Raw genomic sequence first — 71,293 nt, forward strand, 5'->3', positions numbered from 1 at the left:
CCTGTGTGTGTGCATGTGCGTTGTGCACTTGTGTGTGTGTGTGTGTGTGTGTGAGCGCTGGGGCCTGTGGCATATGAAACATGAGTCCCTGTTTAGCAGTGTGAACCGTGGGGGAGAGTTAAGGGGGAGGCTGTTTTCTCAATGCCTCCTTGACCTGTCACTATTGATGATGTGTGTATGTGCATGGATGTGTGTGTGTGTGCGCGCGCACATATGCATGTGAGTGTGTGAGAATGCAGCAGACATGTACAGGGGGACAACACCACCCCCCCACCTCCGCTGCCGATATCCTCTCATGCCACTACCACCAATACCACCAAGCCCCCTCCCTCCCTCCCTCTCTGCCTCCTCTCCTCCCCTCTCCTGGCGCCCGGTATGAGAGAGAAAGCTGTTGTTAATAAAAAGTTTTCAAAGAATGGGATGAAAAGGGAGGTGAAATTGAGCGGCCCTGGCCATATTATTTCTTCTCCGTATGGGAGCTGGCCTCTCGCGGTCTCTCCGACGCTCTCGGACCGGGAGGGGGTCGCTGGCTCGGTGACCATTACTGCCCCGGGGCCAAAGCAAATGATTTGCCTCTCTGAGGCTTCAAAGGGGAGCAATTACACTTAAGTAACCAAATGAATAGATAGCCCAGCTTGGCAGCAGTTTGGGGGAAACAGTGGAGGCCTTTGAGGGAAGAGGCACCACACCTCAGGAGTAATATGTAACAGCTCACATCACAGAGAAAAAAAAAGAAGAAAATAAACAAGAGAGTATACTGCCACTGAATTCAGAAGAAAAAAGGTGCTGAAACATGCCCAAACCAAAACAACAACATCATTTAGAGTGGTTTACCAATCCAGCCGATAGCTTTTAAAGTAATTGTGGCCTTATAGAAATACACTCAACCACTGGCCACTTTGGCTAGCATATTACATAAACACAGACCGTATACAACATTATATCATGACAAATTTGAAAGAAATTAAATATGAAAATTGTGTTTTTAGTTGTTTTTTGAAATGCTCTATAGTGTATTTCCACAGATTTGCTTTTGTTAGTTGTTTATGTGAAATAAGCTTCAGAAAAGGTGCAGTCTCTTTGACACAAAAAAACTGTTTGTCTCTGTTATGCTTGTGTTTGTTTGTGGATATTGTAATGACTGTATACACAAACTTCAAAAAGACAAAATATGTGAACATCTTGCACTCAAACAAGCTTGAGAAAGTGATGCTGAAACAAGATATAAATCATCCTGGTGCTGAATTGAACTGCATGTGTAACACAATGAATAACATTAATTGCAATCTTGAGAGCCATGAATTGCAGTTCTGTGAGTGGCACACATAAAGTCAGCCTCTCCCCACTGATAAAAGACTTGAAAAAGGCCCTATTGAGTGAAGTGGAGACTGGGAGTTTGGTAGGGGAGCTCACCTGTGGAGAGGAGTCTATAGCTGCATAGAAGGCCCAACAGCTGCCAGGGTTGTAAGTCTAGGCACCTAGCAGAGCCGCAGAATGGGAAATGCAAGGCGCTCTTTCAGTGCACTGCCACTTAGTAACAGAAGGCATGTGCCAAACTTGCAGAATGAGAATGAAAACTCCCCCTTCGGAGTTCACTAAATATCAGCAGCGACTCTCTTTTTATCCCCTCCCCTCTTCTGCCCCCTCCTCTCTTTCTCTTTTCTCCCTCTCCTTTAGTCTATTATAATTCCTCCATAAAAGAACAATGGTTGACTGAAAGACCCCCAAACCACAGAGATATACCAACAATCGACAGGGAGAAGGAAAAAGGGGGGACTCGGCTGAAGTGTGGAAGCCATCAATTACTGAGGGCCTAAAGTTAACATCCCAGCAGGGTACGTGCATTAGAATGCAGATATGGGCAGGCTATGGGCAGCAGATGCCTAGCGGAGTGGTCAAAAGAGCACCTCGAGCTCATGAGAGGACATATGCAATGTGGGAGACTCTCGCCTCTGCTGCCTCGCCTTGGAACCTACAGAAGAATAGAAAATTAAATTGAATGATGATTGTAGCAGCGGCTCAAAAGGGCCATTGTGTGGAACTAACTGGAATTATGGGTTTGAAATGTGACAAACAACTGACATCTCGCATAATGGATGCCAATACACATGGCTGCGGTGCAGTCTCAATAAATCTCACACATCAGCAGCGGGATTGCCACGGATCTGGGGTTCGCCGCTGCAACAAGTGGCCCCGTCGGCTCCAGTCGGGTCGAAAACGCACCGTGATTCCTCCACATGCACTGCCCTAACAGGATTTTCCCCTCTCACCGCATCTCTCTATTCTGGCCGCTCAGCAAGACTCAACCCTCTGGGCTTCCTCGCACTGCTAATTTACACTAGCCTGCAGGCTACCTTCACAGTCAGAACACTACAATTGTATTTTCAGGCTCATTAAGCAATGGCACAAAAAAGGGGAGCTGTGACCCCCCATCTACTTTCCCGTCCACGCTCTGTTCAGCAGGAGAGAAAGAGGTGCACGGGAGAGATAAAAGGTGGGATGAAGAAATGGAGCAAAGTGCTAAATTACAGTTTGAGGCTCTCTTAGGTTGTCTGTGTTTACTACATCAGTTTGTTTGGGAAACCAGTGGAGGAGGAAGAGTTGGAGGAGGCGGAGGAGGAGGAGAGCCCTGCACAGCCCCTGCTCTCGATCTTCTGAGAACCAATCCGGCTGCTCAGTAGCAGCCCTATTCAGGATCAACCCATGCTTGTTTATTTGAAAGAGACCCCGCTTTTTTAACTTCCCACCCTCTCCATTGTTCCACTTCTCATGGGGAGGACTTTGAAATTGTAATCTCAGGGACATTCAAACACACACATTTGTTCTGACCTCTGGTGCATGCAATAACATTATTGCTATCAGACAAGCATTGCCAATTTAGTTCTACAGTGCTTTCATCCTTTCACAATAAAAAAGGTTTATATGATGAGTTAGATTAGGAAGTGAGGGCTGAAACTAGTAACATATTTGTTGTCATTAAAATAATTTGAGGAAGTTATAGTTAAACTCTACCTGATCTTTTCACTGAATTTTTTAGTGTTACATTTTATGAAATTGCTGGTATAAAGTGATTTAGAACTGGAATCAATTCTCAAGAGAAAACAATACTTACATTCTTTAGAGATTTAGACATGTGAGATCCAGATTTTACCTTGTGGAAGTGCAACTAGTTTTTGTCATTATTGTAATGATGATTATTGTTTTCATTTCTGTTCTGCAATAAAATGCCACATCTGCAAATTATTAATGAAATCAGTCACTCAGTGGAATTTGACATGTGAGTACTGTACAGTTACCCACATTCAACAGTGAAGTGTGACTGATCATCTCGATTATAGTCTCATTAAATCTGGTGATGAAATGAAACAAAATAAGAAAATTGCTTGCGACAAATTTTCTATTTTTTCTCACACCGTTGAAATACCAGCTAATATATTTTAATGACGTGAAAAAGAAAAGATTTCATATAATGTGTACCAAATTGCTGTAATTTATACAATAGTTGCTGGTTTTGGCCTCGCTGGGATTTGAAGCCAACAGTAAAAGAGAAAATTGATGCTGCTGCCTTGGGTTTTTTTTTTTTTTTTTTTTGTTCTCCAATACACTGCATCACAGCTTTGGCTGCTAAGAGTGTATGAGATTGTGGCGACATTCTTTGGTTTGTGAATGAGACCACAGAGTAGCCACACAAAGTTCCTCATCCCAAGTCCTCAACCTAACTCGCCCACTCGCATTGTCTCTAGACTTTCCTCAAGAATGTGGATTTCTATGGCCGACGGCAAGCCAGACGAAATTGCCAATTGCATTGTCACCTCTTGTGGTTTTCTCTTCTGAACAATTCCTACTGGCGGTGGAGTTCAGGAGGAACCCTCTCGATGAAAACATCTGTTTTTGAAGACACCAGAGAGGGGAGCAGCGTTAAGGATGTTGTTTAAAAATGCAGCCATCAGTGTATGAGCACACATTAATTTGAGCTTGAGTTTGAGATGCATATTCCACCACCACAGACAAATGAAATAAACCCTGTTGTGTTTAGGGGTTGAGTCAAAAACAGCAGCTATAACGCCGCAGGACACTGCGTCCTCTGATTGCCTTTTTACAGTCCAAAAAAGAAGCCATGATGACGGCAATTTGCTTCATTCGCTTCAGCATGGCAGGAATATTTCCCTCATTACCCGACATTCAAACACAGGGCACTCTGATGCCACAAGAGGAAGTGGCTTTGGCAGAAAATGTCAAACCAGCGTTTAAGTGCAGGATTGAAGCCAGTCTGATGTGGATTGGATCAACTTGTTAAGTCAAATGAAAGGTCAAAGATATTTTCCACAGCGCTGAGCAACCCAAAGAGCTGCTATTTAAACTGCTCTTAAATGGAGAGTGCCATGCTGGTCACCTTATGTGAGGGAAGCGAACGAGCCAAGGTGTTGACAGCAACTGAAAATTTAAATAATACATGGGAAGATGGACATTCAACTGCTTCTAAATTTTACTGCAGAAATGTTAAAGTCTTGTGCAACTTAACCACGATTTATGAGGCCCCCTCTGCTGATTTCTGAAAAGAAAAGTGAGAGGGAAGTGAGAGTGACATGTCGGGATGTTGCTGAGAATAGTGCACTCAACTTGTCCCTATCTCCTCCGCACTCATGTCATGTCAGCAAAATGTCCGTCTCGTCGAGGCCTGTAGCTACAGGCCTTTGTGCCACTGTCGACACATCTCACAGGGATTGGGTTCCACAGCTCGCTCACTACCCTAAAAGATCTGTTTGTTTGTCAGAGGGCCTTACTGCAGCAGGGAATTCACACATTGTCGATGGAGGACGGACACCGGCTCACCCGGGCTCCCACAAAGTTCCTAGTTCGTCAACGGCTGCACCTGAAGAGCGCGGTCTTGTCTTGTTTAGAGATGGACGGGATCATCTTTGGACCTATGAAACAGTGAGAATGTCACATGAGAATCACCATAAAAGCATGTGAAATTGTTTTCTCACGTAGCTTGTCGTGCCACCACTTGGCCCTTGCACTTTTATGAACTGTCTAAGTGGTTTCATCGATGCATGAGAGTACTGGCCCCCGCACGTACACGTGAAAGCGTTTTCATTTCTTGTGCCAGCTGCGGGGAAAGTGCTTCCCATTGCGCTCGCACCGACCTTGAAGGACAGATCTGCTTTCAAACTCACTAACACCTTCTGACACAGTTCACTCGCCTGCATGCTGTTACAGAAATGTCTTTTGGGGTAGGGGAGAGGGGGCCCGAAGCTAAATACACTGCTCCGAACACCAGGGGAGGAGAGGTAACCATTCTTCTTGTGTAGATGTATCTCTGGGTGTACCTGTATCGGATGAATGTCCGTACGAGTCTGTGTGCTCCACAGGGCCAATTCTCATCCCCTGTTTTGCACGACACTATGGAGATGAGATAGAGGGAAGGGGTGCGCCATCGCTGGGATTTAAACCCAAACCAGCTGGGTGACGAGAGGCCCCTGCTGTGTGAGGAGACAGAGGGACGGCTTTGTCAGATAGGAAATGAAGGAAGTGGACTCAACATCAGGATTTACTCAAGTTGAATCATCAACCAAAAGTTGTGCCCCTTACTTGATGAGGGTTAAATTGTTCTTTGCACCTGAGGGCTTTCAAGAAGTCAAACATCAGGAATCTCAATAGAGAATTTTTCACTCAGACAATCATTATTTTGTTTTTGTTTTTTTTTGGAAAACTCAGCTAATTTAAGTATTTCAGTTGCATAAGTGTCATGTGCTGTGAGATAGGGCTGCAATACACAACCAATTACCTGTGGTTACTGAACAAGGCAAGTCTAATAGGTGAATTATTCATCATTTCATCCAGTTAAGCAGGGGGCTAATAAAGTAATTTGGTGGAGTAAAAGATGGAAAAGTTTAGATGTTAGGTTCTCTGACTGACCACTAATAATTGATTGTGTTGATGTGGAAATCTCAGTGGGGTCTTGTGTTGGGTTAGACTGATAAAATCCAGGAGGCCACACCGCTGACACATTTAATGTGATAACACCTTTGACGTGTTAAAAGGGGAGAATTAAGGTTATGATTCATGACGTTTGAGGGAGTTTATGGAAATAATTAGTATGTGACAAAGAAGTGGACCGCAACCAGTCGTGGAAAGTAACTAAGTTAATTTACTCAAGACACTATTTTTTTTTTTTGTTCCTTTTCCTGGCTATTTCCATTTTTATGCAATGTAATACTCACTACACCTTACAGGTAAATATTGCACTTTTTACTCCTACTTTTAAGACTTTATTTGTGAAACATATGATCAGCCCTTTAAATCTTATTATTTATTATAGACTGTCTAATAGTATATAAAGTAGTTCAAATTAAAAGCGGCTTACATGTAAATGTAACACTGAATGGTGCCATTGTGCATGATGAGAAATGTAATTCTGCAATTTTTACCCACTTGAAAATTTGAATGCAGGACTTTTACCTGTGATAGAGCATCAAAATGCTTTAAAATATCATGAACATTCATTTGCCAGCAGTTGTCTTAAAAAGTGGCCTGTGGTTATTACAGCAAAGAATAACCACTGGTCACCTTTTAATTCAATTAAATTCACATTTACCTCAACGGAATCATTTCTAGACTTATCCAAACGTATTTCTCTCCTGCTGCCCATGGGTCTATGATGATGGTAGAAATTTTTAAATTATTGCTGAAGATGCTATCGTTTAAATAAAATACGTCAAAATAAATTAAGTTGAGAGCCATCGGTTTCAGACCAGACGTGAAACAGTTAACTGTCAGCGCCTGCTTCCTCGCAGCTCCATGCAGTGGACTATGAAATATTTGGAGGACAATTGGTTAAGTGGAGTTAACCGTTGCCTTTTCTCCCCGAGGTATCTTCCTTTTTGATCCTGCCGAGACTGGCGCCTTGCAAAACACAACTTGTCTGGCTTATTAAATAGTATGACCTGGAGAAAGAAAACGCCTGTTGCTTCTCAACTGAGGCCATTGTGAAGCGAGAAGAGCTCATGACAGGCCTTAAATTGCAGTAATGCTGTGTGACCAACAGTCATACCTAATCAATTTCTATCCTGACTGTGCACGTTTTCTTATTTGAGGGAATTCTTTAGATTAATTGTTTTACGCGATTTAATTTTTAGACCTTAATTTACTTACTGACTGTTTATTAAATTCTGTAATTCCCAGTGTTATATTTTAAAGTGAGTTTACATATTTGAGTGTTCTCCCTTTTCTTTCTTCTTTGATAAGAGTATTACTTTGATATTGACATGACTCTTAAGTTCCTGCTCAGCTTTAAAGTAGTAGCTTTAAAATAGTACCGATGGAGTGGCCGGCTAATGGATGTAAATGGTCAGCAGAGTCCTCCCCACTGGTTAATTGCGCTAAAATTGGTCTAAGCTACTTTGTGAGAGCCATCAATAGCCCCGCACCGCATGGGGTCTGTATGATTAACTTCTCCTTCCTTTCAAAGGCCTCTTGATGTTCCCTTGAAAGGCAGCGGGCCAATCAAAACCGCACTGGCAGACGTCACGAGGCGAACTTGACGAGCTGATTGGTGGGAACGGGGAGGGGGGACAGCCCCTGTCCTTTTATAGACGACCCCGTCCAGCGCGTAAAAGCTACTGGGCACCGCTGACAGCGCGCAGAGACGCATATTGGACACTGTACATCTCAGCGACTCCATTCCTCTGAACGGGCCACACGGAGGTGCATGGCCCCATCCCCTTGTATCGTGATGAATCCTGTGCAGGGGTCGCCGTCCCAAGACGCCAAACAGCTTCATCAAAAGGAGGAGACGGACACGGAGGGAGAGGAGCCTAAAGACATGACCACCGAGAAAGGATACAAACTGCAGCGGAGCAGCCTCCCGTTTAGCGTCGAGTCGTTGATTTCCAAGAAGACCACCTGTCGGACTTCTTATTCCCCCTCAGAATTAGCTCTGGTCCTGCCCAAGCCCGTGGCGGGGCAGGGCGCGCAGTTCTCTCCAAGGACTTTTTACGCGGAGAGTAAGGTTTCCGCGGAGAGCTCGCAGGGTGTTTCCAGTAGCTCCAGCGAGGACAGTCCGCAGTTTTGTGAGAAAGATCAGAGCACTTGGTTCCAGACGTCCTCCTTTTCTACTCCTCCTCGTAAGTCCGTCCCTCCGCTGTTACCGGAGTTTTGCTCCCAAACAAGGACTCGCTGTATTCATTTATCATTTTACTGTTAATAATAGGGGCTGCAAGAATACCACTGTTATGGGGCTATAGTTACACAACACTGTAAATTTCCTGTTGTGCCACAGTAATGTTAATGTTGACCTGTGGCTCCACAGAGTGTGCGTAAATGTCTGACTCGCATTTTGTTCTTTAGGTCAAATAAACTGCAGATACATCGTGATAATGTGTTGTACCTCTGTGCACGTGAACCGCATATTTGGCTGCTGCGCTGGTTCTTTGCCACATTCTTTTTCTTGTTTGTTAGCCTTTATATTTCTTTTATATAAGCTATGAAATATAGATTCTGATGCGCAAGAAATAAAACTGAGAATGATGATGCTTTTCAATTTTGCTATTTCATAATGGCACAACTCAACGTGATCAGTTTGTGATGCAGCTTGAAATAGCAGCATAATTTCAGCATAGTGCTGCATCATGTTTGTGTTTGCATTTGATCTTTAAGGCTCATGTATATTCATCTGCTGTGATGCATAAACTTCAATTTAATCTGACCTCAGCTATTTTGTCTTTGTCATTTTTTTCCCCTCTAACAGGGAGCTCAAGTCCAACTCAGTGTACTTTACGGAAACACAAAAACAACAGGAAACCTCGCACGCCCTTCACTACCTCCCAGCTGCTGGCGCTGGAGCGCAAGTTTCGCCAGAAGCAGTACCTCTCCATCGCCGAGAGAGCAGAGTTCTCCAACTCTCTCAACCTGACGGAGACTCAGGTCAAAATTTGGTTCCAGAACAGGAGGGCCAAAGCGAAGAGACTGCAGGAGGCCGAGCTGGAAAAGTTTAAACTGGCCTCCAAGCCCGTCCTGCCCGCCTTCGCGCTGCCGTTCCCCATCGGAGCGCACATGGGCTCTCCAACGTGGGGCCCTTCAAGCGCCTTCCCGAGGCCCAGTCTGCCGGTCCCAGGACTGTTCAGTGGACCCGTTACATATGGGATGTACTATTTGTCTTAGTGTTCCTGTGTGTGTGTGTGTGTGTGAGAGAGAGAGAGAGAGAGAGAGAGTGGTGTGTGTGTGTGTGTGTGTGGTTTTATGTCCTCTGCTTGCAATACACGTATGAGGACGGTGCGTCCTTAACATCCGGGAAAACCATTTTTGTATTTTCAATTTGGAGTTTAGAGATATTTTTCTAACCTCCAGAATTGAAGACAAATAAGATTTGGGACACACTTTGATATATAAGTGTGTGCGTAACTGGGCCGAGTTCGTTCACTTACTCTCCGCATTTTAAGTGCTGCGGCTTGTGGATTCACAGGCCCGTTTAGGCAATACTCCAAATGTTAAATGTCAGGTTTTTAAACGACATGCCTTAAATATCTCATTCCAGTCCGTCCACCGTGCTCCGCAGTAGTTTGTGAAACTGGACATTTAAAGTGTGCCCGAACATGAAGGCAATCATCTACTGAAGCGGAGGAGAAAATAAACGCTTAAAAGCAACAGAAAAGTACTTAAACGGTGTCAGTGCCTTAGGACCAGTGTATCACTTGAAGTTTTTCTGCTTGTTCGGCATTGACTGTTCTCTGTCATCACCGGGTAAAACTGCAGTTTTCCATAGTGGCTGTTTGAATGTCTGTATTTCCTTACAGCGGTTCCTGTCACAATTTCTATACTTTGTAAACATGAAGCAAAATTATATTTTAGGAAACACATGTATTAGATATTTTTTTACTCTCAACGTGGCCTTTGTGGGAGTGATGATAGGTTTTCTTTCGAGGAATTTTGCTGTAAATGTAAATAAAATGTGTAGTGTTGATAAAGCCCTGCAGCCTCCCCTGAAGAGCAGCAGGAAAAGCGGTATTTATTGAATATCTTTGTATCTGTACTGTGTACATACATCACTCTATCTAAATGTTCAGTTACTTGTAAAAACTGATTTTAGTAAATAAACATTATACAAGGTCTGAGTTTCACTGTTTTTCATATATGAATGATTACAAGTAAATGTTTGGTCTTATAATTCACTGGAGCAGTGAAGGTTTGTATAGAGTGCTCCTTCAAGAAATATGACTCATATTTATACATTTATAAAGGTATAAGTAGGTCAGATAATCCGCAGATAACTGTTTTTAATTTGTTTTTTTTTTTATTTTATCTTTAAAGAAAGCTATAGTTTCCTTGGTAGGCATGCCATAAGTTAACCATTGCTGCCAAAAACCTCCTAGCCTGACCTGCATTTAGCCTACGTAATTGTTATTATCTAATTTGAAAATGGCCACATTTTTTTCCATTGCTTTGCCGTTTACTTTGCACTGGTTAAATTTAAAATAGCGTATAGACTATAATTTACTTATTAGATACTTTGACGGTAAATTGTCATGTATTTCAGTTGGAAACTAATGAGATAATGTCAGTTAAACCACAATTCAGTTTTAAGTCTTGACACGTTTTGTAGGTTTTCTTCGGGACAACACACATTTGTTTCACACTTACACACAGAAAGTGAAAGAAGGCTTCATTCTAATCCAACATACAGTCACGTATCTTGATATTTGACAAATGTGTTGAAAACCAAGCAAATGTGTGTATCCTAAGGATGCCACAAACGAACACTTGAGCATACGGATGTCCACCTACTGAAAAAAATGAAGCCATTAAAAAACAAAAAACAAACAAACAAACAAACAAAAAAACAGTTATTACTATTTTAACTAAAACGTATGTACCAAGGGATATTTACATGCATAAATTTGTATAATGCCAAAACCCCATAAATAAAGTTTCAGAAATATAGTGCGATGAGCACAAATTAACAATTCAATAAAACTGGGGAAAATCATTCTTGATGGCCCTGTCGATTTTAAGTGATGTTGCGCATTAGTATGCACAGCTTCACTCTGTATGTTAGACTGTTTTTTAATAGCCTAATTATATAAACCAATGTGGAACTGAATTTAGTTTTTTTAGTTGTTTCTTTAATCTATAATTTCCCCGTTTTCATCTCGTTCTCCTTATTCTGCCCTGACTTAAAGTAAACCTGTGCCTCCCTCCTAAATAAAAACCACAAAAACGTGATTTGCAGTTTTAGGTCATAGTTGCATTAGTATTTAACGTTAAAACACTCCGTTGCAGATATAGGCCAACAGTAAAACACACAGTGTCGATATAAAGTAAGAAACAGCAGCAGATGCAGCCTGCTGTGTAGTGTCAGAGCTGTCAGGCAGTGTGGCTCACTGTAGGCGCTCTGTATGTCCTGCAGAGGGCGGTGGCGGGCTCGGTGCTGGTCCTGGTCCTGACGAAGAAAACGCACTTCCGCTGTTCGTCCTGTCACAGACAACACTTGGTCCAGCGAGGTGAGTACGTTAGCGGTGCGAGTTATTGAATGAAAGAACGCATAATAAAGACAGTTTGAATGACAGTTTATTCACTCTACATATTTATTATTGCGCGTAAGATGAAAATGTGAACTCTACGTTCTCTCGGTGTAACAAAACCCCGGCGTTACAGAGAGATTTCTCTGACCTTGGCTAGCAAGCTAACAGAGCTAGCTGCCGTTAGCTGGTTTTGCAGCGGTCTTGAATTGAACAAAATGTCAAGGACCCAGTGTCATTGATTAGTTTTAGACAAATGTGTGTTTTTACCATGGAGTTATCATCTCTGTTAGTTATATAACATGCATTCATTCATTCATATCATTGAGCTCCTGCAGTCGGACGGTGTTTATAGTTAATGTGGAGTGAGTGCGCTGCATTAATGTTTGGTTTAATACAGATTATATAGTGTCTCATAAGAAAGAACTAAGTCACTGCTTTACAAAATGACATGTTACAGTACTTTAAGTTGGAGATAAACAGGTTTTTGTCTGTCAAGGCTAACTCTAGGCTTTAAGGAATATAAGGATATTTTCCTCAGGTCATTAATGCGTAATCAGTGTAAGTAACATGGTGTCAATACAAAGGTTAACCACCATTGTTACACCTGTCACACATGCATATACGGTCACTGAAATTCTGAAGAAACAATGGTTACAAATCTTTTACATGCATAAAAGCTGCGTTCGTTAGGTCCACCCAGTTAAAACTAATGTAGTCTAATGCAGCAGTCCTGCAATAAATCAGGACAATAAATTATGTTCTTTCTAGGAGCTGTACGTGTGTGTCTTTGGTGCTGTTGAGAATTGTAGTGCATTATACTGAGAGATGATATTTAGACAAACCTCAGTGACATAAATGGTGGACAAAATAATGGAACCACTAAAGTTTAGTGCAATACAATACTTCAGTAACTACAATATTCAGAATCACTTTAGAATTGAATTAATACCTCCACACAATATTGAAGGTGAAAGTTAAGTCTTGAACTCGGACAAGTGAACTCGAAGTTAGTAAGTGGACCACGAGTTAAGATTTCTTGTGACACATTTTCTTAAACAGTTTCAACCTAAACTGAACGTTATTAGAAAATAATCTAGGGAAAGAGTGTGTGTGTGTGTGTGTGTGTGTGTAAAATATATACTTGCTGTTACATCTATAGGGAGAAAAAAAGGTTCTACTTTTCAGCTAACCTGTAAGATTTTTGTGTTTCTCATTCAAGGTTTGTCTGATTTGTCTCTAAACACAGTTGTCTTCTACCTCACAGACAGTCAGGATGGCAGGCCGTCGTGTAGCCCTGAAGGCCATTGACTGGGTGGCTTTTGCTGAGCGGATTCCACCCAACCAGAAGAGCATGTTCAATGCACTGAAGACTCGCAGTGATGCCATCTCTGCTAAGTTAGTTAAACACCACATAAAGGCTTTAGAAAGAAATGATCACCATAGGCCATTTAATATGGGAATTTGGGAGGTGTTTGAGGTAAAAAAAAAAAAAAAAGAAGAAGAAGCTGCAGACTGACCTGTCAGTGTATGCTCTGCTTCTTTCATGCATCTTATCAGGTCCTCACTATCAGTAAACTGCATTGGTCTCCTTGAAAGCTGATCATCTTTTTACAGTATAAGACATATACTGTAAATAATATATTTTATCAACTCATGAACACATTTGTTCAGTTTTGTTAACTTTTTGTAATCATTTGATTATGTGATGTCCTTCTTAGTTTGCTCACAACACAAACTGCATGTCCTCTTTATACCAGACTAACCTCCCTGCCAGAGACTCCTGCAGCCATTGACTGGAGTTACTACAAGAGTGCAGTGGCCAAAGCCGGGATGGTTGATGAGTTTGAGAAGAAGGTGGGCCCAAACATTATGGGAGCATTACGTATGCACCTAGGGAGGCATGCAACTTTTACTCAAACTGTTTGTAGCATATTTTGATGGCAGCATCCAGTTGATCTGAGACTAATGTAATTATTCCAAATTCAATGTAGAAAGACTCTCCTGGAGCCCTTTGTAAAGGCTAGAATTTAACTTATATAACAGAGTTGGTCATGTTTAGAAATGTGAAATATGAAATTGCTTGTTGTTTGAGCAACTTTGAGCATGTCAGTGTTAGATTTCCTTTGTATCAATCTGTTTGACATCTTATTCAATAGATAACTCATGAGATAGTGTAAGCATTTGTTGGTTTGTATTTCAGTGGTAACCCATACATGTCCCTCTTACACACAGTTCAAAGCCCTTCAGATCCCTGAGCCTGTTGACACACAGACGAGCACCATTAATGCACAGGAGGCTGAGGCTGTGAGTGATTACATCAAACAAGTCCATTCATTGCATGAATTCCAGCTTTAACTTGAGAAAATGAAAATTTGTTGACTTGAATTTTGTAAATGGAAAACAAAACCTAGCAGTCGTACTCTGTGTATATTTTTGTAAAAAGTGCTGCGGCTGTAAATGTGGATGATAATTTAATTTTTATCTAACAGAACAAAAGTGCATCAGCCTACATTGAAGGATCAAAAGCCCGCATTGTTCAGTATGAGAAAGAGGTGAGACTAATTACAACAGTTGCTACAATACCACATAAACATTTCGAGGGAATTTGCATTTACAAACCTGGCACTCTGTTCTGTTTTGTGTGTTTTTAGTTGGATAAGTTTAAGAACATGATCCCATTCGATCAGATGACCATCGAGGATCTCAACAACACCTTCCCCGAGACAAAGTTGGACAAGGTCAAACATCCCTACTGGCCCCACAAGCCCATTGCTGAACTGTAATCCTATTAATGAACTCTCACCTCACAATAAAGATTATGTATTTTAAAAAGAAATGTTTGGTGACTTGGTTATTTGATAAATATTTTAACAGAATATGTGTATCTGAGTAACAGCAGCCTGTGATATTGTGGATAAAGCCCGCGAGGGGGCGGTGTTGCTGCAGTTTCACTTTGAAGGTTAAGGTTGGTGGTTACTTTTTTTTTTTTTTTTTTTACATTTTGACATGCACCGTAATGTAATCATTAATCTACTTCTCCTCTTATGATATATGTAATCAATGTAGAAGAGTCAGTGATCAAATCAGCGGAAGTTTGGAGATACACTTGAGCACAGACGTGGTAAACAGTGGATTTGACACAATCACCTTACTCACCGTAAAAAATGACACAAGCTTCAATTAAATATTAACATGCTGTAGGTTGAGTATTCACTTATCTCAACAGAGAAGCGCCGTTTCATGTCAAGGTGTCATTCAAACGCACGTTCATCTGCATTTGGGGCTCAACAAAATGTCAGTCATTCATATTATCCAATCATAGATCGCCTGGATATCTTCCTCAATGCTTATTGGACTTTAGCTAAATATTTACATAAAGGTGGGTGGGACATCAGGACGTCAGCTAAGTTTTGCACTTTGATTGGTCTAGCATTACAGCGTCTCCATTGTTGATTGGCCAGAGTTCCTGTAGAAGTAAAAGAGGAGGGGCTTCATGAAAGATGATTTCCGTTGTATGTTATTTGACAGTCAGTGACGATTGACGGGGGACCATCAGATCAGGTAAATGTCTCCTTTATTTATCTACCTATAAGTTCATGGCATGTTTTCAGTATGATATCTTGTAGCTCACTGTCGTGTGGTTTATCGAGAGATTTCTTGTAGCGCTGGTGAGTAAACCGGTGATGAAAACAGGAGCTATCCGCTGTAGTATTTCAATAACCATAGAGCTCAGTCAGATTACTGCTGCGGAGGTCAAAAAAGAAAATAACAAATCATTAAAAAACATTTTCGTTTTAGCATTTGTGATGCTTTGGGGTCGATTTTCTTGCACATGCGTGATGATGACCACAGTAAACCGCCGTCGGCCGCCTCTACAGCTAGCTTAACATTGTCACTGACAGCGTTAGCCAGCAGCAGAGATTACGTTATGGATGGGGTAGTCAGCCAGGTGCCCTCTGCCCTGGATGGTGGAAAGATGTTTCATGTTGCTGTTTTCGACCACACGAATATATCCAAAGACTAACAGTAATATCAACCTAAATGCTTAATGTTTCTCCAAGTGGAAGTTAGTTATTTCACACTGGTATGAGTATAAACAATAAGGCCTAACTTTATGTATTAGCCAATCACCTATAGGCTTCGTGTGTCCGTTAGCTAGCGGTTCACCTTCGCAGCAAAACACCCTCTACTGGTGTGAATTTGCTCAGTATCGCAACCTTTTGAGGTTATACGGAAAGAAAACTTAGGTTTGTTAGTATTCTGTTGCCGGCTCGGTGTGTTTACAACACAACCAAACAAACCTGCCAAGGGATTTACGAGAGGTCAGTAAGGCAATACCTCTATGGGTGCAAATTATGCAAAACTATTTTGGCTTGAGGGAAATATGAGCCGATGTCGTCCTCACCGTTCACCTTGGTCAGTGCTTTGCTGCCGCTTGTATTAGGGCTAATATCATCTTCATTTCCTTTTAATCCTCCAGTTTGCTCAAACCTGAAGACACGTGTCTGTTACAGTGTGAGGTGAAAGGTAACAGTTTGGCTTGACTTTCAGGGTCAAAGGTTACAGACCAACTTGTGTCTAAACAAGGGATGGTGAAGTTTTTGTTGAAAGTTGCTCACTCATTCAAACACATACTTCTCCTTAGCGGTCGTCTTCATTAGAAATATGTATAATTACCTTGTGTCAAACATTTTCCAGCCACACAGCATCTTAATGTAAATTTGAACCACAGACTCTTGTATATAAAAACCAAAAACTGCATCTTTATATACAGCCTATGGCCCAAACACATTTTATGACCTAGTAGCCCTACAGACTTCTTGTTGTTATTGTGAATCTCATGGCCTAGAGTGTGTATTGTGTTAGGTGAAAACAGACATGATAGTGTTAGTAGTCAGCCCAGGTCTGCCCCTGGACAGTGGAGTCAACACTAGCTTCTTTGTTTGTAGGGAACAATGGGAATAGGCCTGCACTGTGGGAGGCACTGCTAGGAGGCTAGAGGTTGGCTACTGCCTCATCTCTAAGGGATAGCAGGTCTGTGCTTTTCTTCCAGTGATATTACCACACACAGGGCTATGTTGAGACATAGAGAAATGATCTGAGGTAAACTGTTTCATGTAGCAACAGGTTTTGGTCAATTTTTTTTATCTGGAGTAATGACAGTTCTGTTGCACTAGACACAGACTAAGAAATGTTTTACAGCAGTAAGGACAATAGTAACTGTCACACCCCTGTATCCACTAGCTAGGCTTAGTATTCAAATAGTCAACATTAATGCTAAAGATTCTCATTTGCTGTACTGTGGCCTTAAAACTGTGTGTCCCCTAGGGTTACTCCATGTAATATGACACTCCATCCTCAGCCTCTCACTGATTGAATTTCATCTATACAGCAGTTCAGCCACCCTCTTTCAGTCACTGATGTTATAGATTAAGCAGGAAATGCATTAGACCAAAGAGGCAGCTGATGCTAGTCTGCATTGTTACTTTATATATCGCCAGGACAATATTAGAACATTACTGGTATCATTGTTTGATATGTTGTGCTCAAAACACAGTCATTGTTATTTATAACCAAACTGCAGATCAGAGCTAAAAGAATTAGTTGATAATCAGACATTGTTTTTACCATATTTTGAACTTTCTTTGACTAAATTATTAATTGATTACATGAAAAAAATGATTTTCAAATCAAACAATAACGAAAATATGTGCTGCAACTAACTGTTATTGTCACTGTAAATTAATCTGGTGTATCATCAAGAAGCTGGAACCAGATCATTTTTTGGTATTTTTGCATTAGAAATTAAATGATCAATCAATCATGAAAGTAGTTGATTTGCTTTGAGTCAGTTATTTCTTTATCAGCTAATCATGTAGTCCACTAATCATTTCAGCTCTAGTTAGATTAAGTCCACCCTCAAATTATTATAAATAAACAATAAACAAAATGTTATATTGTATCAAGCAGTTTTCTATCAGAGGTTTTTAACTAGATTAACTAGAGTGGATTAATTCTTAATCAATGCTATCACAATGTATTGTCATTCAAAATCAATATTAGTCAATGTTGGTATACCTTCAAACATCCTTTTGATGAATACTCAGGGCACAGAACATGGGGCTTATATATAGTCTAGCCTGCATCTTTTGTCTAATGGTTGTGAAGTTTTGTCTGTTTGCCACGAGACGTTGAGTTGTTTAAATGCTTCTTCATGCTTGTGCTGTAGCCTACTTTGTATGCCCTCAGCAAACACAGAGTCTGTGTTGTTAGCCAGCTTGTTTTCCTTCAGCCTGGCTTTCTGTTAAAATCATCAGAGTAGGACTGGGGAATTGGTGGACCCCAGCCTGCTAAGCTAGCATAGCTGTTTATTTGACCATAGACAGTGAATGAAGCTTGTTATCCCAACTACAGCACATACGCCTGTGTCAGCTGAATCAGTCTGTACTGGCAGATGTGGGCAGAGAGGTGGTATGCAGCCAGCCTGGGTGAACTTTAGGAATTACTGTCATAGTGCCAGTAGCCGTGTGACCAGCATCAGAGGACTCTGTTTATACTGGGCTGCTCTCAGTGAGTATATATATGATTATATGACTGTAAAAGACCTTGGTCAGTATAATATTATACTATGTAGTGGCATCTGTTTTGTTGTAGGGGCAATGTTTGTAGGAGCTGCTGAAGGAAAGAAGCTAAAAGTTGTTCTGTGGTAAATTAAATAAAACCAAAAATAATGTATTTTGTTAATGCAGCACTTTCTTTCTCAGAGCGCCCAGTTGTTCATGTACTCTCAAATACAAAATGTTCTGGTCCACCATAGCTTTCTTTGCAAAAGGCAAATTCATACATAATAACACAAACACAAATTTACATGTTGTAGCCCACAAACTTTTGTGTTTTTCACTTAGATTTCCTTTCATCATATTGTGCTGCCTTTTAAATGTTCTACTTAAATCCCCAGGAGAAGTGTCACCGATTTATTGGGACAGTAAGAAGATCATCTCACAGGGAGGTGAACAGAGAGGGATGGGTGGATGGGAGAGGGAAAGGGGTTACCATCTGGATAGGTTTTTATCTGTTATCTGGAGAGTCTGCTGTGTTTGTGTGTTTGTGACAGAGACAAAAGCCTTGTCCAGTGTCCTCAGCATTGTGCTGCTGTGCAATCCAATAATTTCATCCCTCTCTGATTCTTCTACGCAGTTAAAGCAAATTTAAGGAGACAATAAGTATGGCTGTTACAAACAGACATTTAAGAAAGCAGTTTAGTCAGGGACTTTCAAATCCTCTTCCCTAAGGCAAGGCTGCGTGTGTGCTCACAGCTTCATATTCCCTCTCTCATTTAACCACATATGCTGGTTTCTCTTCACTGGTTTTGAAGTAGCTTGGAGAAGTTTATCCTTTGTTTGTGTGAATGTGTGTCCATAGTAACAATAAGATGTCATCTCAACAGGAGTAAAAGGTTTACTGTGGTAATTTTGTAGATCACAGAAAATGATAAAGGCCTTGATAGCCAGATGTTGGGCAGCAGCCACACACACACTCTGCTGTCTTGAGCCCCGAGGTGTGAGTGGATGTTTAATGATGACAAGTTCCTACAAGTAAGGTGCCATCTTACCACAGATGTAGCTGAAAAGTCAGGAGAAAAATTTAAAGTTCTGTGCATGTTCATGCATGTGTCTTTACGAGGCTTTTTTCACAGCTGATATTTTGGAATTGAATAAAATGGAATACTGTACAGCCATCATGCTTTTCCTGCGGTGAAACGTTAAATTATCCATCTGTTGAGTGTGCATATCTTTCTCTGTTTCCAGTGGCTGTTGATGGACCATCCCTATGAAGAAACAGGGTTACAATGGGACAGAGTACCTCGGAACAAGAGGTCCAGGCAAACACCCCCACGGTTAGTTTGTTCACTGTATTTATTTGCATCATGATAAAACAAATGGAGGCAAGCAAAACCTATATGTATATGCTATAGGCATATGCAAAAGTACAGTAAATGTAGGCAAATGAGCATACCATCAGGAGTTTGTAAGTGAGCCAATGGAAATGTTTGTTACAGAAACAGGGAAACCTGATTTGTACTGCCAAGTTTACCAACCAGATCCCACATTACTTTTTTGCTATTTATCCTGTAAAACAATAGAGAAATGCTTTATGTTAGCAAACAGAAAACAGCAGCACAGGATGTAATAGCGGCTCATAATAATAAGCCATCTGCTATTTAAAGTTTTCCCAACATTGGTCAGATGACAGTTCAAACAGCCACAGTCTCATTTCATAATATTCCCACAATGAAGCAGCCATCCCCGAGTCACTGGGGAATTTGAGCTTCTCTTTGAAATGAACTTTTTTGTATCATTTTCTCTTATGGTGACTGTTAGCTTGCCAGCTCCTTCCTGGTCTCTATCTTTCTCTTTGTTTCCAGCCAAACATTGCTTGCCCTACTTTTAAAATAATTTAACAAAATCCAAGACATTAGCCCAAAGCTGACAAAACGTCTTTAACCCAAAGAAATCAAAGCAGACAATGTGTGAAACATTGTTTATGACACTCAGCCCACTGTCTTTATGTAATATGTAGACAAATCTGCTGGTTTTTTAGTTGCAGACTTTGAATTTGCCACTGTATTGTAGCCATTGCCTTAAGACTATACAGACTTCACACTTTACACAGATTTACAAACTCTGTAGCACCCCCCATCAAAGCCTACAGCTAAAGTATATTTCTGTGTGTACATGCTGCCCATAGCACTCACCATCTGTCAGCCCAGTGTCCATCTTAGGCCTTTTACTGCCAAATAACCCTTAGCTACTCACACACTAATCAATAACCACTGATAACAGACATGATCTCTCATTGGCTGTCAGCCAGAACACTAAAAACCTATTACTACAATACACACACACACACACACACACACATACATACATACATACACAGTAAAACAAACAAGCTTATCTTGGCCTCAGGATCTTTCCACTCCCTGTACTGACAGTCTTGTTTTGATGAGTAAAGAAGGGCTTAGTTTGATGTTACTGAACTTAAATGATAAAAGTCTCCTTAATCAAGCCAGAAGTAAAACTACTCTGTGCTCTATGAGTAGCTTCTATCTCTGTTTAGCTGTTTCTTGTTTGGAAAACAGTGCACCAAGCCATTTCCTTCCTGATCTTGAGTATGTTTCCATTTTTTCCTTTTTTCCCCTTTCATGCTTAGTTTCATACTTTCAGTCAGCTTCACACAAAGTCCAGCTCCATCAGTTGTCATAATATTTTGTTCTGAGCCTCTGGGCCTTGGCTGTATGTAGAGAAGTTTCCTCCCCTCACAACAGCAGACCATATTGCTTCTAACATACATCTGACATGAGTACAGCCACACACTATATGTTTTTCTGCCTGCTCAGGGTCCGATTGGATTGTCCCAAACTCTCAAGAGTTTGTCAAGAGTTAGAGGAACTCTTTAACCTGATATTCAGTGCAGTTAATCTTTGAGCGTTAACTGGAGACTGTGGCCTCTCTGCTGGACTCCAGACCATAGCATTGTCTCTCTTTATTTTCAGGCTCAGCCTGCACCAAGTAACATTGAGACTTTATACACTTGAGCATAATCATCATTCTTTGGATATATTGTAGCAAAACAAACAAACTTACCTCGGCCCCAGTATCTAGCACTCCCTGCAGTGACAACTTTGCTTAGATAAATTTGAGGCAACATTTCTCTCACTTTTTTGTTGCCTTTACAGCCCTGGAGAGAGAACAGAACAGGGAAGCTCTGTGTGGTAACCACTGTTTCTAAGCAAAAACTGGAAGTTAAGGCCTCTGAAACATAGTTGAAAGATATGCAAGGGCATAAGCATGGAGAAAGTCAGATAAGATGCTACATCTTCATTCCCTTCTCCTCTTGTTTTCTGGGCACTGATAGGCAGACATTCCTGCCTCCAGGGCAAATGCCTTATTCCCACATTCCATTACACTTCAATGGCATTGAAGCTTTTGGGCCCAGACTCACACAGACTCTGAATAAACTGTAGGAGGTAGCAGCCATTGGGTGAGCTTCTAAGCAGTTAGGACGATGGCTGGAGAAGTTGTGATATGGTTGTTTTTTTTCTTTTTCAGAGTAACGTAATAACATGTGTCTGTATTTATCTCTTACATTAGGACGGGTTTGATAACATCAAGTCATTTGTGGAAGAGGAACTACAGACGAGCATGGTGAGTGCGCAGTAGGATTTCTCTTTTGCTGCTGTTGGGTCACTCAGCCAGCAGGAAATTTTTATCACGACTATAAATGTTTCACCATGGTTTAAGCCAGATAAAAAACTGCAGCAGCCAGTACAGGCAATTACATTGAGTTATTATGCAACCTTTGACCCTGTACACACATCAACTCTCTTCCTTGTTTGTTCTTTTCTGTTCAGATGGTGGGGATGGTGATAGGAGCAGGCATAGCCATAGTCCTCATCGCCATCCTCATCTTCTTCATCTTGCGGAGGATCCAGCTTCGAAGTCAGTAAATGCTGCGATGCATTTCTCACCACGTGCTGGCAACATATAATGGTAGTCATGAAAAATGAGAACTTACTCATTTGTAATTTCTTATATCTCACAGACCTAGAAGCTCAGGAGGCTCCCAAATACCGCTTCCGCAAGAGGGACAAAGTCATGTTCTACGGACGAAAGATCATGCGCAAAGTGAGTGTGTTTGATGACAAGCAATGGTTGCACTTCAAAAGCCAGTATGCTAATAGTAGTTATCATGGGGCTGGCTCTGACTCACAGTGAGTCATATGCCATGTCTACCTTTCCAGGATAATGCGTAATGCTACAATGCTACCATATGTTTCCCAACAGGTATCCCAGTCTACCTCTTCCCTGGTGGGTACATCCTCTTCCTCTCGGCCACGCCTCAAGAAGAAGCAGAAGATGCTCAACATTGCCAAAAAGTACACCAAAAAAAAATCTCACTCACCAACTTCTGTTACTGTCGTCACCAGTTAGTGGTTAGCACACTATCCCATCCTCATCTCATCTCACTGTCTCCATGTCTCTCACTTGTGTAGGATCCTGCGCTTTAAGAAGGAGGTGCCCACCCTCCAGGCTAAGGAGCCCCCTCCTTCAGTGCTGGAGGCAGACCTCACCGAATTTGATGTGGCCAACTCCCACCTCCCCTCTGAGGTGCTCTACATGCTCAAAAATGTCCGGTGGGTTCATCATCTGTGTGAGGGTGTCATTGCGTTTCTATGAACTATAGAGCGTAGTGTTCAGAAGGATCAGATATGTCCGTACATTACCATTTGCAGGAGTAAGAAAACTCTGAAACACTTGCATGAAAACATGAATAGGTAAACCCATACAGGCTAGCTGTGCAGTGCTCACCTGTACAAGCCAGGTGTGTGCACACCTGTTGGCAGGTTTGTGTTCACCTCCTAAGAATCTGACCTCTCTTTTGTCCTTTACTGCAGTGTGCTGGGTCACTTTGAGAAACCCCTCTTCCTGGAGCTGTGTAAACACATGGTGTTTGTGCAGTTCCAACAAGGGGAGTACGTCTTCAGGCCAGGCCAGCCTGACAGCAGCATCTACGTGGTTCAGGATGGAAAACTAGAATTGTGCCTTACTGGAACGGTACGCTAGCTTGTGTGTGCATGCGTACCCGTTTATCCTGTTTACCTGTGTTTTTTATGCATATAATATTTGTTTTTGTAATGCAAGCTTATAGGTCTAATACATGTTATGGTGAAAACTTGATGCAAACTCATGCACACAAAGGAGAAAATTTGCTTAAGGGTTTAATCGAGTTCTGGCTTTAACAGCTCATTAGAATGTATTAACGTTTGACTCAGATAATCCTATCAGGGAGCAAGGGGGCAAGGCTGTTAGCAAAGGTTGCTCTTATAATGACAAATAAGTATCCTACAGCCAGTTTGAAGTACATTTGAAAAATTTCAATGAGGATATTTGTCCTCACAGAGATTTCATTTCAGGCTTTATCAATCTTTGTGAAAATGAATGTGGCTACTCAAGTTCTAAGAAAAGTATTTGCCCAAAGACAATTTCTTTTGCTTGATAAGTACACGGCTGCTTCTTTCTGTCTTCCAGGATGGCAAAGAGAGTGTCGTGAAGGAGGTCTACCCAGGAGACAGTGTCCACAGCCTCCTCAGCATCCTGGATGTCATCACAGTAGGTCACACCCACTTCTCGTTAAACACGAAAGTCTGCACAGACGTGTTTCCCCAACAGACACACATACATATAACCTGCTCACCTTCAGAAATGAGGTGTGGATGCTGCGTCCTTACTCACCTCTTGCCACAGATTCCTTGCTCCTCACATCATTCACATTTACCAGCTGACTCACTAAACCTTTTCAACTGACATGCACATGACTCATACATTGGTCTTTAGTTGTATTTCAGCCAAAATCTGCATAACTTGAAAGGAATCACTGTGTCATCCAAGTCTGTCTTAAATGAGGAGCATTAAAATAATGGTGACAATGAAGACTTCTGATTTTGTTCATGAACAAACTTGCAAATTTACAGATCATAAAAGCATTCTTACTCCATAAGTAGACGATTTTTGAGAAGTATCAAATCTGTGGTATCTTTGTGTGCAGGGCCACCAGAAGCCTTATAAAACGGTGTCAGCACGGGCTGCAGAGGTTTCCACTGTTCTCCGTTTACCTGTAGAGGCCTTCCTCTCTATATTTGAGAAGTACCCTGAGAGCCTGGTGCGAGTAGTACAGGTGAGTTGTGTGTGTAACTCTCATCGTTTTTTTTGTTGTTTCTGCCTAGTCACCAACATTTATTCTTATATGTAGCTCAACAGATGAAGCATAATGAAAACTACAGGCTAGAAATGCATACATCCAGAATCCAGAAGTAGTTGTGATAGTCATTTGCATGTGATGTGTCAAATGACTCTCTTCCTGTTGTGTCTGTTCAGATTATTATGGTTCGTCTCCAAAGAGTAACAGTCCTAGCCCTGCACAACTATCTTGGACTCACTAATGAGCTCTTCAGCCATGTAAGTGTATCACACACACACACACACACACACACACACACACACACACACACACACACACACACAAAGAGTCCCATGAAAACTGTGGGTAATGTGGTTTGGCATTCATCTGGAATTCTGCGTCATTAGCCCAGTACACATATTGTTTTTATTAGGATTTTAGTCACTGAATGCTAATGCTGCTTCCCTTTTTCCATTTTCCCACCACACACACAAACAAACTGTGTACCTCACACAAATCACACTACATACCACTTGCACTTATTCTATAGGAAATGCAGCCATCGCGTCTGCCACCTCCGTCACCCCACCCAACTCGCACCAGTCCCATCCGCCATGGCAAGCGCTTTGGCAGCCTGACAGTGTCTGAGGAGCATCGGGAAGCTGCCGTTAAGAGTGAAGCTACAGGTCGTTAAAAAAAAAAACTAGAAAGATTCTAATAGAATGATAGAACATAGTTTGTAAATTATTAACTCTGTGAAATGCCATTTAAGTCATCCTGAGACTTTCCATTAAAGCTTATAAATGTTTTGACTGTTCATTTTTGTTTTGATTTATTTACAGGAGGAGAACAAGGGAAGGATGGAGCAACAGTGCCAACACTTAGCAGAACCATCTCCATGCCTGTGGACATTGCTGGTGAGGGGTCTCTGTCCTTTTCAGGGAGAGTTTTACATATAAACAGGATGTATTTTAACTGCACTATATGGTGCTAGTTTGAGGAAATGGAAAAATTATTAGCTGAATTATGTGACCGTGACACCACAAAAAGGGTTCAGCGCATTTGTCCTGGCACCACCCCACTCAGCTCCTCTGACGTCATACCTGTCTACACTACCTAATCTTTGGGCATGTTCACTCCAGTCATAATGAAAGCATTTCATTCAGGATATAGACCACTGTAGTTTGCTTCTTTTGGACAGGTATGAACAGTTGTTGCTTGAAAAGACTGGTCTCTGTTCTCGTCCAAATGAAGCACAGTTCAGTTAGATAAGCACACAAAGCCTTGTCAACCATGTGCAGGTAATGACACATTAACACAGAGAGACTTGTGGCTGTTTACATGTGATAGCCAGTGGTGAAGTCATGTTCAGAAAGCCTAGTATGACAGAATGAAGTGAGGGCAAACAGAACAGATTTAGCTTTCTTACTATTGTTCATACTGATTGGGCCATGGCTTATAGAGGGATGTTTTAATTTTGAACCATTTACATGAATATTCAAACATGAAAACTACCCATGGGTAAGATGTTTGTTTTTCACCTAGACACAGCTAACTGTTGATTAAAGACTGAAGGATATTGCTTAAATATTATCTAAATGTTGTCTGTGCAGGTATACAGAAAAGTCTGAGATCAGACTTTGACATGGCATATGAAAGGGGACGGATCTCTGTCTCTGCAGAGGATGGAAACACTCCTCCCACCTTTACTCGGGTCAGTACGCTGCAGATCAGATAAGGTTGATTTTATTGATTTCCTGACATAGATTTGGGGGTAATTGAAGCAGCAACAATTAAAGGTTTGCCAGAGGGCATGAATAAGTACTCCACTATATAAAGTACTCCAGATATCTAAAATGAAGATACTAAAATGTTTTATTTTCTTGTCAAATATCAGTGATTATCTGCTAATAACATTATCTTGTGAACAAGGAGAAAAATCCTTCATATCCATTTGATATTAAAATATTTGTTCCAGAACAACATGTTAGTTTTGAATATGTGATGTTTACCATTCAGGACACACAGCTACGTATTTGATATTATCTGACATCTTGTGAGATTGAAAGCAAAAGTCTTGGTTCATCGTGTCACCATGACAATTCATAGATAATATGGGGGCAGATGCCCTGTTTCAGAATAAGACTCATGAAATATTTTCTTATATGTACATTATTACAGTCTGTGTCCCAGGACCAGCGGGAGAGGAGGGTGACAGTAGATGAGGTTCCCTCAGGGATCTACCTGTATCCAGAAGAAGAGCCAGGAGTGGACAATATTTTTACACCTATATCCAGTCGATCCAGTGCTGCTTTGTTTGAGGAAGCTCAGAAAGAGGTTCTCAAACTCATGAGGATTGAGGTTTGTTAAATTATTGTGTTAAAAATAGTGTTTCTGTTATTATGTGGTGATGTCACCAGACCCTCTTTAATATGAGACAAACTCGGAACTACTAACAAGTAAAATAGAAACAATGAAGGAAGCAAAGCAGAGTTGAAGCATAAAGTTAGTGCAGTGCTCTCCTAATTACACAGTATACTGTGAGACCAAATTCTCATGGATTAAGGAATAATGATAATAATACGCTCATCGCATTATTCTTTCTTTGCATGAATGAACACATTGTCACAAATCTCCCCGGAGCATCTGTTGACCGATTATGCTGTAGAAAGGAGGTCAGTCAGCAGGGCTACACTAGAGGAGCTGGGTTCAGTCTATAAATGAGGGAGAGAGTGGCACTGTTGATCCACGGTCTCTTTAAGGATGAAATATGAATTACTGTTATGTGTTTGGTACTATGTCAGGAAAGGCAGATAGTAGAATATGCATGTTGAATAAGCTTAGAAAAATATTTCAGAATCCAGAAAAAAACCCTAACGACAAACAAGACTTTGTTGTACTTGTACTGTACTGACAGAAATGTAACTCTCAATGTTTCTGTGCTACATCTGAAGTTGAGGAAGTATCAGAAGTTGCATACATGCATTTGATGCAATATGTGATAAACCCTCTAGTAGATATTGCCACGTGTAATATTTCAGAACATCATGTTGCAACTAGTGCAACTAGATCAAAACCCTGACAATGAAATGAATGTTGCAGAAGTGTCTTAAGCTTGGTTTTCATCCCAAAGGTGAATAAAGGGGAAGGAAGACATTTTGCTCTCTTTGTTCCTCCACTTTGTAACCTCTTAACTCTGCTTGATTTTTTTTCTGTTTTCTATGTGTCTTCATAAACCCAGGACCCATCTTTGTTAAATGGGAGAGTGACTCTGCACCATGCGAAAGCTGGAGCTGTCTTAGCCAGACAAGGAGACCAGGTACTCAACACAAGACACAGGCAACCCCTCCAACCCCTTGAAAACTGTCCCTCTTTAGCTGTATACTGCCCCACAAAGGCAGAGTGCCGTAACTACAGAAGCAGTGAAGTTGAGAAGTTTTCAGATTTACTAGAAAAATGTAGATAGAAGGTTGTAATTAAGGCTTTATGCATCTTTAAGCCCATTATTTTTCTCAAAGAATCCCTGCAATTTACCCTACATAATATTCAAATGTAGATACTGCACTCTGCCCTTGGATTATTCTTACAGACCACAGGGGGGAAATCTACAAATAAAATGTGTCCTTTCTTTCTTTCAGCTATTTTAACTAGTTTACAAAAAAAACTTATTTTATTTAACTTATTTTCTCAGTTCAATGCTAATAGGCATTAAATATATATCTATTTTTCTAGGTCTCTGTTCATATTTTATATATATTTTTAAATAGTTACTGTATGTTGAAATCAGTACAACTCAGATGACAGCTATTGAGACTTATTAAGCTAGTTAGCTTTATCTGGAGTTTATCTATTTTTTTCTATCATAGTTTTCATTTACGTAACTACTAACTATGGTAACTATTCCATTTAGTTATGTGGGACAAGTAACAGAATGTGTATTTACTTTTAGTTTTAGTTAATTTAATTTTTAATTTTTATTAGAAATTTATGAAGCTGTTTTCACTGAACATTATATGTAAAAACATAGAGAACAGAAAGCAGAAGGTGGGATTCAGGTTATTGTGCAATATAGTATGGTAGCAGCAGCTAGTATAGTCATAGAATATAGCTATTTAAGTAATTTATTCACTGCAGCAAAAAATTTAATGTGTCAGATAATACAATTACAGAAAATTGTAAATTTCCCTATTGTGGGACTAATAAAGGATTATCTTATTTTATCTTATCTACAACAAAGTTTTTTTATCCTGTCTTTGCTTTCTCTATCTCTTCCCCTTTTCACTTCTTAAGGATGTGAGTCTGCACTTTGTCCTGTCTGGGTGTCTGCATGTCTACCAACGGATGATCAATAAACAGGAAGCTGTGTGCTTGTTTGTAACCCACCCGGGGGAGATGGTGGGCCAGCTTGCTGTGCTCACGGGAGAACCCCTCATCTTCACCATCAAGGCCGTCCGAGACTGTACTTACCTCAAGATTTCAAAGTCGGATTTCTACGAGTAAGCTGATTGTCATTTATGTTTATATTTAAGCAGGAATACAATCGAGTCTAATATCATATTAAAGCTCTCATTGATAAAGCATCATTGTCCCATTATATGTCCTACAAAGCAATTACACATTCATCTCAAGTCTTTTGGGTTTGAATTTCAAATTGACACTTCCTGCACCATAATGGCTGGAGCCATTCAGTTTTGTAATATGACATCTGCTTACAAACAATATAAGAACTGCACATCCACTCTTTCTCAAGTCTGTGTCTGTGCTGTGTGTTGACACCTGCAGGATCATGAGGGAGCAGCCCAGTGTGGTGCTGAGTGCAGCCCACACAGTGGCGATCCGCATGTCCCCTTTTGTCAGGCAGATGGATTTTGCTATTGACTGGATGGCTGTGGAGGCTGGCAGAGCCCTCTACAGGTACTCTACTTTAGCTGTTTCTTGAGAAAGATATGAAGACATAGTTTTCTATTATAATTTCTGCTATAACATATTGTTTATTTACTCATTTACAGTTAATATGTAATCGTTACTGTGATGACTTTGTTTTCTCTTTTCACATCTACAGACAAGACGACCAGTCAGACTGCACCTACATCGTACTGAATGGTCGTCTGCGTTCAGTCATCCGCAAGGCAAATGGCAAGAAAGAACTGGTTGGGGAATACGGCAGGGGAGACCTCATTGGAGTGGTAAGAACAAGACTCTCAGTCCTATGTTTTCATTCCAACTGTGCATAAAAGAAACCTCAGCAATCAAATGAAATTGTGCTAAAAATTGTTGAGTTATAAGTGGCTTTTAGTCTCAGAGCTTGGTGAGCTATTATTATTGCCATCTTGCTATCATTACTCTTGAGTTCTGAAACAGTATGTTGTGGTGTCTTGCCTAATACTTTAGGTTGAGGCTTTGACCAGACAGCCAAGAGCCACCACTGTCCACGCTGTGAGAGACACAGAGCTGGTCAAGCTGCCTGAGGGAACACTCAACAACATCAAAAGACGATATCCACAGGTCAGTGACTTCATCAGTGAAAACTTGTAGTCTGGTTGACCCATTGTGTACAAATGAAATAATACTGATGCCTGTTGTCTTTGTTTAGGTGGTAACGAGGTTGATCCACTTGTTAGGCCAGAAGATTCTGGGGAACCTTCAGCAGGGTCGCGGGCCATTCTCAGGTGACATGATGATGAGGAGCTCTTAATTTGCACATAAACGTCCTCAATGTCTTTGTCAGTCCAGTCTATTGCATTTTTCACATGACTCCATTCACACACTGTGTTTCTGTCTTCCAGGCTCAGCCCTGAGTCTGCCCACTATGTCAGCTAGTGCAGATGTAACCAACCCCGCCAGCAACCTCTCTACTGTGGCTGTGCTGCCGGTATGTGACGAGGTGCCGATCAACGCGTTCAACCTGGAGCTCAGCCATGCCCTCAGTGCTATTGGTAGGCTACAAAACAACTCTTGTTTATTTCTATTTAGTCACATCCTGGTTATAATTGATGTAATAGTAAAATTACATAAAACTTAGTGTAACTTTTACATTCATAACTATTTTTGTATTCTTTATATTCCTATATTTTACACTGCCTCTGTTTGACACTTGCAGGGCCCACTCTGCTATTAACCAGTGACATAATCAGAGAGCGTCTGGGTGCTTCTGCTTTGGACAGGTCAGTCTGACAATCAGAGAACTGTCTCAGTTCTCTGACATTATTGTGAAATTTCCTAACTGCCACATTTTGTCACTCTCCCATTAGTTTTTCCCCTTTGAGATTGTTTCTGTTGATTGTTACCTTTTTCTATCATCCTGTCTGTATCTCATCAACCTCTCAGTCACTCTATGCGTGTGTTTTGGTGAATTAAAAGGGTATTCATTATCCTCGTCTCTGCTGTCCTCTCAATCCATCAGTATCCATGAGTACCGTCTGTCTGGCTGGCTGGCCCAGCAGGAGGACATCAATCGGATTGTCCTTTACCAAACTGACAACAGCATGACCCCATGGACTCAGCGCTGCATCCGCCAGGCTGACTGCATCCTCATCGTTGGCCTGGGGGATCAGGAACCTACCCTCGGAGAGGTGTGTGTGTGTGGGGGGGAAAGGGAGGAACATCAGCAGTAACAGTAACAACTTATCTTTAAGATACCAACCTACAGCACATTTACTGTCTTTGTCTCTCCTCCTATTCCTCTCTTCTTCTCCAGTTGGAGCAGATGTTGGAGAACACAGCGGTTCGGGCTCTGAAGCAGCTGGTCCTTCTACACAGAGAGGATGGGCCAGGCCCCTCCAGGACGGTCGAGTGGCTCAACATGCGTAGCTGGTGCTCCGGACATCTGCACCTTAAGTGTCCTCGCAGGGTCTTCTCTAGGCGCAGTCCCAGCAAATTGGTATGAAGCAAACATTACTGTCATTTCTAGCTGTTTTTTTCAAAATTAAATTGTTGTTCTTTAGTATTCTACGTATATAGTGTAGTATGGTACACGACACGAACTAGAATCAGCTACATATCAGGTGATCAGGTGATGCAATGCAAATTGATTAGCCCTCATACCTATAAACTAAGAATGCTGTAATCAAGGATGCTCTGATAAGTCAATGACACTTCAATAAAAAAATGTGCAAGAACACTGATCTTGTATTAATAAACGTTAATGGAAAGATGATGCTCATCTCTATTTTCTATGTGTTTGTTCAGAGGGAGGTATATGAAAAGGTGTTTGAGAAAACAGCAGACAGGCACAGTGATTTCTCTCGGCTGGCCCGAGTCCTGACGGGAAACAGCATCGCCCTGGTGCTGGGAGGAGGTGGAGCAAGGTGAGAAGAGTCTACTACAACTAGTAATACAAACATTTTGTGAACACATTTGTGTTTAGAATTTAGCATTTTGAAATCTAGCATTAGAAATGTTAGTTAAACAACCAACATGAATATTATGTAATGTCTGGCAGCCCAAAACTCCCCTTCAGTTTACTACTCTGTAAGGTAACGCAAGCCTGGATTTCTAATGTGTAAATACACCAGTCTTATGACCTAAATATACAAGCTGCAAAAGAAAAATATGTCAGATTTTTTTCCTCAATTCTGATAGTAGATTTTATATCAAAGGAACAGCTCAAGTCATTTTTTACTGCTTAGTACTTTGTGCAGTTTGCAGCATATAAAGTCACTTGGTCTACATGCCTGGGTATCTAACATGTTTGTTTTTCCTCTTGCAGAGGCTGCTCTCATGTGGGTGTGATCAAAGCTATGGAGGAATCCGGCATTCCTATTGACATAGTAGGTGGGACCTCGATTGGGTCATTCATTGGTGCGCTGTACGCTGAGGAGAGGAGTGCTGTCAGAACCAAACAGAGAGCCAGAGAGTGGTCCAAGGTACAGTACACATCTCTAGCCATTCATTCAGTCATTTATATCTCACCACATGTTTGATAAATTTATAATAAACAAAAGACTCATGACCAGTTGCTCTTCTTCTTCTTTATTAGGCAATGAACTCAGTTTTTAAAACAGTCCTGGACCTGACCTATCCCATCACCTCCATGTTCTCTGGCTCTGCCTTTAACACCAGCATCTATAAAGTGTTCCAGGACAAGCAAGCCGAGGTGAGAAACTAGTATAAAATCATTTTTCAAACATTATTTACTGCTGCAGTAATGCCTGTCAGAAATCACTGGGAAAATAATAATAATAAGGTTGATGACACTGAAATAATTTCTGTGTCCCCAGGACCTATGGTTGCCCTACTTCAACGTCACTACTGACATCACGGCCTCGGCCATGCGTGTTCATCAGGATGGTGAGTGACAGCTGAGCTTACTGCAGGGGGTGCCACCCCTCTCTCTATTATAATACTATTTGCGCTGCACTTAAAAGTTTCAGACAAGCTCAATACAGTACTTGTACATGACAGTCCTTTCATAGTACTTTGTATAACAGTACATTTACCAGGTTTATTTGATAGCTGTAGCACACATGCATACACATACACAACAAAGGGCATGAGTAATTGCTTAAGTCTTTCTCAACATTTAACACAACTCAAGCCATTAATACTGCTCCAAATGACAGAAAACTAATGTGTGAAATTGGCATTATCATCAATACCTGTTTGAGAAGTAATTAAACAGTGAGTAATGCTTGCAGCAGTCAGTCAGAAGTGAAATTGCCCAGTGACTAAATCTATCACCCAAGTGAATATATTGGCATGTTGTTGCACTCAGTTAACCTTCAGGAGTTACTTCAAGTATTGTATTGTCTCTTATTCTTTATACAAAACATCTATAAATATTGTATTAGTAGGTACTTGGGACAGTACCCAAATTTAACTGGCTTATTCATTGTCTTGAGTAAGTAGACTGCATGCCTTGACATTTATGGTTTAAGGCGAAACTGAAGTTAACATGTTCTCAAACTGCTGTAGCATGTAAGAGAACTGCCTTTATAGTCACTATGACTCTGGATGTGTTTGTTTAACAGTGTCCACACCATTCGTGCTGGAAGTAAACAAGTTGAAATTCCACAAAAACAAAAGTCAAATTTAATTGATATAAGCCTAAAACATGAGACTAGCTGCAGACGTTCACATGACATTACGGATGACATGCAAACAAGAGTACGTCAGGGAGCAGTTAAAAGAAAAAAAGGCCCACATACAAAGCCAAATGCATTGCTTGACTTGGCACAAACATGCCAGTTTTAGCCTCGTTGAAGAGAGCTTTCACTAGATATGTACACAAGAAAACACTGCGTCGTTTCTGTGCTTGTGATATAATGAGATAATGGTTAAATGTGTTCTGTTTGACTTGCATAAACATTGCACCATCACTAACATTAGCTAAAGTAGATCTGCATAGTCTGCAATGACCCCCCACAAATCCAGTGTACCATTTTAAATGCAATTTAACTTTATGCCATACTCAATGTAATGCTACCTTACAGTGTTGTGCAGCAAATTAAGATATTGCTAATTTCATTGTAAAGTTTTGATTTATTATAATTCAAACTGATCACTGGATTTGAGGGGTTTTATTGGTTTACAGGCCTGGGTCCTGAAGAGAAACTTAGAATGCTTATGTTTGCATCTTGGCATGTGTATGAACTAACTGCTGGAGCAAAGCCTTTTCTCTGTCAGTTTCATTGTCCCGATCATCCCCCTCTTTTACTTTTACTGCACTAGTTTCTTTCTTTCTTATCTATTTTTTTTCTGTCTATTAAACTCCTTCTCTTCCTTTTGACTTCTTCCTTTTCACATGCTAAATTGATAAAGCTGTGGCTTTCTCATTGTTTCTTTTATTGCCATCACATTTGTGTCTAAAACTCCCCAGATTATGTCCTAGATATATCTGTTATATCAGGTCTTCATAGAGACATCACAGCTGCTCATCTATAGGTTACCGCATAGACAAAATAACCTGTGTAGTCACTGACCCCAAAATGCTGACTCCCCTCCCGTGTCTATGTCAACATGTAGGATCCAGAACACTCCACCCTGCCTTTCCCCTCCTTGCTCTTTAATGACATCCCACGTTGCTTCCCTCACTCCCTCACCTCCATTCTGTGCTTTCTGTAGTTTTTCTGGTGTGCTTTTGTCAAACACTGCTAGAGTGGTGCTAGCCATTGAAAGAGAAGCATAATTATGTGCCATTTTGATGGGTGCACACAGTGTATGTATAGGTTTGTATTATATACTTTGGTTTTATGCACTGAGAAAGACTACCAGGACTGAGATCTGAGAAGACTGGTGTGAAACGTAACATATAAAACCTTGTCCAGTTTCCCTTGCAGTTTTCCTGCTTATTCTACAGTTTTAGATCATTTAGTTCAAGGCCCAACCGTACTTCTTAAAGTGATGGGCTCTTTCTCTCTCACTCTCTCTCTTTCTCTCTCGCTCTCTCCTTCTTTATCTCTCTCTCCCCTCCCACCTTGCTTGCTGAGCCAGTCATCTAACAGCGCTAATACTATGTTTAATTTAACCAACACATCAGACAAACCTCACATCACTGATTTGTTATAAAGCTAATTTACACACATCTGTTGTCATTCATTCAACATACTTGTTATTTATACCATGGATTGGTTTATTTAGCTTAAACTGTATTGTTTTATCACAGTCACAAGATGATACTGAATTGATATTTTTCATTCATTATTCTCAACAAAGTCCTTTATATTTCCTTAAGTAGTCAGTTGAATTGAACAGTTGAATTTAATTGGCAATGGAGTAGTTCTAGAGTATTCTTTTATAAATAATATTTTATTAATATAAAATATGAAATTGGCCTCATGCTAGAATTTACTGCATTTGGTTAGAAACCGTAGGCATAAGTAAGTAGTTTTGTTGACATTGTATTCCTCTTCCTCTCTGTCTTGCTCTCTGCAGCCTTTTCTCTTTGTTGCGGGCATTTCTCTCTCTCTCTCTCCCTCCTCTTCCTGCACTCTCTCCATTTCTTTTTCTGACATTCTCGCTCTCTTTTTTCCATCTGTGACATGAAGTCTGGCCCATATTTGATGTGTTCCTCCTTCTCCATCTCCATTTCCCGACAGGTTGCGTCTGGCGCTATGTTAGAGCCAGCGCCTCCTACACCCCCTATTTACCTCCCCTGTGCGACCCCAAGGATGGCCACTTGCTTGTGGATGGTTGCTATGTTAACAATGTCCCAGGTCAGATTTTAAACACCCGCTCACCAGAACCTCCTCCTCCATCCCTAAGTCGACAGTCAACCTCTTGGCTACCCTCCCCCTCTTTCTCGTCCCTCTCCCTTCCAAGTTCTCACTCGTAACTAACCCCGCCCTGACCAGGTGGACATTGGGAGCCCATGGTTTGGAAGGAAAGACTAATTCCAATATATATGTTAGGGCTGACCAATCAGTGCCTCATATTTTATTAAATAATGACCAACAGCACATCATCTTCTCTCCCATTGGACACAACACACTTTCCCTAGCTGGCATGGCGCCACCTCTGAATATGACTGCTGACCCTAATTTTCTTATTGGACGTGAGGTTTTGTCCATGCATGTCTGGACATCTATGGATCATAGAGAGATGCATGATGGTCTGGCTTTATAAGGCCTTCTGTGTTTGCCAAATATTTTCCCTTCTCCTTCTTAGCTATAAAGTTCTGGATGTGGCTCGTAAACACTGATGTCTTCACGCACCACTATACTTGCTTATTGTAATATACAAAAAGGCTGTTACTAACTTGCAGGTAGCTCATCCAGTCAGACTTGAGTTGTTTGGACTTTAGCAGGATGTTCAGTGTGAGATCAGGTATAGATGGTACTGTGTGTTCTGGGTGCTTTTGCGTTACTGGAGTTAGTGAAGGGCTGCACCATGTCAACATCACATCTGTCTGTTGTTGTTGTTGTTGTCGTGGATCATTGCGTGTTTTGGTGGGCCTAAATGTCTCCCTCCTTTGGACTGAACTGCAGCTTGTTTCCCACGAGGATGTCCTCGTGAAATTGCTTCTGTTTCATTTCAATCATCTCCACCTACAGGAACATGTTCAGTCTCTCCTACACAGCCCCTGTCCTCTTCCCTGGCTTTGCTTGCTTTTATGTGCATGCCAGTGTTAGATACAGTGAGCCTATCTATATATTTCTCATGAATATATATTGATGGCATGTATTACCTTTTATTTCTTTTTTAATTATTTGGGAATGTGTGTTCTGGATCCTGCTGTTGCCAGTTTTAGGTCCCTGTACAAACTGTATAAAGGCCTTACGTTACCATAAATCTATAGAAAAGAAATGGAAAGCTGTAGGTGGTAGTAATTCCTCTAGTCATATTTCAATAAGATAGTTCTACCTCAGCATATATGTATACTCCATGCACAGTTGCACCCCTTGCTTTTCTCTGCGGTGCTCCTTATCCTTCCAACCCATGCAGTGCCTGGCCTGCTGCTGACCCCTGCTGGCACTGAGCTGTACTGCAGGACCGAGCAGGCTTGGCACTCCCCTGCCATGTTCACGGTGACATATCTCCAAACATTGTCACAACACCTGCTGCTGATCCTTTTCTTGACATTGACATTATATTCTACCACTAAAGCTTTGTTTATGATGATTTGTCTCAGCTACAATGTAAAGTATATGTAGATTTTGCTGACACTTGAGATAAGTGAAATGGTCTCATGCTTCAGAGCGTGGGGGATGGGACATAGTTTGGAGATTCAAACAGCCTTGGTTCTCTGTGATGGTTGCCATTTACTTTTTTACCTTCAGCACAAGTCACGCAGGGTCTCTGTGCGAGGTAATGAGGTTTGCAGTGGTGTACAACAGAGTCTTAAGGTGAGCAGAACCACAGTCCTGGCCTTTACAGGGATGGGCTACCTTCCTTCAGTTAACCCACCAGTGTTGGGATTGTGGTCTGTGGACACTAACTTGAAACATTTAGCAAACAATATTGAGATGTTATCCTCCCCCCTTCCTCCTCCCTCCTCCCTCCTTCCCTCCCTGGTGTGCCAGGCTCTCTGTGGCGCTATGTGCGGGCGAGCATGACCCTCTCAGGGTACCTGCCGCCTCTCTGCGACCCCAAAGATGGCAACTTGCTAATGGACGGTGGCTACATCAACAACCTGCCAGGCAAGTAGAGGTGGTACCTCTCCTCACCCTCCACCAATATACTGTAAAATCCTTAGTGTCCACCCAACTCCTGTCTCCCAGAGGAGGGGGAAAGGTGGAGTGAGGGATGTGGATGATTTTTAGGAGGGATTTTAATCAAAGAGCAGTATTTATAGGTTGGGTAAGTAAGTAGTTTTGAGCTGATCCTAATGATGGTGGAGGGAAGTCTGGTGTTGGTGCTGACTTTTTCCCATCTGAATATTGAGTTGGTTCCTATCTTTAATTAATTAATCTAGTGAGACAAATTACATCAATGAATCAAACTGAAAAATTCATCGTAAAACTGAGTGAGCTCACTGAAACTCTGAAATGTTTAGTTTTCCTAGATGGGGAAAAATCAGCATTCAGAATAAAGACAGTATTTCACTGCTGCAGGTGTATAAAATATTAAACAGGAGTATTTGTCTGTCAAACAGCCTGGTGTCAGGTAGGTGAAGAATAAAAATTTGGAGAAGGGGTTTCTACTAGTATCACATTTGAACTTTTGACACTTAAGACGTCCACCTAATGTGATCTTTTAATCAAGCTGAAATTAGATTCTTAAGATCTCAAGAATTAACTCTAAAGTGTAATTCCTAAATTATTTTTTAGACACCAGTCTGTTTGAGATTAAAGTCTGGTTCCCCTCATGTTGAAATGAGCACTTTCATGTAGGGCTGGGCAATAATTCAATATTATGGATCATATAATTTCCTCAAATTTCTGTTGCCCAAGTTAATTGCTCAAAATCAAGCTGTAATTTAAGACTTAACAAAATTAGTTAGCAAAGTTTTGGTTTGGTCTTACTGATATATATTTGTCAATATCAGATAATATCCTAATTAATATTGTGATAATGATTTCAGCCTTATCACCCAGCTCTACATTTCTGTTTATTATGCTGAAGCTTCCTTTTGAAATCAGTGTTTGCCTCCATTTCAACCACAAAAAATGAGTGGAGTCTGTTTACAAAGAGGAGAGGGGAGCTGTTTTTTGTCTGTGGACTATCAAATATATCTTCATCACATGAAATTATTTGAAATTGCACCAGACCAAATTTACACATCCCTGTAATGTTTATGGGAAGTAAGACTTCGTTGAGACATAACCTATTTTTGGCTTTCGTTATGGTGTGCAGACAAAATCTCCCCTGAGTCTGTCTCTGTGTAGTTATGATAAAGACTGTACTGATGAAAAACAGCCACATTTCACAAAGCTCTGGACTGAGCTCTTGTAATTTTCTGTTTGGTCTGGGAATCCTGTCTCATCAGCTCCACACGTTTCAGAAGTTTGTGAAATATGCTGCTTTCTGGGCCCAAAGATTGGATCTGACTAACAGGGGCCTTGTAAAATCAGAATCGTACATTTTTTTAAGTTTATTACTCTGCTCCTCCTCGAAGAGTTTGTGCTCGATCAGCTGCATTTATAGTTGTTCTTGGCACACAGGATCAGTGCTTTGGGCTTGTGGGATGTCTTCCTGTTTCTGTATTTGAATAGGCTCAACACCACAAAAATGCTCACTGCCCCAAGGCTCTTTTTAACACTAACAAGTCAGTGAGAAAGGTTATGACTTCAGGCCCTGTGCTTGTTTGCCAGGAAAGTATACATTTTTCTTTTTAAAATTGCAGCGCTCTCTCTCACTAATTGGCCATAAATGCTCTGGAGTGTGTCTGACAAGTTAAAAAACTGATGTTTTTGTGGTGTAAGTCTGTTTGAACATTGTGGCTCCTTAAATGAAGGTTTAAAGAAACTGAGATTGTCCTGAAACAAAGATTCATTGTCTTACCATTTCTGCCACTGGATTTTGTCGTGCTGTGTTTGTACGTCTGTGCATATGCATGCATGTGTGTGTGAATGTTGGTGTGTACCTTACGCATCCAACAGCGGACATTGCAAGGAACATGGGTGCCAGAACAGTCATTGCCATCGACGTGGGAAGCCAAGATGAGACCGACCTCTGTAACTATGGCGACTGCCTGTCTGGCTGGTGGTTGCTGTGGAAACGGATCAATCCCTGGGCAGAGAAAGTAAAGGTACAGTGTGGGTTGGCGGAACATCGCGCTGGTAACTACCAGTGACTCAGCAACGTAAACTATAGAGTCCTGCATCGAACTTTATTTCTTTAATGTTGTCAGTGCTGAACTTTGGTGCCTGTGGCCAAAATATGATTCTCATGCCACCCACTTCTGCAGGTGCCAGACATGGCAGAGATCCAGTCTCGGCTGGCATACGTGTCTTGTGTGCGGCAGTTAGAGGTGGTGAAGAAGAGTGCCTACTGTGAGTACATCAGACCACCCATCGACCGCTTTAAGACCATGGACTTTGGCAAATTTGACGAAATCTATGTGAGTTTTTACCTCTTGAAAATTACTATTTACTTACTTGACTTACTATTGTGAGCAGTTAATTGAGATTTACAACACTTATTAATCATAATTATCTATTGAGGGCACTATATAGGGCATACGTTTACACACTGCTATGATTCAAACATGTAGTGCACTACACAGTAAGTACATGTTTACTCAAAACATATGTTTACCCACTTTTTAAAGTACCTTATCTTTCTATTTAAACTACCTTGTACCTCAGGATGTTGGCTACCAGCACGGCAAGTTGGTGTTCACTGGCTGGGCCCGAGGTGACATCATCGAGAACATGCTGAAGGACCACCATTCAGCCGACTACAATGACAGCAAAAGAACTGACGTAAGGAGAGCGCACACACACGCTTATGGCTGATGTAAAACTATCAAAGTTATTACTTGTACACCTAATACCAGTTTCTTGCCTTGCAGTCTTGCACGTGTCCTGGAGCTGACTTCACTGACCTCGCAGAGATTGTATCCAGGATAGAGCCAGTCCAAAGCTATGTAGCTGCAGAAGGTGAGGGAGCAGTTCCTTTTATAGTGGTTCAAATTCTTCTCATTATTTCAGACCATACTAGATAATTTTTTTAACACAGTGTGTTGGCCATAAACACACACCTTTTACACATCATGTTAAAGATCCTTGTTAGCTGTCTAAATGTCTGTCTAAATCATGTTGGATTTAATCAGTGTTATAAATAAAGGGTTGTAGCTTTCACCTGGTGTGATTTATTGAAATACAGCAGGAGATGTCCCTGATATTTTATGGGTGTTATCTGAACGTGGTGGGTCAGTCAGACAATAAATTCTCACCGTAATATCTCCTCTAAATCGTTTCCATTCAGCAGAGGAGTCAGACTGTCTGACGGAGTACGAGGAAGACGGGATGGACACAGTGAGAGAGGAGGAGGGGGAGGAAGAGGAGGAAGAGGCAGAAGATCCTGAGGACCACTCCCCTGGAGAGTGGGGGCAGAATGGAGTCTTCCAGACTGTAAGCACTAACGAAAACAAAACAAAGAAACATCATTAATCAGGGCCTGCCAAAGAATGTCAGAAGATGTCCTCTTTAAATTTATTCAAATGAAAACACGTACACACCTAACCTCAGGGGACAAGTCTGGTGATCCTTTAGTTTTCTTATTGTTCACAAATCCCATGAAAAGGCAACAATTAATGAATCTGACTAACAAGTATTGATAGATCTCCATTGCTATGCAAAAGCAATTAAAAATACAACAATGCCCGACACTTTTAATATATTTTTGTCTCCTGTTTGAGCAACGTAACTACAGTAGCAGCTGGCGATTACCTATGTCTTTATAAATTTACACATTATATTCTTTACACTTGTTTTGCTCTATAGGATGAGGAGAAATCTGTGAGGCAACGCAGGAAACTCACAAGTGACACCTCTGAAGTGTCTGACTGCTGACAGAGGGCCACTGAGAAGTAGAGGGAGTTTAAACAAGAACAAGGGACAAATTACAGGTCCATAAATTGTCAAGGCTAGAGGCGTGGACATCCCACTCAGCTCCTGCAACTTCTGAAACTCTGAGATACTGTTTTTTCTTTTTGTTTTTTTCTGGAAGGGGATCACGCTTCATCCTCTAAACAGTTGAATCTTCTTCGCATCAAGTGGCTTCCTCCTCGCTCTCACAATAGCTTCGTCTGTTCACATTCTGAACCCGCCGTCAAAAAAACAATTATGTGTGGTCCCAAATAAGAACGGTCTTCGAAGGTTTGTGCCACTCAGTGTTTTTCTTATCACCTTTGACTCATTGCCAGAATCCCTGCCTGCCAACTCCAAAACCTGCCAAAACTGGGACTCTCCCTGGAGGCAGCAATTAACACAACAAACCACGGACACTTTACACTTTCAGGTCGCCAATTTCAATCGCCTGCATGTCCCATCTGAATCTCTGAATCTTTATGTACGCCTCTGTACGTACAGCTCCATTGCACATCGTCGCTGATGGATTACATTCATTTCTTATGTGCGCTTGTTTGGACGAATATGTGTATATATATTGCGTTTGGAGTGTTTGGTACACACGTGCAAACCTGTGACTTGTTGAAATAGTAGCAGGACACTGAAAAGAAAAGTAAGAAACACATACAGTAGAACTGTAGTTAGAAAGTTAGTTCAGTTTTGCGTAGATGTGAAGTAGGGAGTCAGGTAGGGGAAGCTAACGAAAGCACAGATGTTCATGTAGACGCCAAAGTAGAGTTTATGTTGAATGAACAGAGTGTTTGGAAGTAGGACAAGGGTGGGTTATTATTTAAAGAGAAAATCGTGTTAATGAAGGCTGCAGAAAGTTTTGAAATGTGGGTTTAAGAGAAGATAAATGTGCATAGACAAGAGAAGAGATGGACCAGTGAGCCAAGTGTTATTTTAATTTAATTTATTTAAAATTTACGCACAGTACAGTAGAGTGAGCTTTATGTGCTGCAGTTAGAATAAACTGAACGTGGGAATGGAGAGAACGTGTAATGGAAATGAGGGATGAATGAGGTGATTTCAGTGACTGGGTGATGTGGTGTCTGCGTTCTTGAAATTTTGTGTTTCAGATGTTTTATTTGAGATGATGCCAGATAAAGACGATGCCTTTTCAGCTAGTGTTCGACCCACTGGCAGTGAACGGTGGCTGTGGAGAAGCGAGCGATCCTCCGACTGACACTACACAACAAACCAGTGTGTGCCCACCTCTGTTTGCACAAGGTCGCACATGCAGTACTCAGGGTTCCTGCATGTAACTACATCTATGACAAAAAAGGTTTTTAAAAAAAGTTGTTAGTGGACAATACAGTGTGTATGACTCAGAATCTCAGACTGTACAGTTACGGAAATCTCCAAAACCATGGCAACGAATTATTGTCATTTTGACAGAGATAATATGCAGAAACCCTGAGTAATCCTAAACTCCAAATGGACAGGAATTCACCTCATGTAACTATTAACACTCAATTAATATGGACCTAATGTAGAAATTGTAACAATATTATAATATACACAATGTTGATATTCATATATGTATATGAGGTGGAAATTTGTAAGTTGATGCTTTACTGCAAAACAAGGGAACCAACACTGAAACAGCAAAAAGGGTTTCCTCTCTTAAAATCTGTTCTGTTTTTATGGATGGTCACCAGATTTGATTTTTGTTTTTGTTTTTGTTTTTTTTTATTTATACATGTTAACTACTGGCTTTTAAAAAAAAGATTTTCTTTTTGTAAATTTGGGGATGGGGGCCATCTTATTTTAATTAACTTGGCTTTAGCTGTTTTGCACTGAAATATTCCTTGCTCATGTTTGGTTTAATAAATTGCCATCCACCTTGATATGCCAAGGGAGTCTAAATAAAAAGAGATGCTAATTTAATATGCATATTGGAAAATAAATATAATATGCATCATGTTGAGTGCCATTTGAGTTTTTCCTCTCTTAAACTGTTTAATGCATGTTAAGGAGCTTAAGTGATTGATCAGATAGTCTCACACTTGTTGGGATGCAGTTTGCACGTGTGGTTGGTTCTCACCAGCAAAAATCAGTTTTTGCTAAGCTGATGTTTGCTTTTCTATATGGGCATGTGAAGGTTAAGGGCACAGAGAGTCTCATGTTTACCTCAATTTGTTTTCACACGGTCAAGTAAGCCATGGCGGGAAGGTAGCCGAACTCACCTGGGTTCAGGTAAGGCCTACATACTTTTAGGCAATTAGTGTGTGTATGGCCTGTCAGTAGCTTTTACAGTCATAAGACCTAGTGATAATTGAATCCCCTCAACCTAAAACTAATTATTTTACTAGTACAACCTGTGCTGACACAATTGTCATCTGTCTCAGTTTAGCTGTTAACTTGGTAACATATTTATTAGTAATTGCCAGTTAATTAGCAAACAATAAAAAGGAGATGGTCTGGAGGGAATGTTACTATTTTGCAGGTATTTAATCTTAAACCAAATTAGTAAACAAATTTAAGTTCTGAACTTGATGGTGGCACTATCAGCTTACAAATAAGCCTGAGGAGGACATGAATGTCTAAACCAAATTTCCTAGCAATCAATCCAAAAGATAACAGATACAGTGACATTTCCACAGGGCCACATTACGGACAAAAAAAAAGTTTCTTTCATTGGATCGATAGTCTTCAAGTCAAATCTGTTCTGAGCATCTGGGACTTACTATAGATTATGTCTGTGTGTTGTTGATAAACTGTCAGTCTTCAGATAACGACCAAGCACCTGACTCTGAGCTAACAGCTTTTATGATCATTATCTTTCCACCAGAAAAGATCTAACCTGTGAACGTTCATGTGATGCAGGTTTATCTGTGGGATGTAACCTTTTTCCTTTTTCCTATTATGGAGTTTTAAATGTGGTCTGATAGGAAATATTCCAATCGTTACACTGTAAATCAAGGTAAATGGAAAGTATGAAAGCACTCATGGAAAAAAATTAAAATACTGAGTATGTCAGTATGTTTAAAGGTGATCTGTGTAATTCTTTTTAAAAAACTAAAAACTTAAAATATTTGAAAGAAGCAGTTTTAGGCTATATTATTTTCCTTAAGGCTAAAAAATATATCCTTATAGGCAGCAGCACACTTAGACCAAGCAATTTTCAAGTAAAGCACCAACCTACTGTAACATAAATACACAATTTAACTTGAACTTTACCCTTCACAGCTGTTTGTGACAGGAAGTCCCACATTCTTTGAGGGTCGTGGGGGGCTGGAGCCAACCCTAGCTGACATTGGATGAGAGGCAGGGCACACCCTGGACAGATTGCAGGATATCGCAGGACTGACATATAGAGACAAACAACCATTTACACTCATATTCAGACGACAACCATTAAAGGACCAGTGTGTGACATTTACGGGGATCTATTTGGCAAAAATTGAATATCATATGCATAAGTATGTTTTTATTAGTGTGTACTCACCTAAAACTAATAATCGCTGTGCTTTTGTTCACTTAGAATAAGCCACTTACATCTACAGTGGTAGCAGGTCCTCTTCTGTGGAGTCCACCATGTTGCTCCATTCATGTTTCTACAGTAGCCCAGAATGGACTAATGGACAAACTGATCCAAATAGTGGCTCCAGCCTGTATACGAAAGAAAGGAGAGAGCACGTCAGCTATTACCTATAGTTTTACTAACAAACAGCTACACACAATATCTAAATATAGCTATATAAATGAACCTCTTCACTTGACAGACTAGCAGAAGCAGCAGCTGACCCATTTTGTCACCTGTCAGCCACCGTAGACTCTCCGACCCACTTGGAAAGGAAGGGTGAGGGATGGGAAATTCAGTTGTGTTCTCACTGCTATAAATGCCATTAAATCATTTAACACACATCAGAAGTGCACGGCCTCCATTCTACACCAGACATCAGCTCCATTTTACATCTTTAATCGTATGTTTATAAAGGGCAAAAAATGCTGAACAAACTAAAACATCACAAGAAAATTGCTGACATTCTTTCAAAAAAGACACTAGAACAATTTGAGTTTTCAAATTCTCTGAAAATGTTTCAGTTGATTTCATACAGAGAGAAAGCTGTGACAGACCATCTCATTAAATTTCATTTTGAAGTGAGCATGAAAGATCCTGACACATAACAGTGGACATAACCTGATTTTGATAACTTATTTAAATTTCAAGAAAGACTGCTGTGGCTATATGAGGTTATGGTTTGTACTGTTAAATAGTGTCATTAAAATAATTTCCTTTGTCACTGTTAACGTTATACTTGTTGTCATTGCAATGACTTTGACTGAGGTGGAGGTCCATTGTATCTCTGTGACTTTCTGAACCTGCAGATAAGGATGCTATTACCTGACTATGACTCAATTTTGATTTTATTACATTTTAACAACTTTCACATGATCGGGGCCATTTATGACATCCGCACACCCTGTGTTGATTTCAATCAGTTAGGTATAGACTCCTGGTGAATATAATGGAACAAAAGTACTTTGTTAACTGGATAAGTTTGATTATTTAAGTTTTCAGCTAAGAGAAAATATTATCAAATTATTTATTATTATATATAAGACTTTATGTAGCACTCAATAACTAAGGAAACTGGGCAAGACCAAAGAGTCTTGATGGAGTACAACAAAAATAAGGAGGCTTGCACTGCAGCACACAGGTTTTTTAGGTACATGCAGCCCTGCAGGCTGAGAAATAAGCAGGTGGTCTTATTCTGTACAACGTGGGATTATTTACACCTGCAGTCAGAACTGAGGCTGTATCATGGGCTGCAGGTGTGAGTAACACTAACTCCAGCTGCGAATGACACTAGGAAAGTTACTTGAAACATTACTGCAAAGCAATAAATTAAACAAAATCTCTCAATAGTGTTTACAGTTGAACTACAAAACATTTTTTATTATTAATATAAAAATAAATGGTTTTAATGCCCCTAAAAGAGACATTTAAAGTAGATTAACCAAAAGGTCAGTATGGTATTTTATACAAAAGTGCCTAAAGGCAGAACATATGTTTTAGTAAAAATAAAATATATAAATATGTGGAATTTTCTATACCATTTGATTAAAAGTGTTCATTTCAAAAATATTTAGACTAATTAATCAATAATGGAAAAAAATAATCAGGAGGCACAGAATCTAAAAATGCACTCAGACTAAAGGGCAAACATAATCTCTTTATGATGTCTAATGAGCTTAAACATAAAAACAAACATGTGATGAGTTGCATAATCTTATCAGTGGTCATATGCCAGACCAACTTTTACAAAAGAGGGCTGTTAATTATTTGGTCATATTTTCCCTCATGAGGAGTCAGAAAAAAAATGCAGAGGGGGTTAAATCACGTGGAGTGAGCACGGCCAGCTGTCAGCAGGTATATATGCAGGTGTGTGTCGTACCCTGACACCAGAGCGCTCACAGCTTCTCCTCCTTCGGCTCCTAAAAGCTTCTCAACATGAACTTCCATCAGCGTACTGTCCTGCCTCAGCCTGCTGCTGGTGGCTGCTGTCGCCCAGGCACCAAAACCCTGCGGTAAGTATAGAAACTCCCATCAGTGACTTCAGAAAAACATCAGAAGAAAACATTTCCATGAAAATTTATATGGTACAGAGATAGTTTTGCTCTCATGGTGTTCAGGTTATCTTGTTCTAAAATACATAAACAGCAGCTGGGCATGAATTGTTAAGTGTTTTATATAAACATTTTGTTGTTTTTGTTTGATTTGTGTGTGGTTTTTTTTTTCAGTTTTTGGCAGGTTAGTGTGGAAACATCAATATCTATTCTACACATGAATTCATTCATTCAGTCAACCATTTATATCAGTTTATTTAGTTTGAAAAGAGGCTGCAATACTGATGCCCTTAATATGTGTCTGAAGCTGGAATTTCTATTTACCAGTAAATACAAATTACACAAATACATTTCTTCTTCTTCCCTAACAGAACTGATTTCTTAAGAATAGAACAGGATACTTGTCTATAATAATTGTCTGATATTGTCTGTCACAAATCAACAGAAATTCCTCTTTGACACAGCTCAAGAGAGAGACAACGAACAGCAGTCACAACAACAGTGTCAGGCATCAGAATGAAAATTCACAACTCGTAATAATAATCATTTTGATTTCCTCTTCCACAGTTTCTCCACCACTGATGAGTGGAGGCCTCACTGTGGTGAGTCACTGACCTCCCTTAGAGATAAACTCTCCTCCCTATAATCTCTCCTGGATGGACTCATGCTCAAGCGAGTGATTCTCTCTACTTTCTACTCACTGTGTCTCTTTTTCAGATGGGTGGCAGCGGAATCTACATGTCAACAGGAACAATAAGCTATGATGCTTTTGGACAGAGGGTGCGGGTTAGAAACTATGGGCTTACCGGCAATCAGTCCACTGGTATAGATCAGCTGATGCTTTTCAACCAGGTATTTAACCCTGAAGAAACTTTCTGAAAATATTTGGCATATACTGAGTGAACTTTGTCGCAGATATTTTTCCTGACATTTTCCAGCTTTTCTGTTTCCATGACCTAACTGTTACTGTAGCCCATTGATTAGTGGACCAGTGTTAAATATTGCTGTTGCTGCATTGTTCTCCAGCACATGGGTTATTATTTTCAATGAGCAACTGCAATTGATAATAATGTTTAGTATCTGTGATTGTTAAAGATTTTTCTGATGAATTACTTTTTTAGCCTTAAAATTCCACAAAAAAGTTAAATATGCTGCACATAATTGTATTATTCAAATTGCTTTTGTGTGACTGACAATCTAAAACTCAACATATTACTTAATTACTAATTATTTAATAATCAGTACTGTTGACACTTAATTTTCTCCCTTGGTTGTCAACTGGTCAATTTTACATGAGTATAGTACAAATAAATCATTACACCTCGGTCTGTGCTCAAATGAGTTTAACATCTACTCAGTGCTACAGCTGTATGTCTCCATACATTTGCTTCAGTTTATTGTCATATTTCGTCACTTGAACAGTCATTTTCTAACATGAGTCACATTCACTTGCTCTCGTAAGGACCTGCTTTTATCATGGCTACCTCCTGTACTTCTACTACAAGTTTCAAATATGAGCCCCATGCTAGCTGGCTAACATGCTAACATGACATGTTCAAAACTTGCAAAAGCAACACAGTTACAATACGGTGCAACTGAAATTGCAGCTTATTGTCTGATGTAGATTCCAAATATCCCAACTTTACCTCCAAACTAAGAAAATAATACAGAAAACAATAATTCTGCGTGTTTCCTGCAGGCAGGCATGCAGGCTGTCCATGCAGTGGTACTGCCACCTGCTTATGACTTTCCTGTTATTACTGATGGACAATGAACTAACAATTAAAAAACACTCCTTTAAAATTTAAAATAAATAATTACGTTAAATGAAAACTCTATCAACCACTAACCTTTCAGAAACTTTTGTTCAGTGTTTAGCAAATTCCTTTTGTTGTGAGAAATGCATTGAAGACAATGCATTTGTAATGACAAAACAGTATACATGGAAAGTGTGCATGTTACTTCTCATTCATGCTTTCATTAAATTAAAAGACAGCTGGCTACAAAGGACACACACAGATGACCCCAGTGAAAGGAGAGCAGTCATTTTCTTTCTTTATCCCTTCAGAAAGTCTATTATGAGATCGACTGGAGCAAATTCTCTTGCAAGAAGAAGGCACTTGATACCTCCTTCATTCCCATGCATGTGCCTGGCTGATGCTAAACTGATGGGTCAGGTATTCCTGGGCTCCTCTTCCTCCTGGGGAATGGGTGTGCTATCCAACACCTGGTATGGAAGCCTGCCAAACAATGGTAAGGGAACACACATTTGTGTAACGCATGAGAAAAGAGCAAATTCCTTTTATGGGAATAAACATTACTTCCTTTTGAATAACATTTGGCTGGATTATGACTGTTCTTTGCAACTCATCCTGTCTGTATATTGTTAGAGCCTCACATGTAACTTCTGCTGCATGTCCTCAGGCATGTACTCGACTGTCTTCACTGAGATTGGCTGCATCCCGATGACCTACACCAGCTTCACCCCAGAGTCTGGATGGACCACCATCAGGTGAGAATCTAGATTGGCCAAACCACAGGAGCAGAGAAACAGCTTAACTGTCAACATCACTCAATCCAAACAATGCTACTGTTTATATTGACATTTATCTTTCAATATAACTTAGTCATATAGCACATTTAAAAACATGCCAAAGTGCTTGAAAGATCAGAATTACATATTAAGTTTTTTTTTTTTTTAAACTTTGGGACTACAATTAAAAATAAAGTTCTGAAGGTTCAAACAAACTTTGGCACTGCAGCATGAGTTCATAATGACTGACCCAGTCCATGTTATTTGGATTCAAGATGGGGGAAAAAATACACTGAAACCCCAAACAGATCCCTGTCAACATGATATCAAATACAGACAAATTCAGCCTGGGCACAACTGGGCACAGTTTGGAATCATAACTGGCTTTATAGGTCACACAATGTGGTCTTGAACAACAGTTTGAGACATCAATGTGGCAACATGGTACACAATGTGTTGTATGCACTGTAGTCTGCTGTTACTAAGTAATGAGGCTCAAAAAGTAACTTTTGTTTATATTTCAGCACCTTCAACTGGGTCGTGGGCAACTCAAACCCCATGGAGTACATCCCACCTTTCTTTTGTGCCAAGTCTAAACTGGAGGAGACAGAGACACCAGACACCATCTTCACTGCCTTGCAGTCTCTTGCCATGAAGACCAAGAAAGAGGAGTAAACATCTGGAGTGTGTCTCACCAAAATAATCACCAATACTGCTCCTGTCAAGGCAGCAGAGCTAACCCAAATGATTTGGTAATCATCTAACGTAAATCCATTTAGATCGACATGATTTCCAAGTCTACTTTAACCTGCTAAGCCACCATATAGTCACCTGTTGAACAACAAGTCACAGGGATGTCAATTACACTCTTGACATGTATTTGTATTGTAATGAGGTAGAACTTGAACATCTCAATGTTTGGTATTGCAGGAAATAGCAAGATCACAACTAGACTATCAGAAGGAAATTAGAGGTACACAGCAGGAACTAAGTGAAGGAGACCTTTCAGTAACATCTACTGTAGCTTGATCCTTGCTCTGTATTGTATCTCTGTCGTCCTCTTCAATTAAAAGCATTGAATAAAACTGTACTTATTTGGAGTTGGATGCTTCATTGGAACAAATACAGCATAGAACAATACAAAGTTAACAGTTAAATATAAATGATTACCCCAGACATGTTGTTCATATTGAGACATGAGGCATACCTGTAGCAAATAAATCAGTGATGTTCATCTCTCAGTAATTAAACCTTACAAGTACTGTGTGTACATTGTCATGGGTGTTTTCAAAAAATGGAATAACTTATTTGAAAAAGTGTCCATAAGAGTTGCTGCTGTAATTTAAATGGCTGTTTGCATCCATTTAAATCCTGTAGTAAACTGCAGTACTTACTGTTCTACAGCAGATGGAGGCATCACTACTCTGATCTCAGCAGATCCTGCTTTGATTTAAGCATTTGTCCACTTTGTCCTGAAATATAAAGGTTTTGTGAATAGATGAGTTACTCGGGTATGCTACACAGTGACACTTTATTTATTCAGCCCCCACCCACATTTTTGCATTTATAGACAATATATATATATATAAAAAAAATATAATGGTTCATTACACACTATAATTCATTATATAGTAGTTTCGAGCAGAAATAAGGACAATTTTAATGTGAACTGATGTATTTTGGGCATCAAGAATCAATCTTCAAGCTCAACGTGTCCTCATGAGTTCATGAGTTTTTATGATTTGTACAGGTGTGTTTCATTATACTATATCTTTACACAGCTATGTTATACTGTGTTATCCATGATTCAGCTGTTTATACACTGCCAACGCTTCATAGGAGAAGGTATATTTGGTGGCAAATACAATAATAAACACAGATAAAATAACTAAACTGACACCAGCATGATTGCAGATGCTGTTGAGCCCTCTACCAGATAAAACACCAGTTAGCCTGTTCCCCTGCTGTCAAATTGCACATAAAAAAGGAATAACCATTTAAGAGTTTTTCTTTGTTGTTCCATTTTTCAATCTATTTGAAAACTTCTTGAGTGATTAAATCACTCTCCTGTGTCTTCTTACAGGAACAACTGATCAACCCACTGAACATCAATAATAAGAGCATCTCTTTTTATAATTAGAGGTTCTTCACACTTGTTCCTCCTTTGGGGATTTGTGAGTCATGTTCTAATAATGAGCATCAAGGTGTTTGGAGGTGGCTACCTAACCCCACTGTCAAAAATTTCTCATCTGTCCTGTGTGATTAAAGAGATGAGATCCTGATCTGGAAGCGTTAGCAGCAATAATAGCCTCCCTAGTCTGTCCAATTATCAGTCTAATGATTATCTGAGCATGCTGGGACTTTGGCATAGGCCTGCGCAGAAAGAGAACGGGACCAAGCGTTAAGTCCCTGTTGTGATAAGAAAATTACATTGTTAAAGTCAGTTCTACTTTCCAATTTCACCAGATTTAACTGAGCCTAAATGTTAAAGTAGGAGACGCTGTATGTAGATTTGTTAATTTTGTGCCTGACTGCCAGTCAATGACGAAGTCAGCGGAAAGTCAAGGCAATTTCAAACCCTGTCGCCTTAAAATTCTCAGCGGTGTCACATGAACAGGCCTAACATGACAATAACAACTGCAGAAACAGCAAAGAACTTAAGCTCAAAGGTAAAGGTTACATCTTGAAACTATGCTTACTGTACAGTAAGTGATTTTGTTGACCGTGAATCAGTTTTGGTACTGAGCTGTGTGTTGCAATGAGGTGTTGACCCTGCTGTGATATTAGTCTGTTTGACTCTGTGTCCAACAACTCAGCCACATATCTTGACAAGTTCTGAATGTTCATGGCAGCAGGAGGATTAATCGTAATGTTTTTGGTGATCATCCACACCTTCAGAAACGCCACCAGTGAATCTACATGGCCTCCATGACCTTTCCTCTAGTGTCTAGCCCTAGTCTTGCTAGTACCTAGCATCATAGCAAAATGTTCCTCATGCAAAACTTCTGTACTACGGAGTGGAAAGACATTATGACAAATCACATCAATTCTTCAGACACCAGAAATAAATATGAAGAATAAAAAAATGTAAGTAAAATCTAAGCAAGGAGAAAGATCTTAAATCAAGGCAAAATAGTAAACACTTGTTTTTGTCTGACAAGACATTTTCTCTTAGTTTTTATGTAAAAGCATTTCACTTGTTTTAAGCTGTTTTACCCTTGATTATTCCAATAAGATATTATAACTAGATTTTATTACTGGTTCTGAGAAACATAAGGTTTGAAACAATAATTGCCAGAATTATGAAGCTGACAAAAGAAATCAACTCTCAAAAACAAGAAAAGAAAACAATAAAATGGGAAAACTATCACTTAAGCAAATCTGTTTTAAATAAATAATTTTGCTTATTTTAAGTCCTACGTAACAGATCATGTTTACCTTTGACACCATCGTGGCTGAGAATGGCAGAATGCTAACCTTAGCTAATTAGCACTAAATACAAAGTACAGCTGAGGCTGATGGCATACAGTTTTTTAGGTATTTGGTCATAAAACTGAAATTTTGACCTAATGATGATGCTGGATGAAAAGTCAGGGGATTAGCACATTTATTAGGACTGGAGGACTGACTGACCAACATTGCCATAATGCCAGTTTGGCTGAAAATGTAATTATCTATTTTGATTGTCCTGTTTACACAGGGCACATATATAAAAGAGAGTAACCGTCATTGTCATATGATCACTCTGTATAAACAGTCCTTAATTCTATATACAGAATGTAATGCATATATAATTTATATGGTATGCACAGTAGAGAGTGTTGCTGCTTCAAAAGAGTGTTGACATTCACCACATACCAGATGTCACATTTTTAGAGTTTTTGCTTTAAATCTTGGAGAATTAATGAGTCGACTCCCAAAGCATTTGGTGCAAATCAGGATGACTTATGCCACTACACTCAGTGCAGTGTGATTGTAAATCCAAGCAGTTCCAGTGATTACAGGGTTTCTCATCCACAACTGACGCTTCATCAGAAATGTCCATATGCAAATGAATGCAAGCTGTCATCTGGATCATTTTAATGACTTTTTGGGCAGCCATTGCTTTTCCTTCTATTACAACTGGCTACTCTGTCTGTCTCAGTGTGACAGGAAGTCTCAGCTGAGACAAGCCAGCTGATGCAGTTAGGTTTAACTTTGGGTTTATGTAGGCAAATTGATGGTGATAGCATAAGTTTTTCCATTTGAGAATATTTGGTCATGCCATTACAGAAACCTGCAATCATCTGGCTATAGCTCATGATGGATGATTCTCAAACACTGGTGCGAAATGGTGAGTGCACAGATAAGCTTTTGTGGTTTGATGCCAACACCCAAAGAGTACACACAGAAATTTTTCCCTGAAGTAACGTCATCTTCATGTTTGACCGGTCATACAGGAGGATAAGGCCCTGAAATGGATGTTGCATTGTGATAGCTGTCGTTGGTGTCTTTTATTTTGAACTTAAATGTGTCTCATGTTGATTTTAATTTTAAGCAGCTACTTCCAGCACTGTATATTTTAATCTTCCAACTACAAACACACAGTATTAATTGGACCTGGCATGAGACTTTCATGTTTTTGGATAATCCCTCAGTTATTATGAAACTGTCACATTTCCCTTTCACTTGATTCAAGAGAAACCCTTTATTTTACTTGTTCTGAGAGTTAACTTTCTGCTCTGAACAGCATGTAACAGGAAACAAAAAACACATCTGTAAATGTATGCATGAACCTACTCATTCACCCACCACACACACAACAAATGGTTCCAGAACCTCTTTTATTACTACTCAGTGTACTTATTGAGTACTCATTCAGCCTGATCAAAGAGCCCTAATTACACGCATTAGTGAGTGATGACTCCAGTGAGTGGGTACTACACATACAAATAAGACTCTGTATGCAAGGTTACAGGTTTTGATGTGTGTGTATGAGAATTTGTGTATGTGTGTGTGTGGGCGTGTGTTTGAGTTTAGAGTGTGAATCACAGTGTACACTGGAGCTAGTGCATGCACGTGACGCAGCTGCTCCCAGAGCAAAGGAACAGTGTTAGTCACTGTCACCCCTCTATTCAGCAGAGGATGATGGACATCTGAGGGTCAGCCACCAATTATCCTCTTTACATTGATGAGAGAGGCTAGTCCTCCCCGCCATGGTCCTCAACCCCCTCCCCTCATTCTTTTTCTTTCTTTGTCATTCATGTTCTCTGTTCCTCAGAGTATATTTGTCTGTAAGGAAGAAAAGGATAATAAACTGTCCTTATTTGCGGAGCAGATTTTACTGTTTATATGCTTGCATAAATATATTTTGAGTAGTAGGCTGGGTGAAAAGCCAGCCATCACAGATGATCCCTGTGTTTCTTTATGCTAAGCTAATGTTACTAGCTGCTAGCTGTACCCATATGACATGAGAGGTGATATATGATACATCAATCTTCTAATCTAAGCTCTAAAAACAAACTTGTAATGCCTTGTCACTGGTTGCACTGGTTGAAGTTTTGTAAAATTACTTAAAAAAATTATTATATATATATATATATTTTTTTTTAAGCAAATTTATTATTTGCGGGACACGAGTGGCTGTAGGGCTAGTGTTGTCAGTGGTTGCTTTTTGAGTTTATGAAATGAAGTGGAGGGCTGAGCAGGGAAGGCCACTTCTCTGTGATGTTTCTCATGAACTGTTATGCTACTGTGAAGTTTACATTGTTATTAAACAAGAGAAAAAAAAGCTGAAGTTAATGGGCAATAACACACTTTATGACTTCCCAGAGTGGCTTGTTTTGTGACACACGCTTGTTTAAACAGGCTAAAAACATATTGGCACAGCATATGGCCATGAATATGTTTATGTACATACACATGCAGAATCCCAGGCAAACACACACAAACACACACTAACCTGACATACGCAGTATCTGCTATCTGTGAAAAAGAACAAAGAACAAATAAAGGAAAAAGGACATCCTTATTCATATTAACATCACATGAACACTTACATAAAGAGCTGGTGGAGAGATGGCACATGATGTATCATACAAATCTGTGGTGACTGGATGTGGAAATGAGGTGTAAAAGCCATCGGTGAAGATTGGAGGGCACAAATAGAGGAAACCATGCCATTAGGTTTTTTTTTTTTTTTTTTCTTGATGTATGTCGCAGGTAATTAGTTTTGCTCTTACCGGCTGACACTGGTACAAAATGTCCAGACAGCCCCCTAGAGAAAACATATTGCTCCTTTCTACATTTATCCAAGAAAATCTCCCCAAATGGGTGCCCAATCTGAGCCTGTAACCTTCTCACAGAGGGTGACTTTTAGCAAAAACTTAAACAGGATTAAAAACAGCTTTTCCCAAGGCATACGATTAAATTCAGCCACAGGCAAAACAGGTTGACAGAGGGTGTTAATCTAATTACATGCCTGTTTTGAGGTCTGTCTTCCAGTGTGGACTAGCAAGCTGAGTAGGAATTTGGTCTCTAGAAGCTAAGGCAACTCTGCATATAGACACAAGTACATTGCAATATTGATAAAGTAGCATAAATTTGCATGCTAAAAACATTATGAAAATATAGAGACTTTTTATTTTTAAACTACGTTTTAGTCACCTCTTCTTTCATTGTATGGAGATTTAGTCACCTTATTGTTTAACAATGAATGTCATTACCATGAAAAAAAGGTTATTGAGGACTAGCTATATTTTGTCACAATTTTTGATCACAAAGTTAGCACTAGTTTAAACACAGATAAGAATATACAGCCACACAGGAAGCTCTGAGGCTTGACATGAGGACAGAAGTGTTTAGAGCTAAATGCTAATGTTAGCATACTAACCATGATTTTAACATGCTGATTTTGAACAGGTCTAATGTTTACTAAATACATTTAGCATGTTAGCATGCTGACATTTTGTAACTAGCACTAAACATGAAGTGAGGGGGCATGAATGTATCTACCAATTTCCATGGCAATCCATCCAATAGTTTTCAAGACATGTCACTCACGTGGTCCTCACTGTTCTGCTTGAGGAAAAGTCAGAATCACCAAAGGCATCAGGGTCCTCTGGGGACAATACAGACAGCAACTTAGTAGCTGTTGAAATAAAACGCTTGATTTCAACACTGACAGTTAATAATAAAACCCTTCATTGACACTTCCCCCACATAAAGAATTTCTCTGACCTGTGCTCTTTAACAGACAAACATGTCAGCATCATCAGTAGGCACAAACAAGGCCCGAAAATGAATAGTCTAATTGATGTGTGTGGTATAGTCTGAGCAGACAGTGTCACCATGAGCTATAGGTACAGAAAGAGAAGCAAATATGTAATTACTGAAGCTCACTGCAGGTCAGGAGAGGTCCACTCTAATTCTCTAATTACTTGTGTTTCATTGTGTGTATGTGCAAGTGTAAGGGCATAATAGCCATGGAAATGAAAAACACCCACTATACTGCTGACACTAATACATGGCCCCACATGCAGTGTAATGCTTCAGAGCCTTTCATCTCTAGCAACCTAAACATTAGGAATTTAACAGATTTTTCACTTGCTGAAAGCCCACACTGGTATTTAATCATCGAGCACATTATTGCAGAGTCTATTTTTCCTTCTAGCACCATTTTAAAAGGTCATTCAGTCGCAACAACATACTCAGAGTCATTTGAACTAAACTCACTCATGATAGGCCATTAGAAAGGTTATAGCAACATTCTGGGCAGGTTGAGCCATCAGGAAGGTAATAACATTTAAAATGGTAATGAGAAATTGAAATTTGTAAAGTGCAGGTTACTTTAAAAAAAAATGAGGGAAAAAAAAAGCCATTAGTCACTTTTCTTATATTGTTTCTCCTCCTGTTTCATTGCTTCCAATCAACAGGCTTCAGAGGCACTGCCTACATAAATTATTTTTTTGTATTAAATTTTCTGGAATTTTTATGTTTGAATATGCAAATGAGGCAGGCATTATCTAGTTATACATGTGTAATATTTGCATACATTTCCAGAACAGAAATCTAAATACTGGATGAAGCCAGGTTCACAATTTCATTTCACTTTTATATTAGAAACAAAGCTGTTTACAGAGGGGATTTGGGATATCTCTTTTTATCACTCTCTATATCAGGAAATACTGTCAACAGCCATTAAAAATCTATTTCTGCCATGTTTTTAGGAATAAAATGTTAATGATATAAATCAATCTATGAATGATATATAAACAAACCTACAGATGTATATAGATTCAAAAAATCTAAAAATTGACCAGTGCATGAAATAGCAATGTTTTTGCCTGTAGTGTTCTGCTTTAATGTGACGCTCACTGTTGACTGTCCCTGAGACACTCCTGTCAGACACATGAATGCACTGTTCAGATGTTTGTGATCCTAGATGCTATGCCCTGTGGCTCACTATTGTGGCCGCTGGTTCACACGGTGTGCAGTTTCTGTTGATTTATGCACCTTTACTCTGCGGACAGTGGTATCACACAGTGGTGGCAAGAGATCCGGCTCGACATCCGTCATCCAGATCCCATCACTCATTATGTCAGTGAGCGTGATAAATTACAGCCTTCAGTTGGGCTTCAGTTTGCATGTGATTGTGTCTGTGTGTCTGGGGCACAGGGTTTCTGTTTATATTTGCACTGAGTGTATTTGAGCATGATTCTTCTTGTTTGTTCATGTGGGAGGATTCTGTTTTAATACTATGAGGGATTAGCTACATCCTTGTGATACAGTAGCTGTGTTTGACAGTTTTCACGCCAATTATGCACCCCAGTCAGCTGATGAAAAGTTAGTGTTAGTTTTAATTTTGACATTTCAATAATGTAAAACTGTCACTGCATCAGTTCTGGCTGTGACTGAGAGGCTTGTTTAAATGTCATGAAAAATCCAAACTCAAAGTTGGTGAACTAAAATAAAGTTACAACTGTGGTGTAAAAGTTTTTCCTACGTGTAAATATACATTAAATACAACAACAAATAAATATACTTGTTGCTGTATATAATGTATATTTACACATATGCTCTATAAATATGAAAGCCAAATGAAGAAAGCTGTGATTATATTAGACACAGACTTGTAAAATCTTCACTGTCATGCAACAGTGATGGAAACAATGGATGATAAATCAACATGTGAAACTGTTTCTTCTAACTACAAATTCATTGTCATACATACAGAAATAAGTGGAAACGAGTGGTTGGAAGGTGTAAAAACACATTCAAAGGTCTAACACTATGGGATGCATTGGAATATTTTCATTTGTAGGACATTGGCTAAAACATTCACTGGTAAATCATGTAACACGATATTCCAAAACACCATAAAAATAATCGCCTGAAATTTCTGAATTTCTTTCTTTCTTTTTTTTGGCCATTTAAGACTCAACATGATCTCTATTTATAAAGATGAAACGGAAAAAAAAAAAAACAAAAAAAAAAAAACAAAGAAAAAGAAGTAACAGTTTCATCTCAGCAGGCCTGACCTACAGTAAAGGCCCTGGTCCAAAATAAAAACACCCTCCATTTCCAAGACAGTTATACAAACACCCGACAACAGATGATGGAAGACATAATGGACCCAGCCCATCAACAACCCGCCATCATCCACTCGTTAGTCCTTACATATCCGTTTTAAGTTCTGTTTTTGTGCATATGTGTTTGTCCCTGTGCAGGCAGCTGCTGAAATAACCCACTGAGTGGATGTGTAATGGGGAGCCGAGGTTAAGAATGGGTGGCCTCCATTACCTGCATTGCTTCTGCTCTCAATGAGTGCTGCTCAGATGTTCTACGTATTTTTTGTGTACATCCATTATGTGCTGAGCAGAAAGGAGGTGAGGGTTGAACCAGAGCCTATCAGCTGGTTTGCACATGACCTGCGTTCACTGCCTTCTTCTAATAATGTTGCAAAGGTCGCCTCATGTCTTTCCTAAGTGTTTGTGAGATCCAGAATGGGCTTGTTCATTTCTATGTGTACATTAGTTTGCATGATTCATGCATGAGTCATGGTAATCATGGTGGGATCGCTGCAAAGTCATTACATGGGCCATGTCATCTGTATGAAGTTTAGTTGTTATGTGGTCAAAAAGGCAGCTAGTAATAATATCATAATGGCATAATGACAGTATTTCTATATCCTATTCCTATAAGAACAAAACACAAAAATTTAAATAAATCTAGAAACATATGTTAATACCGAAGTTTATGGCAGTGGTGGGAAAAATAATCCTTTACTTTAGTATAAGTACTACTGTAGCGATGAAAAACACTGCCATTATAAATTAGATAAAATCCTGCAGTTTTACTTGAGTCAGCAAAATGTATCAAAGAATACAGTAGAATTAAAAGTAAAAGCACTCAGTGTGCAGAATGTGGTCTTTCAGAGCACTGTATTATTAAACACAGTAAATTATATTATTGGATTTTTAAAAAGATACATTTTAATATTATAATATTCTTTACGATAGAAATGGAATTTAGACTCCTTTACATAGTGTAGGTGGTTTAGAACAATACATCATATTTTATAAGAATATAATATGTTTTATGAAAAACAGTAATCAAAAACACAGCAAAGAAAAAAAGAACACATTATTGCCCTCTAACGTACAATAACCTCAAAGTTGCACTTCAGCACACTACTTAAGTAAATGTATTGAATAATTTCCCACAGCTGGTTTACAGTGATACATAACACGTAGGCAGGATGTGGAAAATTTTGTTTCACTAGCAGCTACTTGCTGAGAGGCAACAATTGAAAAAATAAACATGTTTATTACATTCCTGTATGTTTATGTAACAGTACAGCCAAAATCACAACCACCATCTCGTTATCTTGAGAGAGCTGAATCCCTGTCATCGGGACCCTCTCTTTCAATAAGTGCTTTGATATAAAGCAATGAGAAATGGAAATGATTTGAAAATGGTGTTTCCATTTTTGAGGATAGTGCATATTTAATTGTCCTTTATATATTGTACATATATAGTTATGCCTACGTGTTTGCTTATCTAACATAGAGTGAAGGTTCAGCATGAAGGGTCAGAAAGAAAACAAAGAGAAGACTTCAGGGATTCATGCATTTTCAACTCAAACAAAATATTGGATAGGACAGCACAGAGGTACACAGAAAACAAGGGAAGAGGGAAGGGTATGACATGCAGCACAGGTTATTAGCTGGAACTGAACAGTGGAGATTATGGTTATGTGGTGTGTCCCACAGTCTTAGAATCACTTTGTACTGCCACATGCAAATTCACTTCTAATTGCGTGTTTTCACTGATGTTGTATGCAGTCACACCGCCTCCAAAATTCACTTTGCTTTCTCATATGAGCACACAGTAAAAGAGGTTTAATCGTGCCAGTGCTGCTTCTTGAAATTAAGCACCGAGCAACAAGACTGTGTGTGTGCTCTCACCAGGTGTGATCATAATGACTTGATGAGAAGAGAGAGGGGTTGATGCACCCTGAAAATTTCTCCACAGAATTTATGCAGGAGCCTGAATAGAATTTGTCACTTAGTTCTTGCGAACACAATACAAGCTGACCTCACCCCAAGAATACAAATGCTGTTCACACGTCCGTTAGGAATTTAACTGCCATTCTCAAACCCAAGCAAATCCTAACTCCACATCAAATAATCATACACTGGCACTGGCACAGTGACAGTATGATGCTCTCCAGATGGTGTCCAGTTTTGCAGCAAAGCAACACACACATACAGGTTATATCTCCAAAACACAGCCAAAGCCTCTACACTGAGACCTGGCAGAGCTCTGAATGTCTGCAGCCAACTGACTAACATTTACAGGGAAATCACCCACCTGCACTCACAATCCAGCCACAGATGGTGCGGAGTTCCTGCTCAGAGACAGGAGAAAGGGTGTGATCACCAATTCTGTCAGCGGATGTGCGTTTGTTGACAGATGTAAGGAAGAGACGTGCGTAGTTGACGAATGATTACAATGAGGCCTATTGGGAGTGCTTTCTTCTCAGGGCCAACACAGCCCTTTGAATTGTTAACTGTCAAGGTGTGTCAAAAGACACAACGGAGGCAGGCTGCCCTTGTAGTGAGAGATCACTAAAGGGAGAAAAAAATCTAACAATTTCAACCTCTAAAAAGATGAGTGGTTAGACTGCAGGTTGAATAAAGCTAAGTACCCTAAAATGAAAATGAAAACTGTAATCAGAAGAAGAGGGAGGGATAACAGCTACCTTGAAATTAGTTTTCACGGCAAAAAAAAAAAAAAAAAAAAAAAACTTTTCACCACTCAGATACAGTGAGTAATTGATTCTGACGCTCTCCAGCCAGTTTTATCTCATCACTGCCAAAATGGTTTCGAGGTAGAAAAAACGTTACCCAACAAAAGCTGACTATCTCCCAAGGTTGCAAGTTTACTGACAGACTCCCAGTGACAATGAGCCAGGACCTGGACTTTGCATAATGTGATGTTTTTTTTGTCTTTTTTCTTCTTTTTTCCTCACACAGTTCAGATACACACAAACAACTTACATAGCAACAACAAACATTTGAAAAGGGTGCAGGTGCTGTGTTTGTGTAAAAGTTAAAGTCTGGCATTTTTCTGCTCTTTAATTAAAAACCAACAGTACATTAGTCTGTCTCTCAATGCTTTTCAGCTTCTCTCCCCTGTCTGCTCATTTCTTCCTACTCAAGATGTAAATCTCAAATATATAGTTTCACTAAAAGGCTCAGTAATTCCTAAAACAGCTGGGCACTGTAGTTTTTAGTAAATGTCACTCAAACAGGACATTTCTGGGGGCTGTTTTCACCCACTGCTCAGTGTGCACACTAGTGTAGCCCCGTAGCCCTGGTGGCCACACCCAATGCCAACATTTAATGAGAAAAGTAAGAGATTGGAAGTTGGGGTGATGGTTGGATGTAAGGAGACAAAAAATTATATGAGTTTTATGATCTTATTCCATAACTGCCATGCACAGACATTCTTGCCTAACAGAAGGGTTGGCTAGTGAGTATTTACAGCACTTAATTTTAATAAAGGAATTATGTGAACCAGTGCAATGGTGTGGCTCAGTGATATCTTTCTAATAGTTCTGTACAGATATGGAGCTCTGTGGCACAGAGAAATTAGTTTGTCCAGGCTTTGGCTGCACAAGCCATCCTTTTTACTACATTGGTTAATTGTTGGTTTTGGTCTTTTCATACTATTTGCTGAGAATAAAAAAAACATCACCAGTCTTACTCTTAAATTCCACTGCAAACATTCAATTAAAGCCTCGATTAAGTCTGGCTACAAAATCTTGCTTGGTTATGAGTAGAAAAGCACAAACAGAAATGTGTGTGCACATACAGTTTGATTGACATCTGTCACTGTCATGGAAAAAAAAAATAGGCACAGAACGTGGTATTAACTGTTCACCCGTCAGTCGCTGTGACTAACACAAGTTCAGCACTGCCAAAGAAGTTTCTAAGTAGGTTTATTTACCATAGACTGGCTACCTGCCACAGTAACAAACAGTAAAACTGATCATCTTCCAACTGCACTTTTCAGCATTTTAAAAAAATTTTTTTTGGCATGATGGACTTTGGCGATTTCTCCGTCAAGATTATCTGCCTTTCCAACCAGAGATGAATTTTCCTATTAGGCAAATGTTTCAGGCCTCCACTGGTCAATGCCCCCCAGGGTGCCCTAAAATGTAAATTAGATGAATAAAGGATATTGGCCCTTTGTGTGCTCATTTGATCTGCGTAACGAGCAATGTGGCAGAAGAGCTTCTCATAACTGGTTCCATGACTAAAATGAAATGCATTTATTCAAATAAGACAGAGAAAGAAGAAATAAAGAAGGAAAGGGAAAAAAGCAAATTGCTAAACTCCCAAAGGCACCGTCAGTTTTCCGTTTTCTACAGATAACTCTGCTTTCAAAAGCGCTGCTAAAGATCAGTCAAGCACAAGTGCGGTGGTGATGGTGATGATGACGATAACAGCACCTCTCTCCTTTATGAAAAGCATTCTTACTCTTGAAACTGAAATATTCTTCTCTCATGTTAAGAAAACAACACAAAGCACAGGAAGAATACTTTTTTCCCAATAAGCTTTTCAAGCCTGGAAACCTAAAGAAAAGCAGGGTTTTGTAACTGCCCACATCTATATTTGTCAAAGATTATGAACTATAGAGTATACAATGCCAAATGTGTGCCTTGTGTGTTTTTTAAGTACATATTTCTTTAATTACAAAAAGCAATACAAAATATATAAGAGCTAAGTGAGAAGATGTAAGATGTTATTAAGACGAATCGCCAGCATTTTTCCTCACCTTAAATGACACCATTCAGAATAGATATTAACAGGTTTGCTTTGAGAAGTGGCCAGACAACACGTCGTACAGACATGAAAAAACACTGGCCCCAAAATTCATCTCAAGATGCCTGAGTTGGCACTGTTGAAGTCCTGACACAGGGGCCTTTGCCAAAAAAAAAAACACTGGGTATTTTTCATCATCATCCAAGAATGTATGTTACTGACCAATCAAATACATGCAACCACACATTTCTGAAATGCTGTGACGTCTATAAGATTTAAATCTCATGGATCGCTCAAACTGGACTTCCTGGATCAGATTGTATTGTTTCTCCTGCACCTGTAGCACTAAAACAGCCTCTTTTGTTTTAACACAGTTCTAATTTTCAAAGTCTGGACACCCATCCGTAGAGTCCCAACTACGTGACAATGATTGATGGTCAGTGTCATTTTGTGACAGGAGACTTTCTGATCAATAGATGTTCAGACTGAGTCTCTTAAAATGTTTGTGTAAGTGACAGGCTTTCTTTGCAGCCCAGACATCAGAGGTTTGTTGTGCTGGCAATGTCTTCAAGGTCGGAAACCAAAGGCCGAAAGCCTGCAGAAAAGTTTGATTGGTGTTGATGAATGAACAATTTTAGACTATTTCATTCATTTGAATGGTGGTGAATTAAATCAGCCCTTTCACTCCTTTCAATCAAATCAGCCCTTTCACTCTGGCTTTATGCCTCTTGTCCTGACATTTAGATTTTTTTTAAAAAGGGGGATTTTTTTTACCCGTTACAGTTGGTAGACCATTTTTGAGAGAATCTAAATGCCTCACGGATGGAAGTCTGAGGTATTGTTAAAGCTTAATGAATGCTCTTTCATCATCAATCATCATCTCTTTCAATCAGGATGCTGGTTGTACCCAGCAGGAACAGTTGTTCTCTTCAGTGTGTGGTAGTGTTTTCTCTGCCTTGGTGGCGGTTACTGAACTGCGTCTGCAGTCAATAAAAGCCAACATATTGGTTCTTTGAAGGGTGAGGAATGTAGATAGTGCTCAATAGTTAAATGATGACATTCGTTGGAAGATTGCCGAGGGCCTGGGCTGCCACATCAACCTGTGCATGAATCCCTCTGAACACCACCACCCATCCCCACTTGGTTGAAACTTTGCTTGGGCGTGTTTGATTTTTCAAAGAAGCGCAAAATCTGTCATTGATGTGTGGGTTCCTCTCAGCGCTCCCTACCTGAAATTGGAGCAGTTTTTCTTATGCATACATACCAGCCAAATAAATATCAAACAAGGGGTTATTTGGGCCGATTTTATCTTTTTTTTTTTTTTTTTTTTTTTTCAGAAAATCTCGGTCTAAACGCAGCTGTTATTATCCAAAGCACTGAACTAGGCAGTGGAACACACAGACCCCCAGAGGATCAAAAATCCCTCTCCTGTCCCTCTATAACCTCTGATTTCAAGTGACGGTAGCCAGGCAACCCACAGCAACATGATTACTATTCATGTGGTAAACCACTTCCTTTTACAGAAAAACTATTTTCCTTGCTGCCCCGTCCTGTTCATTTTCCAAACATAAATGCTGAGGTTGAACAACTGAGGCTGGGACGGTCAGTATTGTGGGAGCACAACAGCAAATACAATTTCCTTCTTCTGATATTCAGATGTATTTTTTCTTGTATATATCAGACTGTGGAAGATGGATCTGGTTTTAAGAGCAAACAGAAACTGATGCATCCAGTGACACAAAATGTTTGTCACATGTATTGATCCATGATTTGGCCACTGTGGCTTTGACCTTTTCTAATTGCCCATTGTGTTGGAAGCAGCAATTACAATGAGCCTTTTATTCCTCTAATAATGAGAATAATACTTTGTGTAATAAACCTCATTGGGAATAAATTGTCCCTTTTCAAAACAAATTCTCTAAAAATGTTTTATATTCTGTGCAGCACACTACATTGTCATGCAAATGCTCCCTCTGATTACTCTGTTTTCATAATATCTATATTCACTGTGCAAATTTGGCCACTTTTCTTTTTCTCTTATTCATTGCCGTGGTTTTGTCTGTTTTGGTCAATTTAATTACAAATTACACACTTTACATTACTGCTGGTCATTTTCCAGAGTAGATTGTAAGATTGTGGATTGATTTTCCTTCCAGGCAGCCGGTTTAATCTTTATTTTCGTGTGTACTGAAACTTGAAACTTTCCTATGATCACTTTAATTTATTCATTACTTTTATTTTTGTCAAAGCTTTCTTTCTAATATGTGGTGAGCCTACTGCTGTTGCAAGCAGAGACCATTTTCAAAATGGCGAGCCGAATGAAAGTCAACTCACAGAGGCTTTGCTCTTGCTTGAGAATGGGGACATCATCACAGTGATTGGCTCAGGGCCTTTATTTTTGTGCAATCACCATGAGATACTGCAGCTGCAAGGATGGAATATTCTTTAAAATAGTTGTCCTGTTGATATGTCCAAGGACACTACATCCCAGATTTGAGTGTTAGCTGCTGAATAGCAATGCACACAATGACCAAATACACAATGTCCTTCATTGTTTGTTTTCTAGATGTGATTTTACAGCACTATCATTTTTAAGTACAATACTGTTTGGCAGACAAGGATTAGATGTCAATTATCACTTTTTGACCACTGAAGTTTTGACAGTGGCATCTGGAGAATGCCACAGGAACTATGGAATAATTTAATTATAATGATACAACTTAAACTGTATTAATGGAACAATTAACTTGTGGTTAATAATTGATTTACAGATGTTTTATAGATCATTAGAGGAACTTTTGGAGTGCCAGGTTGTGGAAAACCTGTTATTTATAAAAAGCAGCCCTTTTCCAGAAGGTAGGTAGCCAGGCAGTTGTCTTCCTAATGAATTAACAAGCTCGAAAGAAAAGCAAAATATTTGTTCATAACCTGGCAATGCAAAAGTTGTTATTGTTGTTGTTATGCCTTATGACTGATCTATAATGCATTAGAAAATCATTAACCATTAATCAGTGCATTAAGGTGCCAGTACATTAATAAATGTAAAAAAGATTAAAAAGATTTTGACAAAAAATTGAAGATACAGCTCCTCTTCTGCCAAAATTTGAGAGATTATTGGTTTGTGCAGAACTTATGACAGAGTACATGTTGTCCAATAGAGTCTCTGGGTCCATTGAAAGCATTTAACATTAATAATCATATCAGGATGTCCAGTAGGGACTGTAAGAATTATGAGACTTGTGTTGTGTGACAGCAGCCCCTCTATATTTCCCATCTATGAACAACCAAATACAGCAGGTGACAGGTTAAAGGTTTAAGTTTTCTTTACACTGTTGTTAGAATTACACTAATCTTAACTCAGAATCATCAAAAACAAAATCAAATAAAACTACAAAATATTTATTTTATAAGTATACGCCATACATCAGCATGCTGATTCCATCATGATAATGAATAGAAGTCCATAACAAATATTATCAGCAAGTAATTTACACCTTGCCAAGTTAAACTCAGGCAGTGCCGCAACAGGAAGATATTATTCATTATCACTTTGGTTTTATGTCGTCAAGAGGGGACACTGGTGTTTCCTTCCCGCCATCACCTTCTCAACACCCCCTCTTCTCTCCTTTACCCTTCCCTCGTTTCAGGGACTGTAAAGTTGACTCAAGTGGTGAAGCTCAAATAGAATTAGCCCCGTTCTGCCTCATTTGGCAGAGGCAGAATAATCCAGCCTGCGGCTCTGTGGGCCGACGTTCACCGGTTAAGCAGCTGTGGGTAAACACAGAGGAGGAGAAATCACAGCCTCCTCTTCCAACAATGTTTGGATGTTCAGTACACAGCAGGTCGAGCTGCTCAGGATACAGAGCTTCTGGGCTAAAACAAACGCCTCTAAAGACTTATTTTATTTATCATGTAACTTTGATTACACACAATATCAAAACTAGATATGACCATAAAGTAGCAATTCACCCTGCTCTCTAATGGATGATGTTTGAGCTATGAAGTCCCTAAATTACAGAACAGTGACATTTGATAATAAAATTATCTACCCTCTGTTTGTGGATTTCAGTGGTCATTTGAGGACTTGTGTTTCAAATCAATCATTTGGGATTTGATTATTGGGTTGCAACTTAAAATGTTTTGAGGAAAATGGTGGCAAATGATAATCCATCAGAAAAAGCAGAAACTGCCTTCCATTTGTCCTTGACATTTAGCTCATGCGCCAAGCCTGAGTGCAAACATTCAGAAATACTCCATTAAAAATAATAGTAGGAGCACTGTAACAAATTGCTGCAGAAATACAGACAATTTTGTACAGTGCCATTGTACATAAATATAGTTTGAATACTGTGAATGTTGATGCCTCTGAGGAAACAAAATATTAACACCAAGCTGCTGTACAATCTTACAATATAATACAGTATTTTTTTCTTTCTCTTGCTGAGATCTTCAGAGTAGGGATAGACATGTTGCAAATCTGAAAAGCTGTTTAATAAAGATATGCTTAAAGGCATTTAAATGAAGTTAAGTGTTAAGTGAGTTTGTATTATTCAAAATTTTGACGCCAATATTTTCACTTTTACAACAAATGAATATCAGCTCCAATATCGGTTATCGGCCTCCTTGACTACTAATAATCAGTATCGGTATCAGCCCTGAAAAAACCATATCGGTCTATCTCTACTTCAGAGCCCCTCTGGTGACAATTGAAAGAAAAAAATAATGAGTGGCCACAAGTTAATAACACATGGGAACAAGATCTTATTCCATGGCTACTTATGTATCATTTGCTTGTGAAGTAAATATATATCAGTAAAGATTTTCGCGTACACGTATGTAAGAATACTTCTACTTAAAATACATATTAGATAGAAAGTGGTCAACTGCAGAGATCACAAATTAACAAATGTCTGTAAATCAAATGACTATCCCTCATTTCTCAGATAAAAAAGTTTAATAGAATCTTCCAATAGTCTTTAGAATAGAAATGTCATTAGAATAGAGAAGACTTTGTGATGACACTGTCTTTGGAATAGAACTGATGCCTTCTTATGATAGTATCAAGAGTCATTTGGTCATTTGGTTAGTTTACCTTCAGCCAAAAACACTTATACCGATCTGTTAGTTGAAGAAATCAATATGAAGAAGTGGAAGCTTTGGAAGAACATTTTTGATGACAAACTGCCATCAAGTGCAGAGCCGTCAAGTGAAGCAACAAGTGGCTTTGCAGGTAAAGAGCTTGAAAAAACGCTTTAACTTTTGATACTTGAAGTGTATTTTTTTTTGACGATACATACCTACTAGAAAACATTTTCAATGTAAGACTTTTATTTGTAATTGAGTATTTTTACACTGCGGTATTGCTTCTCTTACTTAAGTAAATTTTATGAGTGCTGAAGACCAGCGTAGCATTTGATCATATATTTTCCTTATTCCGTGTATTTTGCTCTGTCTGACTTATAAGTCTTCATGTGGTCACAGAATGATAACCAAAAGTTTATTTACATGAGTATAATGAACTCTTCAGCTACATTTGTGCATGCTGTGTTGACTGAATGATCCCCACTGACTCCATGTTGTAACCCTCACATGTTTTTCTTTTCTCCTCATATACTGTGTCTCTGTCCTGGATCGCAGGCAACGAGAACAAACAAGAGAGCTCTGAGGTGACTAAGAGCAACATTTTATGCAGCAGCACAAGTTGCTACCTCATTCAGGATCTCATAGGTGAAGGCTCCTTTGGCAAAGTTACCAAGGGTGTCAATTTAATCACATCGCAGGACGTGGCCCTCAAGATCCTGAAAACTGAGGACACCGTTGAAAGAGAGGTAGATAATTTAATTTACTTTGAAAATTAAGTAGCCTGAAGTTTTGTTTATTAAATGAACTGATGATACCATGCTATGTCACTTATGGTACCCATGCCATTTTTCCTATTTTCTTCACAGATCAAAATGCTCGATGTTGTGAGCATCCTGGACCCGGTTGAGAAGAGCATAGTTCGATTCTATGAAATGTTTGAACATAAAGGACAAACCTGTCTAGTATTTGAAATGCTAGACAGGAGCCTTTTCCAGCTCTTCAAGGAACGACAGGGGATACCACTGTCTCTAAACGAGATACGGCCAATAACGCACCAGGTAAAGACTATGTGGCTTTGATCAGTCCATCAACAACTAATGGCAATATACTCAGCCAGCTGAGGAAAAAGTTACATATTGAAGTGACATGATGGTGGATTTCTTCTTCATCTGTTTAAGCCTGCACCCTGATAAATGGTATCTTCAACTGTCTACATTGTGTCCTTTGTCTCTGCAGCTGCTAACGGCCTTTGATGCCCTGAAGGGCATTGGGGTCGTTCACTCTGACCTAAAGCCTGACAACATCATGCTGGCGAATCACCCGAGTGAGCCCTTCAGGATCAAGGTGATAGATTTTGGCGTGTCTTTCAAGACCTCCGAAAACACACGAGGGATGACGATTCAGCCTCTGGGTTACAGGTAGGTTCAAGCTCAAAAGCATAATCTTTTAACATGTTTGCATTTGCATGTTTATGCTGTAGATGATCCAGGAATGGTTGTGTCGATCTTCAGTATGCATGCTGACTTTGACAATGTACTCAATAGCTCATGTAATTCTTGTATGCGACACACAGGGCACCAGAAGTCATCCTGGGCCTCCCCATCACCGAGGCCATCGACATGTGGGGTCTTGGTTGTGTGCTTGGATTTTTGTACCGTGGCAGACACCTGTTCGCAGACTGCGAGTACCAGTCTGTAAGTAAACAAGTCTATCTAGATTTAATGCAAAGATTGTTACATTCTACCCCAGACACATGTTCAAACCCAACAGGGTACTTGATATGGGATGATACGATTCTTTATATTCTCTCTGTAGATGAAAAGCATCGTAGACATCCTCGGTCAGCCCACTGACCACCTCCTCAGTGCTGGGTACTACACCCGAAAATTCTTTACGGAGAACAAGCACTGGGACAATCCAAGATGGTGGATAAAGGTGTGTTAATCTTGTTCAGCTGTTAATAATATTTATTTAATATCCCAATTGGATAACACCCCTTGAAAATGTTTAACAGCATTGATGAAGAACTATCTGACTTACACATTTTGTTCCTGTAGACCCCAATTGAATACCAGATGGGTACTGGCATTGAGCCCAAAAGATGGCAAAGCCCCTTTAGACGCCTGGAGGATCTGATAATAGTGAGTGGTCCATTTCATGTCTAAAGAATGAATTAATACCCATTTGCTCTACTGCTAAGAGACAGAAAATAGTTAAACTGGACTGTCATATACTTTGCTTTCCATCCAGCACTACCCGGAGATGGAGGAGACTAAATTGGAGGATCAAAGAGCTTTTGTAAGCCTCCTGAAATGCCTCCTTCATACACACCCAAAGGAGAGGATCACTCCAGAGAAAGCGCTGACACACCCCTTTGTTGAGATGGACCATCTGGAGCATGAAATTGACACTAGCTTATAGTAAGTGACTGTGTTTTGGTTTCAGTAGGGTTGGATAGATACACAATTGGATTAATGGACAGATATGTTTACTGACTGAGTGACCCATTAATTTATTGTCGTGTTTTATTCAGTGTGGAGGACTCCATAGAGAAAATGATGGTCTTACCAGTGAACC

At 39.8% G+C, this 71,293-nt stretch overlaps 5 protein-coding genes across 9 annotated transcripts; all 5 read left to right on the forward strand.

The window, feature by feature from the left end:
* Nucleotides 1-7,493: 7,493 nt before the first annotated feature.
* On the forward strand, nucleotides 7,494-10,107 carry LOC108885382 (homeobox protein MSH-C). Its single transcript, XM_018679712.2, has 2 exons — nucleotides 7,494-8,126; nucleotides 8,750-10,107. The coding sequence occupies exons 1-2, from the start codon at nucleotides 7,712-7,714 to the stop codon at nucleotides 9,160-9,162; spliced, it is 828 nt and encodes a 275-aa protein (XP_018535228.1). The 5' UTR covers nucleotides 7,494-7,711; the 3' UTR covers nucleotides 9,163-10,107.
* A 1,288-nt stretch (nucleotides 10,108-11,395) lies between these two features.
* On the forward strand, nucleotides 11,396-14,355 carry LOC108885384 (ATP synthase subunit d, mitochondrial). Its single transcript, XM_018679715.2, has 6 exons — nucleotides 11,396-11,498; nucleotides 12,784-12,914; nucleotides 13,277-13,373; nucleotides 13,752-13,823; nucleotides 14,009-14,071; nucleotides 14,171-14,355. Exons 2-6 carry the CDS (start codon nucleotides 12,793-12,795, stop codon nucleotides 14,300-14,302), a joined length of 486 nt encoding a protein of 161 aa, XP_018535231.1. The 5' UTR covers nucleotides 11,396-11,498; nucleotides 12,784-12,792; the 3' UTR covers nucleotides 14,303-14,355.
* A 645-nt stretch (nucleotides 14,356-15,000) lies between these two features.
* pnpla6 (patatin-like phospholipase domain containing 6) lies at nucleotides 15,001-43,136 on the forward strand. 5 transcript variants are annotated; one of them, XM_051070739.1, is made up of 37 exons: nucleotides 15,001-15,080; nucleotides 19,328-19,416; nucleotides 21,674-21,727; nucleotides 21,934-22,021; nucleotides 22,125-22,207; nucleotides 22,367-22,458; nucleotides 22,576-22,716; nucleotides 22,978-23,137; nucleotides 23,612-23,692; nucleotides 24,129-24,257; nucleotides 24,458-24,538; nucleotides 24,811-24,946; nucleotides 25,103-25,177; nucleotides 25,874-25,974; nucleotides 26,442-26,621; nucleotides 27,502-27,579; nucleotides 28,551-28,756; nucleotides 29,043-29,174; nucleotides 29,323-29,446; nucleotides 29,652-29,765; nucleotides 29,854-29,929; nucleotides 30,047-30,196; nucleotides 30,361-30,424; nucleotides 30,664-30,832; nucleotides 30,958-31,140; nucleotides 31,449-31,567; nucleotides 31,969-32,125; nucleotides 32,239-32,355; nucleotides 32,480-32,549; nucleotides 35,297-35,413; nucleotides 37,220-37,336; nucleotides 39,239-39,387; nucleotides 39,547-39,699; nucleotides 39,947-40,063; nucleotides 40,153-40,240; nucleotides 40,569-40,714; nucleotides 41,087-43,136. In XM_051070739.1, the coding sequence occupies exons 2-37, from the start codon at nucleotides 19,369-19,371 to the stop codon at nucleotides 41,153-41,155; spliced, it is 4,164 nt and encodes a 1,387-aa protein (XP_050926696.1). In that variant the 5' UTR covers nucleotides 15,001-15,080; nucleotides 19,328-19,368; the 3' UTR covers nucleotides 41,156-43,136. The 5 variants fall into 5 exon arrangements, with proteins under 5 accessions (XP_050926696.1, XP_050926697.1, XP_018535233.1 ...); XM_051070740.1 differs by having other exon boundaries at nucleotides 40,572-40,714; XM_018679717.1 differs by lacking the exon at nucleotides 37,220-37,336.
* Nucleotides 43,137-46,677: 3,541 nt separating this feature from the next.
* LOC108885457 (ependymin-like) lies at nucleotides 46,678-50,412 on the forward strand (the record flags this gene model as incomplete). The annotated part of the gene is given in 7 exon segments (XM_018679820.2): nucleotides 46,678-46,750; nucleotides 47,357-47,391; nucleotides 47,507-47,641; nucleotides 48,858-48,941; nucleotides 48,943-49,042; nucleotides 49,214-49,301; nucleotides 49,847-50,412. Coding segments are annotated over 7 exon segments (666 nt in total), but the record flags the coding sequence as incomplete, so codon positions are not given.
* An 18,319-nt stretch (nucleotides 50,413-68,731) lies between these two features.
* On the forward strand, nucleotides 68,732-70,535 carry LOC108885464 (homeodomain-interacting protein kinase 1). The gene is made up of 6 exons (XM_051070284.1): nucleotides 68,732-68,864; nucleotides 69,272-69,462; nucleotides 69,583-69,774; nucleotides 69,953-70,134; nucleotides 70,290-70,439; nucleotides 70,532-70,535. The coding sequence occupies exons 1-6, from the start codon at nucleotides 68,774-68,776 to the stop codon at nucleotides 70,533-70,535; spliced, it is 810 nt and encodes a 269-aa protein (XP_050926241.1). The 5' UTR covers nucleotides 68,732-68,773.
* Nucleotides 70,536-71,293: the final 758 nt, after the last annotated feature.

Source organism: Lates calcarifer, linkage group LG5, assembly GCF_001640805.2.
Source record: "Lates calcarifer isolate ASB-BC8 linkage group LG5, TLL_Latcal_v3, whole genome shotgun sequence".
Classification (NCBI taxonomy): domain Eukaryota; kingdom Metazoa; phylum Chordata; class Actinopteri; family Centropomidae; genus Lates; species Lates calcarifer.

Coding starts and splice junctions, on each gene's coding strand:
- LOC108885382 (XM_018679712.2), top strand. CDS start 7,712: ATGGCCCCATCCCCTTGTATCGTGATGAATCCTGTGCAGGGGTCGCCG. Junction 8,127..8,749: donor CTCCTTTTCTACTCCTCCTC/GTAAGTCCGTCC, acceptor CCCCTCTAACAG/GGAGCTCAAGTCCAACTCAG.
- LOC108885384 (XM_018679715.2), top strand. CDS start 12,793: ATGGCAGGCCGTCGTGTAGCCCTGAAGGCCATTGACTGGGTGGCTTTT. Junction 13,824..14,008: donor ATGCACAGGAGGCTGAGGCT/GTGAGTGATTAC, acceptor TTTATCTAACAG/AACAAAAGTGCATCAGCCTA. Junction 14,072..14,170: donor TTGTTCAGTATGAGAAAGAG/GTGAGACTAATT, acceptor GTGTGTTTTTAG/TTGGATAAGTTTAAGAACAT.
- pnpla6 (XM_051070739.1), top strand. CDS start 19,369: ATGGGACAGAGTACCTCGGAACAAGAGGTCCAGGCAAACACCCCCACG. Junction 31,568..31,968: donor CTGGGAGGAGGTGGAGCAAG/GTGAGAAGAGTC, acceptor TTCCTCTTGCAG/AGGCTGCTCTCATGTGGGTG. Junction 39,388..39,546: donor CCTGGGCAGAGAAAGTAAAG/GTACAGTGTGGG, acceptor CCACTTCTGCAG/GTGCCAGACATGGCAGAGAT.
- LOC108885464 (XM_051070284.1), top strand. CDS start 68,774: ATGAAGAAGTGGAAGCTTTGGAAGAACATTTTTGATGACAAACTGCCA. Junction 69,463..69,582: donor AGGACACCGTTGAAAGAGAG/GTAGATAATTTA, acceptor TTTTCTTCACAG/ATCAAAATGCTCGATGTTGT. Junction 69,775..69,952: donor TACGGCCAATAACGCACCAG/GTAAAGACTATG, acceptor TTGTCTCTGCAG/CTGCTAACGGCCTTTGATGC.